Genomic DNA, 72,089 nt, shown 5'->3' with positions numbered 1-72,089 from the left:
GAATATTTAAGATATCTTTGATTGAATAATGTGAGATGAAATATTGGTTGTAGATAACTCACAACATGTATTTAAAACGTGTTTACAAATATTGAAGATACATACATAGTTTCAAATTAGGTAACACGTGATTCGATTGATATTTAGATATGTCATCTAGGACGTTTGATAAATGTTGGCGCATAAATAGATTACGCCAGATTAAAGTTTAAAGTATAAACAATACGTGTTATATTATTTTCTAAACGAAATTTAAAACGAACTTTGTAATGCAATTAAGTTGTGAAAATTTTAATATATCATTACATAAATATTTTTTGTTATTTATGTACAAGATATTATTTTAAAATGAAAATGTATATATATTAATTTAGTCATAAAACGTCCTGATTTAAAATAATATAGCTTGATAAACAACGAGTCACTGATTTATAAAAGTAAATGACCACAACGCTCAATTTTATAAGTTACATTTTTTATAAGGTAATTTATTTATGAGTAAGTCAAATTATTGATAAAGGTACATGTCGCGTAACGTAAAAGGCTAGTTTTCTAAACGTACGAAAGTGCGCTCGAAAAACTGAAAGTGGTACATGAGTCGTGAGACCACGACCGTGTCATTTTTGTAAAAATTATATTTTTACCATGAGCGTAAATATAATATAATATTTAATTAATTCTAAAGATTAAATATAATATATATTTTAATATATCAATTCACGTAACATGTATGTAATATATGGTAAAAGGAGTGTCGGCATGGAAAAAAGAGTGGATACCAGCTGGAATTGAGCTCCATGCGATCGCATGGGCTCTCCCCATAACAACCATGCGATCGCATGGCTTGTAAAGTGAGGCCACATATATATAAAGCAACGAACTCGTTCACTCTGTGCACACTCTTAAATTTCTTCATTTCTCTCTATATTACCTATATTATACTCCGTAGGTAATTATTTATTTTATTTATTATTATTATTAATATTAATAAAGATTATTATTATTAATCTAAAATATTATTATTAGTAGTATTAAAAATAGTATTAGTAGTATATTACATAAAATACTACGACATGGGTACACGCGAATTAATTCAGAACACGTTTTGAGAGCGGGATAGGGCTAAGGAAATTATGGGTTATAGCTATGGAGGTGATGGGTAATGTTCGTGGGTATGCTCGTGAGGTCAATTTGGTAATTATCATCTCCGTTGCGTCTACGTACTTTCCTATAATATTGAATCTCAATATTGATACGTTGAGATCTACGATTATTTAATATTCCAAGTTTCGGTCACATTACGATGAACAACTTTATGTGCTGCTAATGTGAGTTTTATTTGCTCCCTTTTTAAATGTTTTTGCAATATATATATTTTTGGGCTGAGAATACATGCACTTTATTTTAAACGCAATGGATACAAGTACATATTAAATTCTACACTGAGTTTGAACCGAAAATCCCTTAGCTTTGGTAACTAGTAACTGCCGGTTATAAGAACTGGTGGGCGCGAGTAGTAGTATATGGATCCATAGGGCTTGATATCCCCCTCCGAGCTAGAGCACTAGCCTTTTAACGGACGTATGCTATTTGAGAAGCATACACGTTGGTTTGCGTGTATTATTAAGATGATTATACAAAGAGTATAAATTATATATACGTTAAGTTTAGTTACCAGGGTGCTCAATTTCGTAGAATATTTTGATAAACATTTTTGGATGAAACAACTGAAATCTTGTGATCCACTTTTATATACAGATTATGCGAAACACTAAAACTATGAACTTACCAACCTTTGTGTTGACACTTGTTAGCATGTTTATTCTCAGGTTCCCTAGAAGTCTTCCGCTGTTTGATTACATGATATACAAGCTATGTGCATGGAGTCTTACATGCTTTATTCAAGAAAACGTTGCATTCACAACACCATCATCATGTATCTATTTTGACTGCATTGTCAACGGAAGTATTATTGTAAACTATTATTTACGGTGATTGTCTATATGTAGAAATCATCAGATGTCGAAAACCTTGGAATTAAATATTCATTTATGGTATGCCTTTTCAAAAGAATGCAATGTTTACAAAACGTATCATATAGAGGTCAAATACCTCGCAATGAAATCGATGAATGACGTATTGTTCATATGGATTTGGAGCGATCGTCACAGATCTGCAGGCTGGTAAGAACCCTATTGTATCTGACTTTTCTTTTGATAATAAAGAAGATGATGGTAAACAAGAAGATGATGAGGATAGGGTAAGCGTACATTCTGTTCCAGTCGTGTCTGATGAGGAGGATGAAGGTTACAAACTCAAGGCGATGGATGTTGAGTTTCCTGTTTTGGGTGAAATCCCTAAAACATCAAATATGAGTGCTTCTAGTTTACATGAATCTCAACCTTTAAAACAGATGGAAGCAACTCAAGAAGATCCTTCGATGGCTAGCTCATATTTGAAGGCTGTGAATGCATCAGAATCCAAAAAGAAGGTTAATTTTCGATTTATTGAACCACAATCTATTCAAGATGATGATGTTGATGTAGAGTTACCTTTAACATCTGTTTTAGAAGTTAATGATCGTTACAATAACACGATCTATGACTATTTTTTGGGTAAAAGAGTTGCTTATCCCGTAGTAAAGAATTATGTGACTAATGTGTGGAGGAAGTATGGGTTGGAAAAAATAATGATGAATTCTAAAGGATTATTCTTTTTCAAATTTTCATCGTTAGAAGGTATGCAAAGTGTCTTGGAGAATGGCCGTTGGATCATACGCTCAATCCCTATTATCCTTAATGTGTGGTCACCGGATACCACTCTTACCAAGGACGAATTAACTCGTGTTCCTATTTGGGTTAAAATTCATGATATTCCTCTAGCAGGGTTTACTGATACCGGGTTAAGTGTTATTGCTTCGAATATTGGCTCTCCTATGATGTTGGACTCATATACAAGCACAATGTGTTTAGAATCATGGGGTAGGCCAAATTTTTCTCGGGCAATGATTGAAGTTTCGGCTGAAAAGGAGTTGAAGGAGAGCCTACGAATGGCAATTCCTAGCATAGATGGTAAGAGCAAATCTGTTTGCACGCTAAGAATTGAGTATGAATGGAAACTGCCACGTTGCGCTTGTTGTTCTATATTCGGTCATATAGATTCTCAATGTACAAAGGTTGTGGCTGTAACCTTGGATAATAACACAAAGGATGCTGATGGGTTCATTACTGTCGAAGGCAAACAAGCTAAAACTGTGAATACAACAAAGGCTTTTTCCATGGGAAAGCAGAAGTCAAAGCTAGTTTATCGTTGCGTCAATAAGAAGAATAAAGAAGTGGATGCTCGTGCTACTTCTAGTGCACATCAGGATGATGCTGGGAAGAAAACAAATGATGAAAACGCGAATAAAGGAGATCAACATACGGGTCAACCGGGGAAGAGTAAAGGTACACAAATGAAGGTTCATAATTCGTTCGAAGCACTTAATAATGATATACTTCACCTAGTGGATGAACCGAGCGACATAGAACCTGATGAAAATGAAACAGCCACGTTTATGGCAGGAAAAAATGATTATAAGACAAGGACCTCGTTTGGCATGAAATCGGGCTGGTTGTAGAGGTGTTGTTGGTAGTCCAGGTTTAGCTAGTCTTGTATGTTTGTAAGGTCTAGCTAGGTTTTGTGGTTGTTTGTGAGGCCTCAAGGTGCGCTTGTGGTCGTTGTTCATCATTGTCTTTTTTATTATTTTTATAAATAATATTTACCGGGTAAAACCCTTTATCCAAAAAAAGTTGTCTCGAATAGGGGAAATCTCTGTTCTTAGTTTCGAGTCATCTTGGTTGATTTGTTTTCTGTTAGCGAGCCTCTTAATGAGGTGGTCATCTTGTATCTCGGTTTTCTTGTCTCTTTTTTGGAGAATAAGATATTTATAAAGTTTTCGTTTTTTGTCAAAAAAAAAAGTTACTTTCGATGACCGCCCGCTTTTAAGTTGTTATTAAGGTTCATAAATCATAAAGTACTTGTACGTATCAGGTTTTTTTTTTTTTTTTTTCTTTTTGCTAAAAATACGATTGCTTAGGAACTTAGACGTTTTCTTCCAAACAAAAGATACAAAAGCTGGTATCAGGGCAAGACTCGAACTTAGAAAGTTACGGAAAAACAAAAGAAAAAACTATCAATAACTGAGTCTCGCCCTACAAACCGATCAAACTATATACTATAGAACTCGATACTAACTAAACAAGAAAACACGCTTGTACCAATATACCCGAACCCAAAAATGCGCTAGACAAGAGAAGTATAAATCATGATAACAACAAAACAGAAGTAAGATAAAAACTAAGGCGCAATCTTTTTTAAGTTGTTGAAAATGTCCCGTCATAGCCTCTTTCCCGCCCGATTCTCGACTATAAATGAAAAGATGTTCGACAACCCATTAATAATAAAAGCAGCCGAATTTGAAAAACCGTCACATTTGAATGTTGAAACACTTTTTGTAAATCTTCTTCGCTATCCCGCAAAAAAAAAACGATCCGTTTTGCCCAAATTGGTAGATTTGATACACGAAGTCGCACCACTAACCTCTTCCGCTTTCCCTTTCTTGAAACGATACCAAGAATCACAAAAACCTTTGCATGTAGTAATAAACACAAGCATAATACTCCCGTCCACTATTAGGAACCGTCTCGTCTAAACCATCGCTAACGAAAGGTATAGTTTCATTCATCTTTTTCATTTTGCGATTTGCCTTCGTACCGCCAATATACTGAAATGAAACGTTGTTATCACGGCTAAATTTTCACGCCTTAAGACACTTCTTTCACACTCTTTACCATAACACGGGCAAATGAGTGATACATCTTCTAAAGTCTTACCTGAACAATTAGGAACCATATCGTCATAGAAACTTAGATTTGTCAAGAACCACCCAATCGACCAAACTCGTTGTAACCCTTGATGGTCGTACGCTAATGAAATCCAAATCACGCGCAATTCACTCTTGCAAAACGTATGTGAGTACACTTGCATATTTGTTTTGTTTTGTTTTTTTCTTTTTTTTTCTTTATGAAAAAATAATGAAAACTATATAATTAAAAAGTATTCATTGAAAGGTTGAAAAAGTCGACGAGAATACGCTTGCAAATTTATTGGCTTTTTCATTACAAATAAAGGTCAAAAAATTTGTATGAGATCTTTCATACTATTTCTTATTGTTCTTGTATCATCATTTCCCTTTTATAAATCATGAAACTTAAGTCTGATGTGGCAGCCCACTAATTAACCCGCTAATGACGGTCCACATGTAATTAACTCTGTTAATTACAATTAAATTGCTAAATTACTTAAAAAATACACGTGTCCCATGAAAGCTTGGCTAACATATCAGTTTTAGATTAAAAACAAAAAATCCCGCTGTTTAATACACCATCTTCCTCTTTCTTCCAAACTGAAAAAACCCCAATTTCTAACCTTCGATCACGGCTTAACGCCGCCGTACTTGATAATGCCAGTATCACTAATTAATCCGTTGCGATTTTATCATCTTAGCGGTATCAATTTCATAAATTATAGCCACTTTTTTCCAAATCACCGGAAGGTTGTTCGTTACGACGACGGTTATTCGAAAGCGAGGTATTAGGGTTCGATTTATGGTTTGCAGTGATTTAGGGTTTGTAGCTTTGTTTGCTGCCATTTAGAGTTTGCAGCGATTTAGGCTTTGCAACTTTCTATGCAGCGATTTAGGGTTTGCAGTGATTTTGGGGTTCGCAGCTTTGGTTACAGCGATTAAGGGTTGAAAGCGAGGTATTAGGGTTCAATCACGTTTGTGGCTTTTGATGTTGGAAATGTTTTTTCAAATTTTGATGCATCTTTGTTTGCAGCGATTTTGATGCTGTTTAGAGCGATTTTGGGGTTTGCAGCTTTGTTTACTCCCATATGTGTATGGTATGTATATTCGATCCTTCTAATTTTTGTAATTAGTAAAGATTTTTCAAAGTTTGTTGATGTTAAATCTGTGAATAAGTTATAATCTGAATGTGTAATTCATATATAATATTTGTAGCTATAAACTTGCTGACATGATTCGCCAAAGTCGTTATCATTAACACTTTTGTACAGATATTTTTCTTTCTACGTATTGAGTATGGTTGTTTATGGTTCATTGAAAATGTAAGCAAATGCGATTATTATGCAGGTGAGCTGGTTTGGAGATGAAGGTTAGTCAGATACGGTACCTCATTCGAGGTGAGAACTACTATTATTATTTAACCAGGACATATTAAGTTTCATTTTCTTTAGCAATACCTCGAAGATGATATTGAACTATAAATCAAAATCGACTATTCATTCATTTGAAGATAAAACTCCCCCTTGAACCAAGTTAATATTCTGATTATGGACATTTTGATTTTGAATTTCAGTTGATTTTAATAATTATATGCACATGCATTATTGTCTTCGTATGTTTTACACATTGTAGTTGACTTTTTGTTGCTCTCTAATACTTTTTCGTAAATTTGGCACACGACGACTGTGATGACTGACTTATATGCTATGTCATCAATGAAGATCGTGTAAGTCCTTTTTTAATGTATTATTTATGGTTTTTTTTGTTATGGATGAAGATGAAAGAGATCTTTCCTATGTATTACCAATAACACTGATTCCAAGACTTTGAGCTTAGAGATTCAACCTGCACATCGAATTTAACATCTATGGTAAGCCTTTAGTACTAGATAGCTTATATGCTTTTAACCGATAATGAGACCATGAATTCTTCAGTAAGTTTCACTTTTATTGACTCTGTTTTACTTGAATATATGTTGCAGGTTAGGGTTGACCATATGGCTATTACTTTGTCAAGGGCTTACAAATCGCCAATAGCTGACACTATACAGTCCCTTCCCCAGCATCAACAAGTACAGTGCAACTTTTTAAAATGTGGCATGTCGGGTGGTTTAGTAATGGGTCAAAATGTGTTTGGATTGGATTTAAAACAAACTAATTATCTTGCCTATCTTTTGGTTTAGATTGTACTCTGTTCTACTGTGAAGCTTTTTCGTAGGGGAAAGAAGGATACAACAATATGAGAGGTACAATTATACACCAAAACCTATTTGGACATGTTTATGATACGTGTCCAAATGGGTAATATTTATCAATTTAATACTGATTTGGTCCATATTAGTGATTATGCTTGGGTTTAGGATGATTATAATTGTTTCTGCCATTATTTGGGTATGAATTACTGTTATGATTATGATACGTGTTTAACTTATCCTTTATTTTGGATGTTGGGTTATATTTGCTACTGTACATTTGAGCTGGGTCATATTTACTTGGCATCTGGGTCCAGATAGTTGCTATTTCATTTTGTTGGGTCAATGTTGCTGTTCCTGGGTAATCTGTTAAATATATAGTATATGTGATCTGGGTCATAATTGTACTTATTATGGTATTTGGGTTAGAATTAATGCATATCACCACACTATTAGTGGTTTCCTTTAACTAACAACATGTGATCTCTTATGATTTCTAAATTGGTGGCAGTTGATGTACGATTGAACTCATGTTTAATTGTATAGTAGTTAGATAGTAGCTGACAAAGTGGTTTCCTGGTCACACTCATCTTCAGGTTCGTTTTCATGTTATTATCTTATACATAGCCGAATTAGTAATAGTTATGTGGGTCAGGGGAACAAATAAAAACAAGTTAGCTTATAGTTGTTCATACCCCAATTTCCTAAATTTTCATAAATAAAAAATCTATCTAATATCATTTTTTGTGGTTGTAAATACTCACCGAGTATACATAGTCAACGATTTTTGATCCATTCCATTACCGACAAAGTTATTACAATTTATACAGTGGAACCGACAAAGTTATTACAATTTATACAGTGGAAGCGTTTAAAGAAATCATCTCCTTATCAAATAAATTGTTGTGCATAGCGCTTTGTGTGGTTTGTCTGTTCTATTCGCTGGGGTCTAATGTGAACTGATGAAAAATGTTCACACATGTATTGTTTGCAGGTCATATATTGAAATAGTTTATGTGAAGTTTGACTTTAGCAGAGCTATCTAATTGATGTAATTAGATGTGTTATTTAGCACTAATGGTAAGAATGTTGTGATTCCTATACATGATTTTATATAGCTGTTACTATATGATTGTTGTAGTTAAGTTAGATATTTAATATGAGATTTCACATATAGCTACAGAGAACAATAAGTGCTTCTAGGTGCTTAATGCATAAAGAAAATCTACAGTCGGGTTCACTTTCTTCTGGGAAACAACAGACGCTTTTGTTGGTAACAGTTGAAAAAATTGGTACTTGAAACGGGTTACGATTCCCATTATAGTCCCCCTGACAAAAAAAAGCACATAATTCGTAGTCGATACTATCCTTGAAATGATAATTACACCCACCAACACTGACCAACTTGAAGTTAGCAGTAGCAAGAGTCAACAGTAGCAAAAGTTAAAGTTGCTGAATGGTATGGCTTATTTATCACATTTATTGACATTTGTAAGTCAACTTTTCATGTTTGATTAATACATTAAAATAAATATTATCTATTTTAATTGTTGACAAACTGTGTGTATATGAATTCTTTTAAATGATTATGTGAAAATCTGGAAAGTTGTTAAATATAGCTTTATCTATTTTCGTATTAAGTAATATTGCCAATTTTGTAGGCGTTTGTCTCTGATGGTTTGTATTATACTAAGAAAACCTAACTATAAATTTACAAAGGTATTAGACTGGAAAGCAAATTGTAAGTCATTTTGGTGTCAAGTTAGGTAATGATCGTTTTCAACACATTTGCTTCACAAACAAATGTCTATAAACACACGTTGTCGATTTGGTGGTCAGTTTGTATTTTTGTTTGGTTTATTACTTTAGTATTACCAGTGTGATGATTGTGCTTTATCTCATCTGTCAAAAGCCAATATACTTCAATTTTATTGTACCGCTTTTGAAATAGCAGAGACAATTCTGTTCTAATCTTGGTTTGACAAACCGTACTGTTAAAGCGGTTCAGGATTCTGCCCAGAAGTAATATGAGTTCGATATACTTACAGGTTGTTACACATGATCAATGGTAGGTTGTTACATGTCACAAATGATCAAAGCTTGGGGCACATGAAATAGACACTACTTTTTGGTTGATCTACCATCCATATGGAAAGTTTTATGTTGATGGGTTTTGGTATAAACTTATTTGGCATTTGTATTATTTTTGAAAATGGCACTGGGATGTACATTAAAATCCCTCCTAGCTTGTTTTTGGTCATTTTGTAGTTGTCATGTAATTGTCATTTTGTACTCTTTTTATCATACTGTTAATTGATATAACATATACGTTTTCAATTTGTTTGATTAAGAGTCGTCGTGCAACGCACGGGCTCTTAAAGACTAGTATATGATATGATATGATCTAATCATTATATTGAATTTTTATTCACCAAATAAACAAACTCTAATTGTAAGATTGAAATTTTGAAAGTTCTTTGTTGAATAGACTTGTGCATTATATAATTAATATATAATATAATTTAAATACTTTAAGTTGTGTACGAATACAAGTCATACGAAAAATACGAATATACGAAGAATACTATTGAACGAGTCTTTAGCTTTATATACAAAAATTTCAATAACTAGAGGAGATAACCATGAATATAAAATGTCGTCGTTTATGACACCTTTTTAGACAAAATGTCTTCATTAGAGCACACATTAGATAAATCTTTTCTTTATTTGTTACTTTTCATCAATTTTTCTCCTTATGATTACAGGGCCGTCTTAACAGCTTAGAAGGCACTGAGCGAAAATAAAAATGGGTCCTTATACATGTTAAATATTTTAATACAGATAAAAATATTATGCTAAAATTTATTAATACGAAAGAAGTTTTCAAGACATCCGTATCAAATTGTTTTATTCTCGAATATTTATTCGACAATTGTATTATTATCAAATAAATATTTAAAATTTTAGGCACTTCTAAATTTTTGGACCATAAGCGGTTGCTTGTGTTGCCTATGCTGGAAGACGACTCCGCTTATGAATCTATACCTATAGACTTCAAATATCAAAAACGAGATATCTCACAACCTTTGTATTTTGTGTTTATCTTTAGAACTTAGAGTTAAAATATTGTCGTATGACTAAAAGATAGAAATGTGAATATCAGTTGGTGGATTAAAAAAATAGGTTAACGGTTTAATATACAAAACCGTTGTCTCGGTACAAGAATTACGAAGTCTCCGGCAACGGCCGCCCGCCCGCAGGCGTCTGTTTAATTATAGTTTAATTTAACTACAAGAAATTTATTGTAAATAAATATTTAAAAATTGGGTTGTGGATTATTTCTAGGGAGGTTTTGTCTTGATATTATTTGTTTTTAATTATCCGATAGCAGCCGTTTGTCAAACACCAAATTAAGTCATGAAAGTGCTCCTCCACCTCTATAAGTCATTATAAGTCAACTACCTTAACCATTTACGAGTATTAGGATAAGATTACATAAGACATTTGAAATTACCTTAAACTTCAAAAAATTATCTTTAGCTCATAAATGTAGGTTTACATAGACTAGTTCTTACCTCAAATTAACACGCTTTATTATTTAGGTTATTTCGGCGGAATACACTACCATTTACCAATTAGTAGACTAGTTCTAAATTCTAAGTTTAACAACAACAACAACAACAACAAAACCCAATAACACATGAGTGGTGTATGGGGGAGGTGAGATGTAGACAATCATTCCCCTATCCGAGAATAAAGACAAGTCATTTCTCCACCCAGAGTGAAACACTCTCAAGAGTAGAGAAAGTCATCCCTCTCTTTATTCGACGGATAAAGAGATTGCTTCCGAGAGGACCTCCGACCTTTAAGTAAGAAAAAGTTTTTTTTAAAAAAAAAAAATACTAAAATAAAAATAATAATAGACGCCATGAAAATGGTATAATCAGATTTTCATGGGTTTGAAATCCTGCCTGAAATTTAATTTAGGCTCTAAAAGTCAGTCAAATCGCCAATAAATCGACGATTGATGTCGACTCAATAGAGCCATCTAAGTTTAATATTGTATAATCGTTAATGACATCATTAAAATCGTCATTAAAAAATTCCTACAAATAATACGTGATAAGTTCCAGCCGTAATCTAGTATCTTCTAGATGCCGCTAGATGTCTCCATTCTAGTCGCAATCTAGAAGATACTAGATATTCAAAGTTACCAATTGGCGTCAATCGATATTTTCTAACATTTATCGATGATGCTTCTCGAAAGGCGTGGGTATATTTCTTGCGGACGAAGGACCAAGTTTTCGATTACTTCAAACAGTTCCATGTCATGGTAGAACGTGAGACAGGAAAGAAGTTAAAGTGTCTTCGATCCGACAACGGCGGTGAATACTCTTCCAGGCAGTTCGATGCCTATTGCAGATCATATGGCATCCGACATGAGAAGACAGTTCCACGTACCCCTCAACACAATGGTATAGCAGAAAGAATGAACCGAACAATCATGGAACGTGTTCAGAGCATGCTCAGTATGACTAAGCTGCCAAAGCCATTCTGGGGAGAAGCAGTCAGAGCCGCATGTTACTTGATCAACCGTTCTCCATCAGTACCACTGAATTTTGAAGTTCCGGAGAAACTTTGGTCTGGAAATGATCCATCATACTCTCACTTAAGAGTATTTGGATGTTTGGCGTACGCACATGTATCCAAGGAGCTCAGACAGAAGCTGGATGTAAAGACTACTCCATGCATATTCATAGGCTATGGAGATGAAGAATTTGGATACAAATTATGGGATCCAAAGGAGAAAAAGGTGATCAGAAGTAGGGACGTGGTGTTCCATGAAAGCCAGACAATAGAAGATATTGAAAAGCCCACAATATCTCAGAAATCAAATGTTGTCACTCAGGTGCCAGAGGTAACAACAGAATCATTTATGAGAAATGAACATGCAGTGCAAGATGAAATACTGGAAGTAGAAGATAATGAGGAAAATGACGGTGCTGAGCAGGGGGAGCCACAACCCCATCTGCCAGACGTTCCAGGACCATCACAAGGCGAAGATGATGGTGGATCTCCTCAGTATATTCCAGAAGTTCGAAGATCTAAACGAGGTCGGATTGCATCGAGTAGATATCCGGAATCCGAGTACCTTCTACTTACTGAAGATGGAGAACCAGAGAGTTTTCATAAAGCAGTATCTCATAAGGACAAAGAAAAATGGTTGCTGTGACGATCGCTCCAAATCCATATGGACGAACACATCATTCATCGATTTCATTGCGAGGTATTTGACCTCTATATGATATGTTTTGTAAACATTGCATTCTTTTGAAAAGGCACACCATAAATGAATATTTAAATCAAAGGTTTTCGACATCTGATGATTTCTACATATGGACAATCACCGTAAATAATAATTTACAATAGTACTTCCGTTGACAATGCAGTCAAAATAAGATACATGGTGATGATTTGGTGAATACAACGTTTCCTTGAAAAAATATTCCATGTAAGACTCTATGCACATAGCTTGTCTAACATATAAGCAAACAGCGGAAGACTTCTAGGGAACCTGAGAATAAACATGCTAACAAGTGTCAACACAAAGGTTGGTGAGTTCATAGTTTTAATGTTTTGCATAATTTGTACATAAAGGTGGATCACAAGATTTCAGTTGTTTCATCCAGAAACGTTTATCAAAATATTCTACAAGATTGAGCACCCTGGTAACTAAACTTAACGTATATATAATTTGTACCCTTTGTATAATCATCTTAATAATACACACAAACCAACGTGTACGCTTCTCAAATAGCATACGTCCGTTAAAAGGCTAGCGCTCTAGCTCGGACGGGGATATCAACCCCTATGGATCCATATACTACTACTCGCGCCCACCAGTTCTTATAACCGGCAGTTACTAGTTACCAAAGCTAATGGGTTCAAACTCAGTATAGAATTTAGTATGTACTTGTGTCCATTGTTTTTAAAATAAAGTGCATGTATTCTCAGCCCAAAAATATATATTGCAAAATCATTTAAAAAGAGAGCAAATGAAACTCACCTTAGCAGCATATAAAGTTATTCACCAAAATATGACCGAAACTCGGATTACCAAATAACCGTAGATCTCATCGTATCAATATTGTGATTCAATATTGTAGGAAAGTACGTAGACGCGACGGAAATGATAAATGCTAGGTTGACCTTTGACTCATGATCATAACCCCCAAGTAATACCCATAACCTCCATAGCTATAACCCATAATTTCCTTAGCTCTATCCCGCTCGAAAAGCTTGTTTTAAAAATAACTTGCTCATGACCTCGTCGTAGTATTTTATGTATAATAATACTAATAATAATACTAACACTAATAATAATAATAATAAGATTTATAATTATAATAATAATAATAATAATATAATAATAATAATAATAATAATAATAATAATAATAAAAATAAATAATAATAATAAATATAGAGAGCATAGATGGAGAGATATATGTGTATGTGTGTCGACAAACCGTCCAATTTATAGAAGAATTCTGATTTCTGACCCCCATGCGATCGCATGGGTTTTATGCCTATTTCTCATGCGATCGCATGATCCTCTGATCCAGCTCACAATCATTTGTTGTTTTGTTTATCGACATATTTAAATATAATATATATAATTTAAATAATTAATTATATATTATATTAAATTCATGTGCATAGTTGACTTGTAATTTTCGTTCTGATGACTCGTACGTTGTCACTCGACTTATGTCCCGGTTCTGGTTTCTCGAACGCATTTTTGTACGCTTAGAAAACTCGCAATTTACGTTTTGTGACTCGTACCTTTGTCAAAATATAATCTTAAATTATCAATAAACTATATCATTCAAAGTGTATCTTAAACTTTCGAGTGTTTTGGTCATTTACTTCTATAAATCATTGTCTCGCTATTTGTTAATATATATATAATAACAAATTGTTTTATGACCAAGTTAATATATATTTTCAACATTCATAAACATGTTTTAAATATACGTCGCAAGTTATTCATACAATTAATATTCTAACTTTTCATATATATTTAAATAAATATTTAAACCAATAAGTTTAATGTACGGTATCAAACAATTAATACATTGTTACGTTTTCAAGTTATAGTATATATATATATATATATATATATATATATGTATATATATATATATATATATATGTATCTATATACATATAATTGTTCGCGAATCGTCAAGAACAACCGAAAGGTATTTGAATATATGAAAGTAGTTAAAAAATTTTGAGATTCAGTTTTACAGACTTTGCTTATCGTGTCAGAAATGTTAATCATACAAAGATTAAGTTTAAATTTGGTCAGAAATTTCCGGGTCATCACACAGCCAGAAGGTTTTGAGGTTTCAGGAGATAATCTCGTATGCAAGCTGAAGAAAAGTTGTACGGTTTAAAGCAGGCACATAGGCAGTGGTACAAGAAGTTTGACTCATGCATGGTGAGTCAAGGGTACAAGAAAACTGCAGCAGATGAGTGTGTTTACATTCAGAAGTTTTCTGATGGAGATTTCGTTGCTCTTCTACTATATGTAGACTATATTTTGATCGTAGGGAAAGATGCAATAAAGATCAACCAGCTGAAGAAGGAACTCTCTAAGTCTTTTGACATGAAAGACTTAGGACAGGCTCAACAAATTTTGGGAATACAGATTACCCGAGATAGGAAGAAAAGAAGGTTATGGCTATCTCAGGAGAAGTATATTGAATGAGTGCTTGAACGGTTCAATATGAACAATGCCAAACCTGTTAACATTCCATTAGCCAACCATTTCAAGTTAAGTAAGAGATCATGTCCCTCATCCATGGAAGAGATCGGGGAGATGTCGCCAGTACCATATTCTTCAGCATTTGGAAGTTTGATGTATGCAATGGTGTGTACGAGGCCCGATATTGCTCACGCAGTGGGAACAATGAGTCGTTTTCTCTCTAACCCCGGGAAAGAGCATTGGAATGCGATAAATGGATTCTCAGATATCTTAAAGGTACAACGAAGATATGTCTTTGTTACGGGGGAGTTGATCCAATCTTGGAAGGCTATACGGATGCTGATATGGCTGGAGATCTTGATAGTAGGAAATCTACTTCAGGATTCATTTACACTTTTGTAGAAGGAGTTGTTTCATGGCAGTCAAGACTACAGAAGTGTGTTGCATTATCCACAACCGAAGCAGAATATATTTGTAATGACCCTACTTTTTCCGTTATCTTTTACCGTTAATTATTTAACGACCGTTAACTATTATTCGTGCCACGTCATTTCTACGACCTATATTATTATCTTTGTAATAATATATTAATTATTATGTGTTATATGAATATTTGTATTCATATCTTTAATTGTACGTTTCTACGTGTCGCGGATTTATATCCGGCGAATCTTTTCGGTTTTCAAACCAACAGTTGAGCTTTTGGGATTTTTAAGTCCTAATTATTTTAAATATGATATTTTAATGTCATATGATCATATATAGTGTTTATATATTTTATTCGTCGCGTATTTGTTATCTCTCCGAAAAATCAATCGCGTAGTGGTGTTTTCGCGTTTCGGGCTTCGTTCGGGCATTCGGGCCACAAGACTTCTTTCATTTATCAAGTTGGCCCACAATTGGGGCCCAACCTTCATATTTCATCCAAAAATATCAAGGGGTGGGGGGGGGGGGTATTGTGCCATTTTTCCCAAACTTGTAGTTTTAGGGATCAAAACCTAATCACTACTTCATTCTTCCCCATTTTCACATTTTAATTTTTGTTTCCTCCTCCCCTTGCTCTCCTTGCCGTCACCTACCACCAAGAACATCATCATCATCTCACAAAATTGTTAATCATTTCAAGAGGCTTTCAACATAATCGGATTCTACACAACGATCTCTACGCGTTCATATTACTAGATTGTTGATTAGGTATAAACCCTAACCCTAGATTTTCAATATTTCAATTATTTTTCTGTTTTTACATGTTATATTGATAGTATGATGATAATATGTTATTGTATTGATGATTGTATGCATAGAAATGCTCAAATATATATGTTTTCGGTTTGATTGAATTGGGACAGCAGAATATTCGTTCATTTCTGGTTATGTAACTGATATAAAAGTGAAATTAAAGTATCTAGATGAGTTCCTCTCATCAAGACATTAATTTTAGACTCCGGATTCATGTCGTTTCGATTCCCGGAGCCCTAGATATTATCAAAATGGTATTTTGTTAAGATTGAAATGTGATATTGATATGAACCAGGTTTGGTCCGACTTTGTGACCATATTTGGTGACTTTAGGGTGTGTTAGTGTGTTAGGATTAATGGTGAGACGAACTTTCATGTTCGGGTCATCTAAATCCGAGCCACGAATCACCCGTTTCGGCTAAAACACGATTTTGATTGAATTGAAGTTCCAAGTGGTGTCATGGCTGATCACCATGACTTGTGGACTGTTCTTGGTGTGTTCTTGAGTGTTCCAAAGTTTCGGGTGGTTTTATTAGGCGGAGATATATGTAAGGCTCGCCGAAAACCGACACCCGGGGCTCAAGATACGACCCGATGAACTTTTGATTTAAAATTCATGTTTAATTATTAAACTTATGATATAAATAATGAATTTCATTATCATTTAATTACTTATGGTAAAAAAAGTAATTATTATTATTTACAACTTATGATATATTTATTATATCATTTAATTAATACTTATGATTTAATTAACATTTTAATTAAACATATGATTAATAATACTTCATTATTAATGGAAAATACTTATGATAAGTATTAAACTTATATTATGAGATTATTATAAGAAGACTTATAATAAGGATTAAATAATTATTTAATTATTATAAGACTTAGTTATTATTTAATTATAATTTAATTATTAAATACTTATGATTTAATAATTATAATTAGAAACTTATGATATGATTAATAATTCATTATTAATTAATAATACTTATGATATGATTTAAAAATTATTATTAATTAAAAATACTTACATTATGACTAATATTTAATTAATTAATTAAATACTTATGTTATATTAATTATATCATTTAAACTTATATTAACTTTAATAATTCATTTTAATTTAATAAAACTTATGTTATGACATAATTAGACATATTTAACTTTAATAAATGTTATAACTTATATTATTACTATAAATTATACTTTTAAAATTTAAGTTGACCATGTTTGACCAAGGTTGACTTTTGAGTTGACTTTCGGTTGACTTTGACTTTCAGTTGACTTTTGTTGACTTTCTAATTAAGGAAACTTTCCTAACTTATAAACTTTCCTAAAATAGCAACTTTCTAAAAATAGAAACTTTTCAAAAATAGAAACTTTCCAAAAATAGAAACTTTCCAAAAATGGAAACCTGCTAAAAATAGAAACTTTCTAAAAATAGAAAGTGTGTGTCCGTAAGCTGTTCCGATCAAACCGATGCATATTGAGTATTGTTCTATGACTACTTGCAACATGTACAATAGCTATCATACTAAGACTTGACCTAAGTTAGTTATTTATATCGACCTGCTTTATTTATAGGTCGGCGTTATGATCATTCCTGATCACTTTACTTCATTTGTTGTTCGCATATTTATGTGGTTACTTCGTTGCTATTAAGGTGAGTTATAGTCCCATTTTTCTATTTTAAATCTTTTGGGATGAGAATACATGCATTTTATTTTTACATATTGGACACATGTGGAAGTTGGTTTAAATTATTCATTGTGAGTCGAACAAAAATATTCCCTAATCTGGTAATTGTAATCACTGGTTTCTACTGGTGAACGCGAATCCTACGGATAGATCTATCTGGTTTGACAACCCCATTTCGAGCTAGTCGCGCTAGCAATTTATAATCGGAATGTTTAGTACTTCGCATTTTGTTGTAGATACACTTGCTCGGTGTATATTATTTATTGTGTTTGGCAAGGGTAAATAAATGGTTAAGTGGTTACCAGGTAGCTCACGGTAAATGGAATAATGTTTTTATATGTTTTCTAGCATATAATTTTGTGGTCCAAAAAGGAGTTTTTATGTTTTCAAACATAAATTTTTATGGTTTAAATTTTGAATATTGTTTGCAATATTAAACCTATAATTCACTCAACATTTTTGTTGACAGTTACTCGCATGTTTTATTCTCAAGTTCATGATTGATTGCTTCCGCTGTGCTTAGAGAGTCTGCATATTTATGATGGCAGCTTTTGTTAAACATTAACTTGCATTCTATTTTGATACATTTAATAGTGGATGTAGTTGACTTTGTTTTGGTCAACTTTTGGGTTAAGTAATAATGTATGGTTTTTCTAAACTTACATATCTTGGTAGGTTTCCTTTATGGGAAATCATTTTTAAATAAAGAATGCAAGGTTATTTATCAAATTCATATAGAGTTATGATCAAGCTGTGGGACCAAGATAACGATGGTCATCAAGTGTACTTTGATGGGTAGTTAAAGTTGGTATCAGAGCTCTAGTTGTAGGGAATTAGGCTGCATTGATGTCGTTACCCGAGTCGATAGGGTGCATTAGTGAGTCTAGTCTACAGTCCGGCCTATAATATATTATTATATGTGATTATTTGTATCGTATTGGTATGTATATTGTTATCATACCTCCATCTCTTTTATTTTTTTGAATCCGGGAGGAACTCCCATTCCGATTTAAACGTATTCTCCGACTCATGCGAGTTTATCTTTTATAAGAACACCTCGGATAGTGAAACCGAGGGATGTCATTCTTGACTTCTGAAATTTTCGTCATTTCTATATCATCTATTATGGTTATGTATATAACGTTTGAGTTATATTACACGAGATGTCATTCTTGACTTCTAAAGGCTCGGCATTTCAATGTCAGCTATTACGTTTAGGTATATAACATTCTTGTTATATTACGTGCCTTTGTGCCGTTGTGCCTATGTGCTTTGGTTTTTGAACCGGAAAACGTCATTCTTGACTTTTAGAGATTCTTGGTACTTCGAAGACATTTCTATGTCATCGTTACTGCTATTCATTACTTTGGATGTTTTGCCTCTTGTGCTATCCTTAGCACATTGTTTAAGAAATCGTTTTAGAGAAATTGTGTGAAAATTCGAGGTTGATCGCGTGTCCTGACCTCATGTAGTGCTATTGGAGTGGAACTATGAATTAGTGAAATATAATGGCGTCAGGCCAACGTGATTATATTACGTTAATTCATAAAGAAGTCCCAATATTGTGACATGAGGAATAGAAAGCGAGTCAAAGAAAATTTTTACACTACTCATTTAGAAATTCCGATGTATTACATGGGTAGGGAAAATATTCATTATCTTATTTGTTGATATACGAGGAGCTCGTCTTAACTAGATTATCTATCTCATGCTCTACCCTTTCATAACTCGCTTGTTAGCAACAGCTTCGCTCGGGAACAGTTTTGGCCCAAGGACTTATGTCCTGATAATAGTCAAAACAACATTTAACTCATTGGTTTTCATGACCTCGTAACATTTGTTGGTCAAATATCGCACGACGATTCAGGTCATTTACTCTATCTTTCACAATCTTACTTCAACTTGTAACCTCTGAAATACAGATACTCTGTTTATCATCGGGAGTTTTACACATTTGTTTAATTGGGTGGTTCTCACAGATTTATGGGCTAATAGAAGTAATGAAATATTTTGTCATGTATACAATTTATAAAATCGTATATGTACGTATAGATTCAAATGAATAAGTTTACCTTAACCTATTTCGATTAGTACATACTAAATTATACCTTCAAAATTATTTTAAAACCACACCTTTATTGAGTTGTTTAATTAAGTCAGATTATTTTATATAAAATGGTATACATTGTACATACTTCTAAATTACTAAGAACTTTGTTCCGTTTATGTTGTCACATCAAACGTTTAAAGCTTTTTCAAAACTCCTTTGATTAATTTTATCAACTTTTCGCATTATCCTACAGAGTGTCTGGATCACAGTTCTTCTCATCCTCAGTTTAAGGATGAAACTTACCATTAGATTCATTGATAGAAACTCTTACGCCACTTTGGATGCCGGTTTTATAAAATTTGTTGGAAAGTCTTTGCGCTCATAAAATTTTCCCTCTTATGGTTGGACATGGCCGAAACACGGACCGATAAATCAATTTTCTGGGATATGCTCGGTGGTCACCCTATTGTAGAAAAGGCGCTAGGTGGGTTTCTACCCCAACTTTTGTTATAGTGGGTATCATGGATATATATTACACTAGACCGTTTGAGGAGTTTCTACTCTCTATTTCGCTGTCAACCGCAACACCCTCATAAACATCAATCCTAGAATTCAATACTTTGAAGTGCACGAAATTATTTTTGGAGATTCATCTCACCTGGAGCCGGCCATTCTTTATAGTCCACGATTCACGTTTCCTTTCATCCGCATATAAGTTTAAGAATATGGATGAATCCTAGATTTTCTCGCTCATTGTACAAGGAAGTTCACTCTCGTTGAAATATCACACCTTTCGTACGTCTTCCTTTCAGAAATGTAATGAAAATTTACTTTGAAGTCCATGATCCTCGTTATCTCCCATGAGAGAATTGCCTTATATATCTATGCCACCGATGTGGCTACTCTATATATTTCTTCCTTCATTGTTGCAACTATATTTCATTCGTCCCAGTTCGTCCCCTTGGGGAGCTCCTGTTTTGTTTGTTAAGAAGAAAGATGGTTCGTTTCGTTTGTGCATTGATTATCGTGAAGTGAACAAGCTTACGGTTAAGAATCGTTACCCTCTTCCGAGAATTGATGATCTGTTCGATCAACTTCAAGGTTCATCCATTTATTCTAAGATTGATCTTCGTTTCGATTATCACCAACTGCGGGCTAAAGAAACTGATATTCCGAAAGCCGCTTTCCGTACCCATTATGGTCACTTTGAATTTCTTGTTATGCCGTTCGGATTGACTAACGCACCTGCTGTGTTCATGGACCTCATGAACCATGTGTGTAGAACCTCTCTGGACAGATTCGTTATCGTTTTCATCGACGACATCCTTACTTATTTCAAGAGTGATGAAGAGCACGGAGAACATTTGAAGTTGGTGCTTGATTAGTTGAGGAAAGAAGAGTTGTACACTAAGTTCTCTAAGTGTGCTTTCTGGTTAAGAGAAGTTCAATTCCTTGGACATGTTGTTAGTAAACAAGGTATACAAGTTGATCCTGCCAAGATTGAGGCAATTGAGAAGTGGGAAATTCCGAAGACTCCTACTCAGATTCGTCAGTTTCTAGGGTTGACAGGTTACTATAGAAGGTTCATTTAAGATTTCTCTCGTATAGCGAAACCTCTGACTGCTTTAACGCACAAGGGGAAGAAGTATGAATGAAAGGATAAACAAGAGACTGATTTTCAAACTCTGAAGAAGAAGTTGACTACCACTCCGATATTATCACTACCTGAAGGTAATGACGATTTGGTTATTTGTTGTGATGCTTCACGTCAGGGCTTTGGTTGTGTTTTGATGCAACGAAAGAAAGTCATTGCTTACGCGTCACGTCAGCTGAAGATCCATGAGCATAATTATACAACCCATGATTTAGAATTGGAAGCTGTTGTGTTCGCACTCAAGAATTGGAGACATTACTTATATGGGGTCAAATGTACAGTGTACAGTGATCACAAAAGTCTTCAACATATCTTTGTTCAAAGATAGTGGAATATGAGGTAGCGAAGATGGGTTGAATTGTTGAACGATTATGATTGTGAACTCCTTTAGCCATTCCGGGAAAAAGCCAGTGTCGTGGCTGATGCTTTGAGTCAAAAAGAGAGAGTTGAACCTCGCAGGTTTAGGGCCTTGAATATGACAATTCGAACAAACCTCGCTAGACAGATTCTTGAGGCACAACAAGAAGCCTTGAAGGAGGAGAATTTTGTAACGGGAAGGTTCGAGGCTTGAGTAAACAGTTAGAGGTACGAACCGATGGTACTCGATATTTTACGGGACGCCTTTGGGTTCTGAAGTTTGGTGATCTGCGACAACTTGTTTTAGATGAGGCTCATAAGTCTAGGTACTCTATTCATTCCTGGTTCATGAAAGATGTATCATGATCTTAAGGAGTTGTATTGGCGGCCTCATTTGAAGGCTAATGTGGCTACGTATGTGGCTAAATGTTTGACCTGTGCTAAGGTTAAAGCTGAACATCAGAACCGTCAGGACTTTTGGTGCAACCTGAAATTCCCGAGTGGAAGTAGGAAGGTATTACTACGGATTTTATTACGAAACTATCGAGAGCTGTGGGTGGTTATGATACCATTTGAGTTATTGTTGACCGACTCATAAAGTTAGCTCATTTCTTTCCGATTAAGGAAACAGATTCAATGGAGAAGCTTACTCGTTTGTATTTGAAGGGAATTGTTTCAAGACATGGTGTTCCTGTATATACTATTCCAGACCGAGACAGTCGATTTACATAGAGGTTTTGGCAATCCTTACAGGAAGCTTTGAGAACAAAGTTTGGATATGAGCACCGCTTATCATCCACAGTCGGATGGTTAGAGTGAAAGGACCATTCAAACGTTAGAAGACATGTTACGAGCGTGTCTTATTGATTTTGGTAATGGGTGGGATAGATATTTGCCGCTAGCTGAATTTTTTTATAACAACAGTTATCATGCAAGTATTAAAGCCGCACCGTTTGATGCTCTGTATGGTAGAAAGTGTAGGTCTCCTATCTGTTGGAATGAGGTTGGGGATGCTTAACTCACAGGTTCAGAAATTATTCATGAGACTACCGAGAAGATCATATAGATCAAAGGAAGGTTAAGAATCGCCAGGAATCGGCAAAAGAGTTATGCCGAAGTTAGAAGAAAAAAATTTAGAATTTCAAGTTAGTGATCTTGTCATGTTAAAGGTATCACTCTGGAAGGGTGTGGTACAATTTGGTAAGAGAGGAAAGTTGAATCCTCGTTTTGTTGGACCGTTTGAGATTATTGAGAGAGTTGGACCCGTAGCTTATCGTTTGAAATTGCCACAAGAACTTAGTGTTGTTCATGACGTTTTTCATGTATCGAATTTAAAGAAGTGTTTGGCCGAGGCCGATAAGACTATTCCTCTGAAGGATCTTCATGTTGATAAGCAACTATATTTTATTGAGGAACCTGTTGAAATTATGGATCGAGATGTTAAGACTCTCAAGCAGAGTAGAATTCCTATTGTTCGAGTTAGATGGAATGCCAGACGCGGTCCCGAGTTCACTTGGAAGCGTGAAGATCAGATGAGGCAGAAGTACCCGCATTTGTTCCCAGATGCCGAGTGAACCCCTGCACCTACTTAAATTTCGGGACGAAATTTCCGTAACGGGAAGGTACTGTAACGACCCTACTTTTTCCGTTATCTTTTACCGTTAATTATTTAACGACCGTTAACTGTTATTCGTGCCACGTCATTTCTATGACCTATATTATTATCTTTGTAATAATATATTAATTATTATGTGTTATATGAATATTTGTATTCATATCTTTAATTGTACGTTTCTACGTATCGCGGATTTCTATCCGGCGAATCTTTTCGGTTTTCAAACCAACGGTCGAGCTTTTGGGATTTTTAAGTCCTAATTATTTTAAATATGATATTTTAATGTCATATATGATCATATATAGTGTTTATATATTTTATTTTTCGCGTATTTGTTATCTCTCCGAAAAATCAATCGCGTAGTGGTGTTTTCGCGTTTCGGGCATTCAGGCCACAAGACTTCTTTCATTTATCAAGTTGGCCCACAAGTGGGGCCCACCCTTCATATTTCAGCCGAAAATATCAAGGGGGAGGGGGGTATTGTGCCATTTTTCTCAAACTTGTAGTTTTAGGGATCAAAACCTAATCACTACTTCATTCTTCCCCATTTTCACATTTTAATTTTTGTTTCCTCCTCCCCTTTCTCTCCTTGCCGTCACCTACCACCAAGAACATCATCATCATCTCACAAAATTGTTAATCATTTCAAGAGGCTTTCAACATAATCGGATTCTACACAACGATCTCTACGCGTTCATATTACTTGATTGTTGATTAGGGTATAAACCCTAACCCTAGATTTTCAATTATTTTTCTGTTTTTACATGTTATATTGATAGTATGATGATAATATGTTATTGTATTGATGATTGTATGCATAGAAATGCTCAAATATATATGTTTTCGGTTTGATTGAATTGGGACAGCAGAATATTCGTTCATTTCTGGTTATGTAACTGATATAAAAGTGAAATTAAAGTATCTAGATGAGTTCCTCTCATCAAGACATTAATTTTAGACTCCGGATTCATGTTGTTTCGATTCCCGGAGCCCTAGATATTATCAAAATGGTATTTTGTTAAGATTGAAATGTGATATTGATATGAACCAGGTTTGGTCCGACTTTGTGACCATATTTGGTGACTTTAGGGTGTGTTAGTGTGTTAGGATTAATGGTGAGACGAACTTTCATGTTCGGGTCATCTAAATCCGAGCCACGAATCACCCGTTTCTGCTAAAACACGATTTTGATTGAATTGAAGTTCCAAGTGGTGTCATGGCTGATCACCATGACTTGTGGACTGTTCTTGGTGTGTTCTTGAGTGTGCCAAAGTTTCGGGTGGTTTGATTAGGCGGAGATATATGTAAGGCTCGCCGAAAACCGACACCCGGGGCTCAAGATACGACCCGATGAACTTTTGATTTAAAATTCATGTTTAATTATTAAACTTATGATATAAATAATGAATTTCATTATCATTTAATTACTTATGGTAAAAAAAAGTAATTATTATTATTTACAACTTATGATATATTTATTATATCATTTAATTAATACTTATGATTTAATTAACATTTTAATTAAACATATGATTAATAATACTTCATTATTAATGGAAAATACTTATGATAAGTATTAAACTTATATTATGAGATTATTATAATAAGACTTATAATAAGGATTAAATAATTATTTAATTATTATAAGACTTAGTTATTATTTAATTATAATTTAATTATTAAATTTTTATGATTTAATAATTATAATTAGAAACTTATGATATGATTAATAATTCATTATTAATTAATAATACTTATGATATGATTTAAAAATTATTATTAATTAAAAATACTTACATTATGACTAATATTTAATTAATTAATTAAATACTTATGTTATATTAATTATATCATTTAAACTTATATTAACTTTAATAATTCATTTTAATTTAATAAAACTTATGTTATGACATAATTAGACATATTTAACTTTAATAAACGTTATAACTTATATTATTACTATAAATTATACTTTTAAAATTTACGTTGACCATGTTTGACCAAGGTTGACTTTTGAGTTGACTTTCAGTTGACTTTAACTTTCAGTTAACTTTTGTTGACTTTCTAATTAAGGAAACTTTCCTAACTTATAAACTTTCCTAAAATAGCAACTTTCTAAAAATAGAAACTTTCCAAAAATAGAAACTTTCCAAAAATAGAAACTTTCCAAAAATGGAAACCTGCTAAAAATAGAAACTTTCTAAAAATAGAAAGTGTGTGTCCGTAAGATGTTCCGATCAAATCAATGCATATTGATTATTGTTCTATGACTACTTGCAACATGTACAATAGCTATCATACTAAGACTTGACCTAAGTTAGTTATTTATATCGACCTGCTTTATTTATAGGTCGGCGTTGTGATCATTCCTGATCACTTTACTTCATTTGTTGTTCGCATATTTGTGTGGTTACTTCGTTGCTATTAAGGTGAGTTATAGTCCCATTTTTCTATTTTAAATCTTTTGGGATGAGAATACATGCATTTTATTTTTACATATTGGACACATGTGGAAGTTGGTTTAAATTATTCATTGTGAGTCGAACAAAAATATTCCCTAATCTGGTAATTGTAATCACTGGTTTCTACTGGTGAACGCGAATCCTACAGATAGATCTATCGGGTTTGATAACCCCATTTCGAGCTAGTCGCGCTAGCAATTTATAATCGGAATGTTTAGTACTTCGCATTTTGTTGTAGATACACTTGCTCGGTGTATATTATTTATTGTGTTTGGCAAGGGTAAATAAATGGTTAAGTGGTTACCAGGTGGCTCACGGTAAATGGAATAATGTTTTTATATGTTTTCTAGCATATAATTTTGTGGTCCAAAAAGGAGTTTTTATGTTTTCAAGCATAAATTTTTATGGTTTAAATTTTGAATATTGTTTGCAATATTAAACCTATAATTCACTCAACATTTTTGTTGACAGTTACTCGCATGTTTTATTCTCAGGTTCATGATTGATTGCTTCCGCTGTGCTTAGAGAGTCTGCATATTTATGATGGCAGCTTTTGTTAAACATTAACTTGCATTCTATTTTGATACATTTAATAGTGGATGTAGTTGACTTTGTTTTGGTCAACTTTTGGGTTAAGTAATAATGTATGGTTTTTCTAAACTTACATATCTTGGTAGGTTTCCTTTATGGGAAATCATTTTTAAATAAAGAATGCAAGGTTATTTATCAAATTCATATAGAGTTATGATCAAGCTGTGGGACCAAGACAACGATGGTCGTCAAGTGTACTTTGACGGGTCGTTAAAATATTGCTGCCGCGGAAGCTGGAAAAGAAATGTTGTGGTTAAAGCGTTATCTCCGAGAATTTGGAATCAAGCAAAAGGAGTACAAGGTACATTGTGATAGTCAGAGTGCTCTAGATTTGAGCAAGAACTCCATGTACCATTCCCGTACAAAACATATTGATATTCGCTATCATTGGATACGCTAGGTAATTGATCGACAACTGTTAAAACTAGTGAAGATCCATACAAAGGAGAATCCTGCGGATATGTTGACAAAGGTGGTGACTCGAGAGAAGCTAATGTTATGCAGAGACATAACTGGGATGTGTTTTCCCTGTATACGGCTGGAGGGGGAGAATTTATAAGTTCCAGCCGTAATCTAGTATCTTCTAGATGCTGCTAGATGTCTCCATTCTAGCCGCAATCTAGAAGATACTAGATATTCAAAGTTGCTAATTTTGACTATGGATAAGAAAGTAGCAAAATTGAATTCAATGACGGCTAGCCACTTGTTTTTCCGTTCACACCATAAGGAAGTAGCAAAATTGGAAACAGTTACGGCTAGCCACCATTTTTTGTGTTCACACTATCTCCGTTCACACCATTCCACCTCCTCAAAATTTCCTATAAATAGAGGTGCAAAGCTCCATTGTAATTCATATTCAGAAAAGTGTAATCACATCTAGTTAGTGTGTGTGAGTTTAAGTGTAATCCTAATCAAGAGTGAATACATCCTAGATAGTGGTGAGATTCCTAGTGTGTTAGTTTGAGAGTGTTTTTTGTTTTTTGAGTTCTGTAATACTCTGTAATCTATTCTTGTGAGTAATAGAGTTATTTTCTCTCAAATTTTTGTGTACCAACGTCCAGTCGATACCCTCTTAATCACAACAATACGAAGTATTGTGTTTTTTCAAACTAAAATTAGATATAATATGGTAGTTGGAAATGTATTTCATCTAAATAACCTAGATAAAGTGTGGTCTTTTGTGTAATCTAGATAAAATATCATGGATGATCCATGTGGTTTGTATCAAAAATTACCGATGATCCTTATACTTTTTCATCATGGATGGTTCCGTAGTTTACGTTTTGAATCACCGATGATCCCTGCTGTGCTTATCTACTGGGACCGTCCTTGACAAAAAAAATGTAGGGGTTCTTGAGATCTAATTCATTGAAATTCCATCCAATAAAATTGAAGGATTATAAATTTCCAAAACAACAAATAGAAAATATTGCAAATAATGTTATTGCGACACCCATCTTAAGGTTTTTCCCCACCCACGAGCTACTTTACCAAATTATGAATTCAAGGGTTTTAATAAAATCCCTATAGTAGTTTTTCGTTAACCATATTTATAACCAATGTTGCAAAACACCCCCTCTCGAGCCGTTGCGACGTCCGTTGCGACAGTTTGGTGACTAGTCCATCCCGTCTCGAAGAAAACCGTCTAATATGACAGTCAACGGTCAAAATTCATGTCAAAGTTGAAAAAAAGTCAGGTCAAAGTCTCTCAAAATTTAAAAAAGTCAGAAAGTCGGTAAAATTGGTAAAATTTGTCGTATTTTAGTTGAATTTTCATTATTATTTAGCGGTGATAGCTATTATGGGTACAAATTCGCCTTTAAATATATGTACACATATATACATTTATATACTAATATATTTAAAAGTCAACTTTGGTCAACGTCTGTCTTGACCCCCCGTCTCGACCCATTCTCGAATGTCTCGACCTTTTTAGGACCCGACCGTCTCAACCCCGTCTCACGTCTTTTGCAACCTTGTTTATAACTGTTCTCAATAGTTTGTGTAGCCATAAATCTTATTCCAAATCCAAGGGGCTACCAGTGATTCAAATGCAAAACACGTGGACCATCTTTGACGAAAAAAGGTACAAGAACCACCAGTGATTTTTGATTCAACCCATAGAGACCATTCGTAATATTTTGTCTATAATGTATAGAAGCATTTATTATTCATTATATTACTATATTATCTAATAGACAAATATGGTGAATAGTAACTGGGGCATTTTCGTCCTTTTAACTTTTTTTTAATTCTAATTAAATTTCACTACACCAACAAAGACCCACACACTTTTTTCAAATATTCAAATCGACCCCCAAACAGGGGGTTAAGTGTCAAATAACATTTTCATAAAAAATCTTAAATAAACTCCACCTAAATATTCAACGGGTCATATCTTTTCGCTCGTAACGAGTTAAATTTTTCCGACACCATCGTTAAACTCGAAATAACTTTAGAAACACAATGTCACTAACTATACGTAAAATGGATGTTTTACAAAAAACGCTAAATATTTGGGGTACTTTTCATACACGTTGATTTTGCGTTAAATTTTTAAAAGTCGATAATTACATAGCTAAACGCGGAGATGGACATATATTGTTAATTTAAAATAACATTTAAATCTTTCACGGGTTATACCTTTTAGTTCGACACGAGTTACGCTTCAACGACATCATTCTTTAACCACGAAATAATTTTACAAACTAAACGCAATAAAATACATTGAAAACCGAACCCCGGCGTGAAGCGAGGGTTCAACAACTAGTTGAAACTATATGACTGAAATTACGTTATCAAATATTAATTTATTTTTCATAACAATATCATAATTTATGGAGATCATCAAAATAAATACGTTGTACTCCGTACAATTTATAATTAGTAATAATATTAATAACTAGTAAAATGACCCGTAGAACCACAACTTTATTTAAACGAAACAGTTTAATGACATATTTTAGGTATTAAGTGAATTTAATGCTAAAGTCATTTAGTTTAATGATCTGTGGAACCACGGATTCCGACTAAGAAGTTTGTCGTTGTTTATACAAACATATAGAGACATGTATTTTCGCATACATATGTAACATAATTAATCCCGTAAAGAGAATCCATATTTGAATATTAATAATATAATAATTATTATAATTATAATTATAATTATAATTATAATAATAAAATTAAATAATAATAATAATAATAATAATAATAATAATAATAATAATAATAATAATAATAATAATAAAGTTTGTTTAAAAATTGAGTATTAATATTTTTAATAATAATTACGGAGTATTAGTAATATATAACAAATGCGTCTTTAGATTTTTTTAAAAATTAAAATACAATTATTATATGAAGGTTGTACAATATGCTTCAAAATTTGTACATGTGTTCATTGGGTGTTTTATAGAAGATCATACAATTTGTTTTAAAGTTGGTATTTTATCATAAGGTTGTACATAATACTTCAAATATTGTACATATTGTCATGAGAGTGTTTTAACATAAAGTTGTACATAATGTTTCAAATATTGTACAAATGATCAGGAGTTTTTTTTATTATGTTTCATATATTATACAATTAACATGTTAATATTTTTTTTATTAAATACAATTAATTATTTTAATGACATCATGAGGGATTAAAATTTTTCATTTTATTTTTAAATTTTTTTAAGCTTGAATATCTTTATTTAGAACATCATCATTATAGAGATTTATTAGATGATAATAATAATAATAATAATAATAATAATAATAATAATAATAATAATAATAATAATAATAATAATAATAATAATAATAATAATAATAATAATAATAATAATAATAATAATTATTGAAGATAATAAAAAAAGAAATTATTATGCATAGCCTTAACGATTATGTTTAAGAAATTCAAGAATATATACTCCGTAGTTTATTTGTTGAGTAACAATTGGCGGCGGCTGGTGGCTATTGGCGACTGCTGGAGACTGCGGCTGTTGGAGGCTGCTGCTAGGCTGCCGTCTGATACTGGTTGGTAGTGGTAGCGCTGGTGATGGCTGCTGACCTGCTGTTGGTTGCTACTGACGGTGCATGGCAGCTGTTGGTGGCGGCCAATGGTGGATGGAGGCTACTGCGGCTGCTAACGATTGTCAAGTGGTTGTTGGTGGCCGACAGCTGCTTGAGCGGTGGTCCTTCAGAATTATCAGAAAATTTCAGTGCAATTTGGCATTGATCTCTATACGGTTCAACTATGTGGTTGGTTCTGATTTTTAGTTACTCTGGCTCTCTCGTTCATTCCATTTATCGTTGTGTATATTTTGGTGGGTTCAATGTTGTTTCCAACGTTGCTGACTTAGTCGGCTCCGGAAAATTAGGTCTCGGGGTTAGTGTTCTTGAGTTTTCTGGTTGATGTGGCGTATGTGTGGCTGTTGAGAAGTGTCGGTTGAGGTGTTGGATACGGGTTCATGTTTATTTGTAATTTTAGGTTTATGTTTGTTGGATTTTATTTGTGTATAATTTCAATAGCATGTTCATTAGTGCTCGCTCTTCTTTCAATCTTATCGTTCTTAGCTTGTAGGACGCACAAAGCGAGATTCAATGAGTTTTGGTCGTTAGATCTGCTCTCTGTATTTTTACCGGATATTTTGATCTATTATATATATACATATAAATATTTTTGCCGGAAAAAAATATAACTACTCACTCTCCGTGAACATACTATTCGTAGAAAAATACTAAATGTAGATTTTTCATCAATTCCACCATAATTTGATACTATTCTTTCCAATATATCCCTTAATGAATTATAATAAAAAGATTGTGTAACCTTTTCATTAAGAGTATATTAGAGAATTTAAGTGAAAAAGTAATTGTGATGGTGGATTTTATTTGTGTACAATTTAGACACGTGTCGTGTCTAAATTCAATTCCAATCCCGCCGGAATCTCATTGTATTCCGTGAGCCAAACGGAGCCTAAACAACCTTCGAATAAACTTTTTAAGACTGCTCGTATCGGTTTGGTCGTTGAGCCGCCCTTGGTCCCTCCGTTCTAGGGCGTCGATATTAGCAAGGTGGCATGTGACCGCCATTTAACCACCGTACTCGAAAATTTCGTTGGAAGGCAATTTGATTCACGGACAAAAGGTGTAGGTGAACGTTTGCAACGGATAAATTTTCAAATCTCAAATCTAATCTATATATATATACGAGTATATGTGATTCAAACATTAAACACACACTACATTCAAATATAAATCCACACTCAAACACACACTAATATAAACTGCCATTTTATTTCATAAAATACACTCACACAATGGCGCGTTTAACTATTTCGATGGATGTTTGGTACGGGGGACAACTAAGCGAAGATTGGAAGATGTACCTGGACGGACAGTGCAAGTCGTTCGAGTCACTCGATAACACCTACTGGGACACGGGGTGTTTGTTCGACTACATACGCGAACATGTTGACTTCGAGGCCTCGGATTTTGCTTGGTGTGATCCAGAAACCGATAAGTTTGAGTTTATCACGACCTAAAAAGAATGACATGAAATTTTCAGGAGAGTCTTACTCAAATGTGTAGTGACCCGAACTTTTCCATGTTTATATATATTAATTGAGATTGATATTTACATGATTAAATGTTTCCAACATGTTAAGCAATCAAACTTGTTAAGACTTGATTAATTGAAATATGTTTCATATAGACAATTGACCACCCAAGTTGACCGGTGATTCACGAACGTTAAAACTTGTAAAAACTATATGATGACATATATATGGATATATATATATATAGTTAACATGATACTATGATAAGTAAACATATCATTAAGTATATTAACAATGAACAACATATGTAAAAACAAGACTACTAACTTAATGATTTTTAAACGAGACATATATGTAACGATTATCGTTGTAAAGACATTTAATGTATATATATCATATTAAGAGATATTCATACATGATAATATCATGATAATATAAAAATTTAAAATCTCATTTGATATTATAAACATTGGGTTAACAACATTTAACAAGATCGTTAACCTAAAGGTTTCAAAACAACACTTACATGTAACGACTAACGATGACTTAACGACTCAGTTAAAATGTATATACATGTAGTGTTTTAATATGTATTTATACACTTTTGAAAGACTTCAATACACTTATCAAAATACTTCTACTTAATAAAAATGCTTACAATTACATCCTCGTTCAGTTTCATCAACAATTCTACTAGTATGCACCCGTATTAGTACTCGTACAATACACAGCTTTTAGATGTATGTACTATTGGTATATACACTCCAATGATCAGATCTTAGTAGTCCATGTGAGTCACCTAACACATGTGGGAACCATCATTCGGCAACTAGCATGAAATATCTCATAAAATTACAAAAATATGAGTAATCATTCATGACTTATTTACATGAAAACAAAATTACATATCCTTTATATCTAATCCATACACCAACGACCAAAAACACCTACAAACACTTTCATTCTTCAATTTTATTCATCTAATTGATCTCTCTCAAGTTCTATCTTCAAGTTCTAAGTGTTCTTCATAAATTCCAAAAGTTCTAGTTTCATAAAATCAAGAATACTTCCAAGATTGCAAGTTTACTTCCAAGTTTTCTAAATCCATTCCAAGTAATCATCCAAGATCAAGAAACCTTTGTTACTTACAGTAGGTTATCTTTCTAATACAAGGTAATAATTATATTCAAACTTTAATTCAATTTCTACAACTATAACAATCTTATTTCGAGTGGAAATCTTACTTGAAATTGTTTCGTGTCATGATTCTGCTTCAAGAACTTTCAAGCCATCCAAGGATCCTTTGAAGCTAGATCTATTTTTCTCATTTCCAGTAGGTTTATCCAAGGAACTTGAGGTAGTAATTATATTCATAACATCATTCGATTCATACATATAAAGCTATCTTATTCGAAGGTTTAAACTTGTAATCACTAGAACATAGTTTAGTTAATTCTAAACTTGTTCGCAAACAAAAGTTAATCCTTCTAACTTGACTTTTAAAATCAACTAAACACATGTTCTATATCTATATGATATGCTAACTTAATGATTTAAAACCTGGAAACACGAAAAACACCGTAAAACCGGATTTACGCCGTCGTAGTAACACCGCGGGCTGTTTTGGGTTAGTTAATTAAAAACTATGATAAACTTTGATTTAAAAGTTGTTATTCTGAGAAAATTATTTTTATTATGAACATGAAACTCTATCCAAAAATTATGGTTAAACTCAAAGTGGAAGTATGTTTTCTAAAATGGTCATCTAGACGTCGTTCTTTCGACTGAAATGACTACCTTTACAAAAACGACTTGTAACTTATTTTTCCGACTATAAACCTATACTTTTTCTGTTTAGATTCATAAAATAGAGTTCAATATGAAACCATAGCAATTTGATTCACTAAAAACGGATTTAAAATGAAGAAGTTATGGGTAAAACAAGATTGGATAATTTTTCTCATTTTAGCTACGTGAAAATTGGTAACAAATCTATTCCAACCATAACTTAATCAACTTGTATTGTATATTATGTAATCTTGAGATACCATAGACACGTATACAATGTTTCGACCTATCATGTCGACACATCTATATATATTTCGGAACAACCATAGACACTCTATATGTGAATGTTGGAGTTAGCTATACAGGGTTGAGGTTGATTCCAAAATATATATAGTTTGAGTTGTGATCAATACTGAGATACGTATACACTGGGTCGTGGATTGATTCAAGATAATATTTATCGATTTATTTCTGTACATCTAACTGTGGACAACTAGTTGTAGGTTACTAACGAGGACAGCTGACTTAATAAACTTAAAACATCAAAATATATTAAAAGTGTTGTAAATATATTTTGAACATACTTTGATATATATGTATATATTGTTATAGGTTCGTGAATCAACCAGTGGCCAAGTCTTACTTCCCGACGAAGTAAAAATCTGTGAAAGTGAGTTATAGTCCCACTTTTAAAATCTAATATTTTTGGGATGAGAATACATGCAGGTTTTATAAATGATTTACAAAATAGACACAAGTACGTGAAACTACATTCTATGGTTGAATTATCGAAATCGAATATGCCCCTTTTTATTAAGTCTGGTAATCTAAGAATTAGGGAACAGACACCCTAATTGACGCGAATCCTAAAGATAGATCTATTGGGCCTAACAAACCCCATCCAAAGTACCGGATGCTTTAGTACTTTGAAATTTATATCATATCCGAAGGGTGTCCCGGAATGATGGGGATATTCTTATATATGCATCTTGTTAATGTCGGTTATCAGGTGTTCACCATATGAATGATTTTTATCTCTATGTATAAGATGTGTATTGAAATATGAAATCTTGTGGTCTATTGTTACGATTTGATATATATAGGTTAAACCTATAACTCACCAACATTTTTGTTGACGTTTAAAACATGTTTATTCTCAGGTGAATACTAAGAGCTTTCACTGTTGCATACTAAAATAAGGACAAGATTTGGAGTCCATGTTTGTATGATATTGTGTAAAAACTGCATTCAAGAAACTGATTTCGATGTAACATATTTGTATTGTAAACCATTATGTAATGGTCGTGTGTAAACATGATATTTTAGATTATCATTATTTGATAATCTACGTAAAGCTTTTTAAACCTTTATTTATGAAATAAAGGTTATGGTTTGTTTTAAAAATGAATGCAGTCTTTGAAAAATGACTCATATAGAGGTCAAAACCTCGCAACGAAATCAATTAATATGGAACGTTTTTAATCAATAAGAACGGGACATTTCAAAATGCAACCGAATCGAGTTGTATTGTATTGGTATTTGGACCCGAAAATTCAACACTCGACAACAGTAGCAATGAGGGTTACGTGAGTGACGACACAATCATGTCGTATTGAACTTGTTTTTGTAGGACTTTGTAATCGTTTTTTTTATTTTTTTTTATTTTAAGACTTTGTAATGTTTTATTTTTATTTTTTAGGACTTTGTAATGTTTTATTTTTATTTTTTTTGGACTTTGTAATGTTTTATTTTTATTTTCTAGGACTTTGTAATGTTTTTTTTTCCTATTGTATTTTTAGGAATCTGTAATATATTTTTATTAGTAAAATGTTTATTTTTAGAATTTTTTGTTATATATAAGTTAATAATATAAAAGTTTAATATAAAAAATAGACGTGGGAACTGATGTGTACGTCATGGATGATAGCAATTTAGTGGTTGATAACTTGATAAGTGATAGGAAGTAAGTGCTGAGTAATTTATATTTGATTTTAGAAAAAAGTAAAAAGTAATTAAAAATATTGAGGAAAGAGTGTCATGGTTGGGAGTGTTTAGTTCTGTGTTTAGTCCTGGGAAGGAAGTGGAAAGGAAGTGCTGATGTGGCGCTGAGGACTTAGATGGAGGAACTTCTCCATCAGGAGCGCTCTAAGAGGAAATAAAAAACCTTCATTCCCATACCTGTCACTTTCCATCGTCAATATCTTCAACCTCACTCGTCACCCACCATCCCTATTTCATCGGACTATATACATAGTAAGCACATATATATAAACAATGTACGTATGTAAATGTAGAAACTTTCAAATCCCCCTAGAGAAAAAGTCCCAATTTTTCCGAAGATTTTTTAGTCAGACCTGGTACACCCTTACTTATTTACTTCAATATTTTCCATTTATACCCACCAATCTTTTCTTTCTTTCCTTCAATCCCACATTCCAATTCCCTTTCATTCTTAAAGATTGTTATATTGAGTATTGTGTCTGCCCTGCCCACCTTTGTTCAATTGCTGTTTTAATACTTGTTGCACACCAACTGTTTGATTATATGTTCGAATGAACTGTAAACAGTTATACATACTTTGAACTTTTATTTTGTGTGTAGAATTGGATTGAATATAGATAGATGGGAAATGTATGTGTAGGATCATGTTACTCAAAAGATGGATTGTTTCAATCAATGTCATATCCATATTGGTGGTCTCGATCACCCGATATGATCAACTACAAAAACGCCGAATTTAGTAAAGAATCACCTTCAGTTGAAAAAGATCCTAAACTTTCTGTTCCTGTGTCTGTTCAAAAGACACCTCCAAAGTTAGTGATCATACTGAAAAATGAGACTAAACCATCTGATCAGCCCTTAGTTTCTATCCCCGAAACGAAGCAAGAAGATGTTAAAGAACCTGAAAAGGTTGTGATTGTGAAGCAACAAAGTAAATCGTCAAGCGTTAAAAAGGCGCATAATGTGAAGAGAATGTTGAGTGCAGGGTTACAAGCTGACAGGGTGTTGAAAACGAAAACGGGTCATTTGAAAGAGTATTACAATTTGGGTCCAAAATTAGGACATGGTCAATTTGGTACAACGTTTCTTTGTGTAGAAAAAACTACAGGGAAAATGTTTGCTTGCAAATCAATCGCTAAAAGGAAGTTGATTACAGACGATGATGTGGAAGATGTTAGACGAGAAATCGAAATTATGCATCATTTGTCTGGGAACCCGAACGTGGTTTCGATTCAAGGTGCGTATGAGGATTCGGTGGCGGTTCATTTGGTTATGGAACTTTGTGCTGGAGGTGAACTTTTTGATAGAATTACTAAAAAAGGACATTTTTCTGAAAGAAAGGCGGCCGATTTGGTTAGAACGATTGTTGGTGTGATTGAAGCTTGTCATTCATTAGGAGTTATGCATCGTGATCTTAAACCTGAGAATTTTCTATTTGTAGATGATCATGAAGATTCACCTCTTAAAGCTATAGATTTTGGACTATCCGTTTTCTTCAAACCAGGTATCTTTTAGATTATATATATATTTTCAGGGCCTGTCTCATTAATTTGATGGTCTCTGTTCGAGACATAGAAAATGAACCCTTATAAACGTTAAATTTTTTAAAACACATAAAAAATACCCCGTAATAATATTAGATAAGTTACCAATAGAAAAAATAGATTCTTGTACGATGTAATTGTTTGATAAATTAATTTTCTTGATTTGATGTGTGGCAAAACATATAATTGAACGGATTATTATATAGGTTTTTCAAAATTTTGACCCTTTCAAAATTTTGGCCCTGTTCGGCTGTACACTTCGCACATATAAATAGCTGCAACTGATAGTTGGATACATACAATTCAAGTTTGGGTAGAGTTAGACATTGATCTCTCATTAATATGGTTATATTGGTTCACATAAAATCTATCTATAAATGAAACTATTACTAGTTCCATAAGTAGAATTTTTATTGACATTTGAGTTAATCAATATTGGTCTAAATTGCAGGTGAAACTTTTATCGACGTGGTTGGAAGTCCTTACTATGTTGCACCGGAAGTTTTGCTTAAAAATTACGGTCCACAAGCCGATTTATGGAGCGCGGGTGTGATCCTTTACATTCTTCTTTGTGGGGTCCCACCATTTTGGGGAGGTAAGGCCAATAAAATAAAAAATATGGTAACTCAAAGTCTCTATAGTTAGTTGTGGGTCATCATCATGTACCGTTTTTTATTATTTGAATACAGAATCTGAGAATGAAATATTCGAAGAGGTTTTGAGGGGTAAGCTTGACTTTTCATCTGATCCATGGCCTAGTATTTCGGAAAGTGCTAAAGATTTGGTTAGGAGAATGCTGACTAGACACCCTAAAAGGCGTATAACGGCTCATGAAGTTCTCTGTAAGTCTAATTTGTTCCACTTAGTATATTTTACTATGCGTTATATGATTTTTAGTTACATGATTATAACTTAACGGAGAAATTTAACGAGTTTTTTGACGGAGGGATTATCCACACAAAAATTGCAAACCATAAGGACTAGCAGTGCAAAAAAACCACGGGGACTATTCGTGTAATTATGTCTAATTTTAACTCTTGCTCTAACTGCTGTAGGCCATCCTTGGATTAGTGAAGATGGTGTTGCTCCCGATAAACCTCTTGATTCCGCAGTGTTGACCCGGTTAACTCAGTTTTCTGCCATGAACAAGCTCAAGAAAATGGCTCTAAGGGTAAGTTCTCTAGAAAATATGCTGATAACATTAAAATTTAAGTGCAAAATGTCAACTTTACCCTTACCCATCTCATATTTTTCGCAGGTAATCGCATCAAAACTATCAGAGGAAGAATTAGCAGGATTAAAACAAATGTTCAAGATAATAGATACAGACAATAGTGGTTATATTACTTTTGAAGAACTAAAAGCTGGACTCAAAAAATTTGGTTCTAATCTCAAAGAATGTGAAATTTACAATCTAATGCAATCTGTAAGTTTTACTAATAGACCTTTTATTTGTTGTGCATATCATTTTTTTTTTTAATTGTTTCATTTGAAAGTGCAGGCGGATATTGATAATAATGGTACGATCGACTATGAAGAATTTGTAGCTGCAACGTTGCATGTGAATCAAGTTGATAGGGAAGACCGTTTGTTTGCTGCATTTTCGTATTTTGATAAAGATGGCAGTGGTTATATCACGCTTGATGAACTTCAACAAGCCTGCAAAGAATTTGGAGTTGATGATGTTCAGTTAGAAGAAATTATTAAAGAAGCTGACCAGAATAATGTAAGATAATTAATTATTACCAATATATTCCATTATTAATCCGAATACGCATTCATATTATCTAAAAAGATTGAGATTTGTATCAGAAGTGGCAAAATGGGTAAAACTTGGTTAGAGAATATATATAACTTGAATCGACCCATTTATAAGTACATGAGTTGAAATTGTTACCTTTGAATTCTTTTCTGTTCTAAATTTTTTCGAATTTTTTATATACTTGCAGGATGGGCGTATAGATTACAATGAATTTGTTGCAATGATGCATAATGGAAGTCCTAAATTGACAAATAAGCAATTGAAGAACGATTTCAGTGTGATGTTGAGGGAGCCAGAACCTGTGCTGGTTTGTTAATATGATTTGTTAACTGTTTTTATTTTCTTCTTTTTAAGCAACCGCAACCATACGTTTTTAAAAAAACTATTTTGTAAAATTGGTGTAAGGGATATTTTAAAAAGTTTTAGTTCCATTGATAATAAGATAAGATAAGATAAGATAAGATGTAAGATGAGACAATGAAATTAAAGACCTTGAATGTCTTAAGCTTTACATCCTCTTTCATTGTTAATTTTGTACTTTTTAACAATTTTATATAGATGGAAAGTTTTTTTTTATCAATGGAACTAAAACTTATTTTTAAAGGCTCTTACACAATTTATACAAACAAAACGCTTTGTTAGAAGTTCTTATTGGGATGCTGTTAGCATTTAAATGTCAGAAAATGCATCTAAACTAGAAGATGTTGTTGGATCAATCTTGACATAAAGTAATAAGTTAGAGGTTTATTTTGTGAAATTATATCTCAAATGGATTTGAGGAGGTGGAACATGTGAACGGATAACAAGTGGGCTAGCCGTCATTGTTTTCAATTTTGCTTCTTCCTTGACTTTTCTACTTTATTCTAGACTTGACTATCCTAGATGATTCTAGACTTGGTTATCCTAGATTATTCTAGACTAGACTTGATTAACTTAATAGATAAGGATTAATCAACTATAAATAGGGATGTAATAAGGAGATTGTAATAAGAGTTTTTCTATAATTGGAGAAGGATTTCCAATAAGTTCTTATTCTTAAATTTTACTATTCTGTCTTCATAATCTGGTACCAAATTTCTTCAATTGGTATCAGAGCCAGGTTACAAAAGGGATCGTGTTGTTGATCAAAAGGACTAGATCAATCACCAGATTCTAAGACAGAAAAATACGAGCGTCGATCGAAGACCAGATTCATGGGAGATATTATCAATACCGCGGATGCAATCAAGGATACCAGTCATCTTACGTTCCAGTGCCCTATCCTAACTGCGACCAATTATCCCATCTGGTCGCTTAGAATCAAAGCGATTTTTAAAGCACATGGAATCTGGGAATCAATTGAACCTGGAACTGATGTCGATCAGAAAAAGGATAATGCTGCAATCGCTTATCTGTATCAGTCTTTACCTGAAGACTTGATTCTTCAAGTTGCAAGTTGCACCCATGCAAAGGAAATCTGGGATGCAATCAAGACCCGTCACCTTGGAGTTGAACGAGTAATGGAGGCTAGGCTTCAAACTCTTAAAGCTGAATTTGAAGCAGCAAGGATGAAAGATAACGAAAAAATTGATGATTTTGCCGCAAAACTTTCTGGAATTGCCTCAAAATCAGCTGCACTTGGAACCGTCATTGAGGAAACCACGTTGGTGAGAAAAATATTAACTGCCATACCAGAAAAATTCTTAAATATGGCAGCCACTATCGAACAACTGGTTGATCTCAAAACGGTGAAATTCCAGGAAGTTGTGGGTAGGCTAAAAGCTTACGAAGAACGAACCAGTCTAAAGACTACAAATAACAGCCATGACCAACTTCTGTTGTCCTATGAAGGATGGGACTCAAGAAAGAAAAGGGAAAACAACTTTGGTCGAGGTCGAGGGAATGGCCAAGACACCCGGGGTAGGGGCCGAGGTCGTGGACAGTTTGTAGTCGAGGAAGGGGTTCAGGCCGCGGACAAAACTTTTTTGCTGGTAGACAAATAACTGAAAACTTAACTAAAGATCGATCAAAGCTGCAGTGTTTTCGATGTGATGCATTTGGACACTTCTCATCCGATTGTCCAACATGAAAGAAAGGAGAACAAGCAAATTTGACTCAAGCTAGATCAACCGAACTACCAGTGGCTAATGATGACAAACCTGCACTATTGATGTCCGTAGCCAATCAAAGAAGCGAGAAGGAAGTAATTCATCTATAGTAAAAAGAAGGTTTTTCCAGCAAAGTATGAGTCACATGATGGTGGAGAAAACATGTGGTACTTAGATACTGGAGCAACAAACCACATGACAGGAAACAAAGGACTGTTTTCAAAACTTGATACGGATATTGGTGGTACAGTGAGATTTGGGGATAACTCGTGTGTGGATATAGAAGGAAGAGGATCTATTCTTTTAACATGTAAGAATGGTGAACAACGTTTGTTGACCGACATACTTTATATCCCATACTTAAAGACTAACATATTTAGTCTTGGGCAAGCTGAAGAAGGGGGTTGTGTAATCTTGATCAAACATGGTTTCTTATATATGTTTGAGGTAGATGGATCGCTGCTAATGAAGGTTCAAAGGTCCCCTAATCGGTTGTATAAAATTAATCTCGAGGTTGGGACACCAATCTGTTTACGTGCCAAGATTGATGATCCAGCATGGTTGTGGCATGCCCGTCTCGGTCATGTGAACTTTGATACAATAAAGCGGCTAGGGACCAACAATCTAGTGGATGGAGTGCCGGTTATTGATCACCCTACACAGATGTGTGAAGCATGTTTAGCAGGGAAACATTCACGACAAAGTTTTCCTGTCCAGACGACTTTTAGAGCCCAAAATCCACTGGAACAGGTTTATGCAGACCTGTGCGGACCCATATCCCCTGCCACCCAAGCGGGAAACAAGTACGTTATGCTGATTGTTGATGATCACAGCAGGTTTATGTGGTCTTTCATGTTAAAAACCAAAGGAGAGGCATTTGAGCAATTCAAGAAATTCAAGGCGATTGCTGAAAATCAATATAGAAGGAAAATAAAGGTCCTTAGAACTGATCGGGGAGGAGAATTTACATCCAACGAGTTCAATCAGTATTGTGATTATGCTGGAATCACAAGACAGTTGACTGCACCTTACACGCCACAGCAGAATGGTATCGTTGAAAGGCGAAATCGAACAGTGATGAGCACAACAAGGAGTATTCTTAAAGCAATGGATATGCCACAAAGTTTCTGGGCTGAAGCAGTACGTCACTCGGTTTATATTCTAAACAGGTTGCCCACGAAGATTCTGAAAAATCAAACACCATATGAGGCTTTAAAAGGAAGAAGACCAAATCTTGATCATTTAGGTGTTTGGATGTGTTGGATATGTGAAAGTACCTTTAGATCAAGTAAAAAAACTTGATGACAGAAGTATTCTTATGGTTTATTTAGGAACTGAACCAGGAACTAAGGCACATCGTATGTATGATCCCGAGAAGATGAAAATAGTAATCAGTCGAGATGTGAAATTTGATGAAGCACGCAAATGGTTTTTGCATTCCGGAGTAGAATACAATCAAGAACCTAATCACAAAGGAGAATTCGTGATACATATAAACCCCGGTGAAGTTTTCTCGGCTGATCAAAATTCCGAAAATGGGCCTACTGAACCAGGCAGCCCAAGTAGCTCATATAGCCCACAAAGCAGCAACCCCTCAAGTCAAGGAAGATCGACCAATGAGGAAAGCATAACCCATTCTGATGTTAGCAGTCCTGAAACAACAGTAAAACAACGAGGACCTATGCTGTCTCGTCTCCCGACAGATACAGTCAATGAGTCAGATCCATCTATGGCAGAAGAGGAGACATATGATGATACACCACCACGAGGTTGGAAAAATCAAAGTGATGTATATGATCTTCTTCTTACTGAAGGAGAACCAACAAATTTCAGGGAAGCTACAAGATATAAAGAATGGCAGCAAGCTATGGAAGGTGAAATAGCTTCCATTGAAATGAATAATACTTGGGAGTTAATGGATCTACCCCAAGGACACCGACCTATTGGACTAAATTGGGTATACAAAATTAAAAGGGATGCAAAAGGAAATGTCACACGACATAAAGCACGGCTAGTTGCCAAAGGCTACATCCAGACACATGGTGTAGACTTTGACGAGGTATTCGCACCCGTAGCTAGACTTGAGACTGTTAGACTTATTCTAGCTTTGGCAGCCCAAAGAGGATGGGATGTTCATCACCTAGATGTTAAAACAGCATTTCTACATGGTGACCTCAAGGAAGAAGTCTTCGTATCTCAACCGGAAGGTTTTGTGATAAAGGGGAAGGAACAAAAGGTGTACAGACTGTCAAAGGCTCTCTATGGCTTGAAGCAAGCTCCACGTGCTTGGAATACAAAATTAGATGGAGTTCTAAAGGAATATGGATTTCAAAGGTGTAAGCTTGAACAAGCTGTATACACAAAAAGAACACAAGAAGGATCACTTTTGGTAGGAATTTATGTTGATGATTTGATTGTAACAGGTAATAACCCGGAGAAAATTAAACAATTCAAAAGGCAAATGGAAGATAAATTCGAGATGAGTGATCTGGGTTTACTTTCTTACTATCTCGGACTCGAAGTAATACAAGGCATAGATGGAATAAAAATTCATCAATCAAGATATGCTAAAAGAATCCTAGAGGAAGCAGGAATGTGGGAGTGCAATTCCACTAAATATCCAATGGGACCAGGTCTGAAGTTGATGAAAGATGATGGCAGCAAATGTGTTGATGCAACTGAATACCGGAAAACAATTGGATGCCTTCGGTATTTAACTCATACACGGCCGGATCTTGCATACTCGGTGGGATATGCAAGTAGGTATATGCAAACTCCTAAAATTACTCATCTTCAAGCTGTTAAGCAAATTCTCAGGTACTTGAAAGGAACAGTAGACCTGGGTATTCACTATCGAAGGAATGGTAGCAATAACCTACTTGGATTTAGTGACAGCAGCTTCTCGGTGGACCCAGATGATGGAAAGGGTACTACTGGATTAGTGTTCTACTTTGATGATGGACCTATTGCTTGGAATTCACAAAAACAACAAACAGTGGCCTTATCATCCTGCGAAGCAGAATTTATGGCTGCTACTGCAGCAGCTTGTCAAGCAATATGGTTAAGGGGACTCTTAGCTGAAATAACTGGAAGAAAAAAAGAACAAGTTGTGATCAAAGTTGATAATAAGTCAGCAATATCATTGATGAAAAATCCGGTATTTCATGGAAGAAGTAAGCATATCGACACACGGTATCATTTCATACGAGAGTGTGTTGAAAACGAGAAGATTAAAGTTGAATACATCAGTGGAGATCAACAACGGGCTGATATTCTTACAAAAGCATTGCCGAAGTTAAAGTTTGCTGAAATGAGAGAGATTCTTGGGGTTCAAAGGATTGAAGACTCAAAGAAATAAATGATGACTCAAGGTCAAGATTGGGGGGGGTGATTGTTGGACCAATCTTGATATAAAGTAATAAGTTAGAGGTTTATTTTGTGAAATTATATCTCAAATGGATTTGAGGAGGTGGAACATGTGAACGGATAACAAGTGGGCTAGCCGTCATTGTTTTCAATTTTGCTTCTTCCTTGACTTTTCTACTTTATTCTAGACTTGACTATCCTAGATGATTCTAGACTTGGTTATCCTAGATTATTCTAGACTAGACTTGATTAACTTAATGGATAAGGATTAATCAACTATAAATAGGGATGTAATAAGGAGATTGTAATAAGAGTTTTTCTATAATTGGAGAAGGATTTCCAATAAGTTCTTATTCTTAAATTTTACTATTCTGTCTTCATAATCTGGTACCAAATTTCTTCAGATGTTAGATCTTGATTGCACAAATAGTTCATTAGGTGCTACCATGCCTCTAAATACATGTAAGATGAAAATATAAAAGTCTACTTTTTTGTATTATTACAAACTGATGGATTCGAATTTGTAGTCATATCGGTCCGATACTTCAACCATGTATGCATATAGCAGAGCATTCGCTACACATAACTTGTAAGCAGCCAACAACACGCATATTATTTGTTTTTCTTCTAATGGCCAAAAGAATAAAACTGAAACAAAAATCTGATCCAAGGCATTAAAGAAGATTGATTTGCTAAATAGTTTAAATGAAATCTGTAATATTTGTTTTGTTATAAAATGTTACGTACAAAACGTATAACACATATAGTAACTGCTAATCTAATCTTACTCATATAACTGCTTCATGAAATACTGCTAACAAACTAAGCATGGCAAACGGGTCGGGACCCAAATGGGTTTCGGTCAAAACGAGTCATGTGTCGAACAGGTCTCAAAATTCAAATGGGGCGAACTGGTTTCAAAATTCAAACGGGTCGAACCGATCGGTCCAAACGGATTGGGTCGGGTCAAGACCCATTTTTTCTAATAATTTTTTTTCTTGAAGAAAATATATATATTTAATTATAAAAAAGTAAAATAATTTTTTTTTCATTTTTATTATTTGTTTTTAAAAAAATAATTTTCTTAAAAAAATTTTATTTTTATTTTTTATTTTTCTATTTTGTAAGTTTATTATTTTTCTATTTTTTTCATATTGAATGGGTTGGATATGGGTTTTATCAGGTCTAGACAAACCTTCTAATATATTAATGGATTAAAGATGAGTCCATATTGAACCCATTCCCTTTGTTTTCTCAAGACCCATGGTCCTAAATGATTGACCCAATGGACCCAATTTTTGGTGTATGAGTCTTGATTGTCAGGTATACTAATAACTACAATAAGGATAACTGTTAACATCCGATCAGTTGAAATGAGAGATGGTCGAATGGTTAGTTCGAAAATATTTAAACAACCTATGTAATATAATTGCATATTGCTTGACACTTCCTCTTTTTTCGTAAAATCTTTTTACTTCATGGTTTGTTTTGCTCAAGGATGGAGAAACATTTGGTATGCAACTTTTGTCGATGACTTAGCGATGGTTTGATGTTGTTTTGCAACGGTTAATGATAGTCCCGAAAGTGTTTAAAGTATAACAAACTTCGTTCTTTTAAGAGTCAAACATCACTTTTATTCTTCACTTTAAGCATGGATTTTTGGATATGAGTGCAAGTAAAAGTAAAACGGTATACTTGAATGTCTATTTTTGAAAGTGAATATTTTATATTGTTCATCTTTGAAAGTAAATATTTATTGTTGGACAAACTAAAATAGAAATATGAACAATTATTTTTAAAAGTATAAATCAGTGCATTAACACCATAACCCTAATATCATATCATATTTATTTTTAATTTACAATTTCCAATGGAATCGGTGTACTTTTTATTTTGAACATCGATTTTTTTTCCCGTATTAGTAGATCATTTATTTCAACGATCCTCATCATTTGCACGTATTACATACGTTCGAGCGGAATCCCGATCGACGGTACCCGGGAACACATCCATTCGAGCAGTGTTCCTGGATAGAGGTCCGTGAACGAATCCGGTAAAACCTCCATATAGGGTCAATATATACCACCATTATTGGTGTTCAATTGTTTTAAAGAAAATCATGTCATACCTAAGGATCGAACTCATGGCCTCTCCCTAACCCATGACAAAAAGGACCTGAAAAAAACTATTGGGCTATGCTTGCAAGTTCTCATGCTCATGCTCTACTTAACATAGTGTTTATGTAGATATGAATTTTGGCGGGAGAAAAAAAAAATACTAACACTTGTGTTGCTTACCTTATCAAAAGTATACTACGGAGTACTATAGTCCTGTTTACTTACCACTTAATAATCTGCTTTTGTACAGCTCTTAATTCAGTAAGTAATATTGTTGTTTCTTTGACACTTAATCTGAAAATTGATCTATTTTCAAGAGACATTAAATCAGACACCCTCCAGTATAACAGTCAAATGAAAACAAGTCAAATTCAGAAAATAAGTAAACAGTCAGCAGTGGCGATTCTAGAATTACGACTGAATGGAGTCCCGAAATTTTTTCAACAATAATGATATTTGAATGTTATTTTAGTGGTAGTTTACCTTATAAAAAATTACAAATTCGAATGATATATGGGCTCTAAGTAGTTAAATTTAGTAGTGTCTTATACAATTTAAAAAAATATCTATAAATTTAAAAAATATATGAAGCCCTCCGATTAAATTTAATGACTTCCTATACAATATAACTAGTATTTTCCAATAAAATTTTCGAACTAACAATGTTACATAATCTCACCGAGGGCTTGTTTACTTTTGGATTATTAGACTGAAGTGAATAAATGCATTATTCAGTCACCCAAAATTTTGTTTACTTTTTGACTTAAATTAATGAAATGAATGGATGGATTATTGGTCAGCTAGAAAATGGCTGTTGTCCCCATATGGATTGTTTTTTTCTCAATACTACCCAGCTTCATCTTCTTCCATTATTTCTTTACTTTACATATCCCCTACCCCTACCTTGCTACCTGGCTACCCATCTTCATCTTTCTTCCATTATTTCTTTATTTTACACATCCGTCTCTATTAATCTTCAACAACTGATTTCATATTCTTTTCTATTAAATATAAGCAACTGATTTTGTGATATGTAACAATCAGCACAAATCTGTACATCATTTTTAAATTTCTATTTGCCCTCGGTTTTCATAATTTAAAGCAGCACAAATTAAGCAAAAAAAAATTCGTGAATTATAAGGAAGAAGAGAAAGGATCTGCCGACGGCGATGGATATATGGTAACAAACTTACACCCTAAGATTTATTCAACTATTACAACTAATTTTGAGGGGTTTTATTTAAAGAAGACAGAAAGGGATATAATTTGGAATATAGAAAGAGATATATGATATTTTTATTCAATGAATTAAGGATACAGGTTGAACTTTTGAGAATGAAATGTAATAATTTGGTTAAGATGGAAAATAATCAACAATGAAAAATACAAAGAGTAAAGAGAATTAGGTTGTTAGATCTGAGAAATGATTGACGTTAGAGTTGGAGTAAAGTTAGTCGTTTCTATCATTTAATTTAATTTTGAAAAGAATTGGCTTAGTAATTAGTTATTAAACATAATTAAATTTTAAAAAGAATAGTTAGGGTAAAATAGTCATTTTTAACATTTAATTCGTTTGTTCAGCACAAAAAGTAAACAACAGTTTTATTTCATTAATTATTTTATATTGCCATCTATATTTATATTGTCATCTATATCGATACAGGACTTAATGTAAAAAAAAAGTAAACATGCCCTCAGTGTCCATGTATACTCGCCCGTTATCAAAGTCTACCTTACATGATTGCATGCAACTTGTTAATACAGAAACATTCAGTTAAAAACCAAGGGTCAAACCAAGGGTCCAGATTCCATTATAACCACCATATTGTAACCGTCGATTGTTTGGTATAAAAATACAAATACGGTGCACGATTGGACAGCTCAATTATACGGAAGTTAGACGTCGGACCAATGATATTCCTCCGTCGTGACATGTTGGCACCATCACCTGTTCTCCCGCCACCTTTTCCTCGTTTTCTACCGTCCACTATTTACCATTTTACCCTTCCACTTTTCTTTAAATATTTTATTATACCACTCCAGTTTGGCTTTTTACATGTATTTTGGATTTATTAATCGATTAAAGCTGCAAACAATCATTGCAAATCAATCAATTTACCATATTTATAAGAGTGTTCCCAATGTCTCCGCCTTAGTCCTCAGCGCCACATCAGCACTTTTTTTCCCACTTCCTTCCCAGGACTAAACACTCTCAACCGTGACACTCCTTCCTTCTTTTTTTTTTAAATTTTTTATTTTTTTATTATTTCCAAATAATATTAATTTAGTTATATATATTATAAACAATAAATATGTAATAACATAAAACTTAAATTTCATTGATAAATAAAAAAAAACATTACAAATAATTAAAACATAGAATTTAAAATAAAATTACATAAAATAATTACTCTTCGTCTTCGTCATCGTTAACGTGTGAAGGTCCTGCCTCATCTTGATTGTTTGGATTTCTCGTTGGATCATGTCGAATTCGATAATTAGGTGGAAGACTATAAACGTGTTCTACTAGCATATCTCGTAGTAGTCGATGAATGCCCACATCTCTTAAATCCGCATCTGCCTGGATATGCGCGTCAACCCTTTCTTGGAATGTTCCTCTTGCACGTCGAATCGGACGATAATTCTCTTCAAGTCCACAAAATGCACGGCCGTTGTCCTCGGCTATCATATTGTTTAATATCACAAATGTTAACATAATACTTCTAATTTTTCGGATATAATATGGTCTTGTCGGATGCTGCACAATCGTCCATCGACCTTGTAGTATTCCAAATGCTCGTTCAATATCTTTTCTTGCAGATTCTTGATACCTTTTGAACTTTGATTGTTTTGGATCAATCGGATTTCTGAATGACTTAACTAGCGTGGCCCATTCCGGGTAAATTCCATCCGCCAAATAATAACCCTTATTAAACGTACACCCATTCACCGTAAACGTGCACGGTGGAGCCTCGCCGGCTAATAAGTCGTTAAACAAATCAGATTGATTAAGTACATTGATATCATTATTTGATCCCGCGGTACCAAAGAAAGCGTGCCAAAACCATCCATCATAAGACGCTACCGCTTCGAGCATAATTGACGGGTAACCATGGTCACCTCGTGTGTAATGACCCTTCCAACGTGCCGGACAATTTCTCCATCTCCAATGCATACAATCGATGCTTCCTAACATCCCCGGAAATCCATGTATTTGAGCATGTTTAGTGGTCAAACGTTGCACATCTTGTGCAGTTGGTTTTCTCAAATACTCTGTTGCGTACAAGTGAAAAATACATTTGCAAAATTTATTTAAACAATCATATGCGGTTTGTTCACCCATATGCAAATACTCGTCAAAAAGATCGGCCGTCGCAGCATACGCTAGTTGACGTATGGCTGATGTTACTTTTTGAACAATATTAAAACCAAGTAAGCATCACGTTTTTGATGAAAATAAGTAAAATACTCAGGAATCGGAGTTTGAGAAAAATTCATTATACCTTGACATATCCGAAGAAACAAAGGTTTGCTCATTCGATAACGTCTACGAAAATAATCGTCGGGAAACGTACAGTTGTCGGAAAAATAATCATTCCATAAAGCTTTTGCACGGCCTTCACGATCTCTATATAAATATCTTCTCGGTGCCCTTGGAATGAGTTCAACTTCTTCTTCGTCGTCTAACTCATCTAAATGATCAAGTCTTGCGATATCTTCAAGCGCTCGATTATTTGTGGTATTCAAGATCGTTAATACCAAATTCATATCCGGATCGAAATTTGGGTTATTCGGATTCATATTAATATATATAGTGTTTGATTATTTGAGATAGAATTGATGAATTTGTATGAAATATGAGTGTATGTGTGTGCGTATGAATTTGTATGAAATATGATTGTATGTGTGTGTATGAAATTGTATGAAATTAGAGTATATATAGAGTTAAAAAAAGGAAAAAAAAAAAAAAAAAAACATTTTCATCTCCAACGGCCAAAAATTTGACCGTTGGAGTGATTTTCCCATCGTTTACTCCGTCCAGCATTATGACCAAATAGCACGAAACGGAGCACGATATGGTGGACGGCGAGCTGGGCGGACCCTTGGGCTAGGCGCTGCCAACGCCGCCCAGCAGGGCGGTTGGGTGGGCGGGGATGAGGACGGCAACAATGGGAGCACCCTAATAAACATGTTAAAACTATAAAAATAATTACAGTATAACGTTTAATGAATACTAGACATACGGAGTAAACAGGGCCGTCTAGCTAATTTTGGAGGCCCTGTTCGAAACTTAAAAAGGACCCCTTATAAATGTTAATTTTTTCAATACATATGATATATAATATTATGATAGCGTAATCAATAGAATTAAAAAATTTCAAAACAATCGATGCAAAGTGTTATTCTCAAATAGTTGTCAATACGTTATAGTTACACTGTTGGTTATACAAAACCGTAATCCTAACCTTATTTATAACGAAGTAATTGGTCAACTCTTTATAGTCAATACTCCCATTATATTGTTTTTAATACCTATAAACGTCAATTTATTAAGTCTTTCTTGTTAGATAGTAGACCGCAAGTAAGATATTCCGTTACGCTTTACGAATAAATGAATTATTACATAGGTTTTTCAAAATTTAGAGCCCCTTAAAAATTTGGAGCCCTGTGCGACTGCACACTTCGCACATGCACCGAAGACACCCCTGTGAGTAAATAATACTACGTAGATCAATATATTCAAACAAAAGCGAAAAGCCCTATAAATTTTGATATAAATAAATATTATATGTCATCATTGTACTTTAAATTTTCAAAAAGGGTGGGCATTTATTTAGGGGTGTTTAATTACAATATGTGTGTGAGAGAGAAAGTGAGTAGAGAGAAATCTAGAGAGGTGAGAGAGAGAGGTGAGGTTCGAAATTCTCCGGCAGGCACGGGAGAGGCTCGGGTTCGATACAATGGTAGACTCAAGGATCGTTTAGCTTGGCTATTCGGATCCCAATTGACCTCTTTCATGTTATTCAACTTTCCTGAAATATGGAATGTGGGAGATCTATGGAGGACGTTCAAACCCTTTGGGGACCTTAGGGATGTTTATGTGGCGGCCAAGAGATTAAGAAATGGGCAACGGTTTGCATTCGTCAGGTTTGGCAACGTGAACAATGCAGATTACTTACTTGCATCTCTGGCCAAAATAAAATTCAAGGATCTAAATATCAAAGTTTTCAAGGCTATGGAGAGATGTGATGATGGTCAGGAGGGTTTAAGGAACAAGACTTTCACTAACAAGCAGGCTCATGATTTTCACAATAACGCTTTTAGGGACCAAAGGGATTATAGTAGTGTTGCTGGGAACAATCGAGGTGATCTTAGGGACTTCCTGTCAAAATCTAAATCGGGTCTTAGACACATGCTTAATGAGAAGACAACCGGTCACACTAAGCAAGAAGCTGGGGTAAACAATAAGAGGATTTTGGTGAGGACATCTGAAGAAGTTAAGCATTCGAAGAAGAGGTATATTCTTGGCGTGTTGAAAGATTGGAGATACATCCAACAGATTGGTGATCTTAGCCGTGCAGAAGGTATGAGGGATTGTGATATCAAATATCTGGGTGGTTTAGATATTTTATGGATCTTCAACTGGTCTCTTGAAGCTAGTAGAATCATGGACAATCGTGAGCATGCCATTCACAAATGGTGCAGTAAAACCCAGATTCTGACAAAGCCTTATGTTAGTTCAAAAAGGTTAGTCTGGATCAAAATTAGTCGGGTTCCTATTAATTGCTGGAACGTGGAGGTGTTTTCTAAGGTTGCTAGAACCTGGGGTAATGTGATGGATACAGTTAACTGTTCTATCACCCAAAATAATCAAAATCTCGTTTATGGGAAAGTTTTGGTTTTGACCCATGTCTTCAATCTCATTGACGATAGTATTATGCTAGAACACTCGGAAGGTATTACGAAGGTATTTATCACCAAAAATCACAACAGTAGTTTCGATGTCTGCTTGGTGGATAATGTGTTTGGTGCTGATGAGGGTAATCAGGAAGATGAAGAGGTAGAAGATGAGTGTATTAATGATACGTTTGATAAGGAGGATAATGGTTATGAAGATGGTGAGATCGATAGTTTTGGGTCCCTTGAATCCGATGAAGATTTGGAATCTGTCCATGATTTTCCGACAAACTTTAACAAGATTCCGGCCCCTAATGACGGGAGTATTAATCGGAATCTTAATTCTACTCCGGTGGAAGATGAAGGATCAGAAGGGATAGGTATTGGTTGCTCGGCTCAAGAAAAGTGCATTTATGATTGTCACCCTAATGAGTATGTCTTTAATACTGGCGTGCAAGATAACGGCTGTGAGAATTCCTATAACCCTAATGAGTATGTCTTTAATACTGGCATGCAAGATGAGTGTAATTATCATGTTCCCGATACGGGGGCAACAACTCCAATCAATTCGCCAGTTGTTGTAAAAGACTCACTTGATCCAATTTGCCCTTCCAACAAATCGGGCCCATGCCCACCTGGTAATCCACTAAACGCACGTGGTTGTTCACCAGGCCAATCCACCATCAAAATTCACCAAGTTGGGCCGAGTAACTCGAATGGCCCAATTCCCAATAGGAGCCCAAACTCTTCCACCGATTGTAAGGCTCAATCTAATCGTTCGAGGGTTAATTCAAAGGTTAATTCAGGTCGTAACTGCAATTCTCCTGTTGTAAAAAATAGAAGCAAGGCTACCAAGTCTCGTGGGCAATCTAAGAAAAAATGCTGTTGGGCTGGCATTAGAAGTTGGAAGATATCCTCTAGGATGATGAATATCAAATAGTCTGCCCGTAATCACAGCAACTATAATCCTCTGAGATTGGTGTGCACTTCATGTGCAAATCTATCGGGGTGCTCAACATCCACTGCTCCTAACTGTGATAATAATTCGTGTAACTCTCAATCTGTCAACAGTGCGCATTCATTGGGGGTTAAAGAATATGGCAAGAAGTTGGGGCTCAAATGGAAGGAGAAACCTTCCACTTTGTAAGTTCTGCTGTTTGTTTTTTCTTCTCGCTTTTCTTTATTTCATTATGAAGATTATTTCAATCAACATTAGAGGTTTTCGTATCGGGAGTAAATTCAGCAAAGTTGGGTGGATTAAAAAGCTGATTAGGGTTGAAAAACCTAGTTTTTTGGTGTTGCAAGAAACGAGGCTGAATGTGGTTGATGCTAATTGGGTAGTGTCGTTATGGGGTTCGCCGGATTGTGACTTTATTCAGCGTGAAAAGGTAGGCAATTCGGGTGGGCAACTAATCATTTGGGATACAAATTGCTTCGAGGCTTCTAGTGTCATCAAGTTCGAGTGTGTTATTGGTGTGCAAGGATCGTGGAGGGATACTAATGAGTTGCTCAATATAGTGAATGTTTATGGGCCCCATGAAGATGTTAACAAAATCAAACTTTGGGACTCTCTATCTAGTATGCTAGGGCAGACGGTTGAAGCTTGGGTTTTGTGTGGGGATTTCAATGAGGTTCGGAGCGCGGAGGAAAGGTTAAACTGTGATTTTCTCGAGTACAGGGCTCGTAGGTTTAATGATTTCATTATTAATAACTCGTTGGTGGACGTTCCTTTAGGGGGCCGTATTTTTACTAGGGTTAGTGATGACGGGGTTAAGTTTAGTAAATTAGACCGCTTCCTTGTGTCGGAGAAATTCCTTCTTATGTGGAAAGACCTAACGGGTATGGTTATGGATCGAAACCTCTCGGATCATTGCCCGATCGTGTTGAAAGATGAGGTAAGGGACTTTGGCACCAAACCCTTTAAGGTGTTTGATGCTTGGTTTAATGAAAAAGATGTGGGGGACATTGTTAAAAATGCATGGGGGGTGGCGGTTCCAAATAATCTCCGAAAAGACTGCATATTTCGCAATAGGTTAAAGAATGTCAAGCAAGCTTTAAAGGAGTGGAGTTCCAAAAAATTTAATAAGTTAGATGAAGAGATTGAGATCCTAAAGAAACAAGCTAACGATTTGGAACTTAGAGCTGAGATTGCGGGTTTAAATGATGTCGAACTTGCTACATGGCAAGAGAGTAGAAAATCGTGGTTAGAGAAAGAGATAATCAAAAATGACATGCTCCGACAAAAGGCCAAAATTAAATGGACCCTAGAAGGTGACGAAAACTCGAAATTTTTTCATGCGTTCATCCGAAGAAATTACAACAAAAGCAACATCCGTGGTTTAAAGGTTAATGGGTTATGGGTTGATGCTCTTTGTGACATAAAGAATGAAGTCTTCAATTATTTTGAAAAAAGATTTCAAGAATCTGACTTCGAGAGGCCTTCCATGGAAGATCTCAACTATCCGTCCTTATCTCCTCAAAATGTTCTTGATTTAGAAGCGAAATTCGATGAAGGTGAGATTAGAGAAGCAATTTTTGATTGTGGTAGTTCGAAAGCTCCCGGACCGGACGGCTTCAATCTTAAATTTTTTAAAGACTTTTGGGATACGATTAAAGGTGATCTTATTGATGCAATCGGGTGGTTTTGGGAAAAGGGGGAATTCTCACGGGGATGTAATGCCTCGTTTGTCACGTTAATTCCTAAGAAACCGAGCCCTTCCGGGTTAAATGATTTTCGTCCAATAAGCTTGATTGGTAGCTACTACAAGGTTATAGCCAAGATTCTCTCTAACCGTTTGAAGAAGTGTATTCCGAGGCTTGTGGGTAGTGAACAAAGTGCTTTTATAAAGGGGAGGTTTATCCTTGATGGTTCTCTAATAGTTAATGAATCAATTCGTTTCCTAAAAGCTTCAAAGCAACAAGGACTTCTTTTTAAAGTGGATTTCGAAAAGGCCTTCGATTGCATTAATTGGAATTTTCTTTTGGATGTGATGAAGTGTATGGGGTTCGGAGAAAAATGGAGAAAGTGGATTTTTTCGTGCATAAGTTCATCCTCCATCTTTGTCCTTGTTAATGGATCACCGACTAAGGAATTTTCCTTGGGCCGTGGCATTCGACAAGGCGACCCATTGTCTCCATTCCTTTTTATTCTTGCGGCGGAGGGTTTGAACATCTTAACGAAAACGGCTACCGAAAAAGGTCTTTTTGAAGGTATCAAAGTGGGTAAGGACAACGTTGTCATTTCTCATCTCCAATATGCCGATGACACTATTTTCCTTGGTGCATGGAATAGGGATAATGCCTTTAGTCTTCAAAATCTCCTAAAATGCTTCGAATTGGTGTCGGGTTTGAAAGTTAATTTTCATAAGAGCTACCTTTATGGGATTGGTGTTGGTGAATCTAATGTACAAAACATGGCTCATTCTCTTAATTGTCAAGTTGGCTCCTTCCCGTTCACCTATTTGGGCCTTCCGATTGGTGCGGATATGAGCAAGTTATTTTGTTGGAACCCGGTAATTGATAAGATAAAGGCCCGGTTGTCTAGTTGGAAAATGCGAAAGTTGTCTTTTGGTGGACGTTTAGTTCTAATTAAATCGATCCTCTCGAGTTTGCCATTGTATTATTTCTCACTCTTCCGTGCCCCGTCGTGTGTATTTAAATTAATCGAGGGTGTGAGGCGAGTGTTTTTTTGGGGCGGGTCCGATTCGGGGTCTAAAGTTTCTTGGGTTAAATGGGATGATGTGCTTTCTTCATATGATCTTGGGGGTTTAAATATTGGTTCATTGAAATTCAAGAATTTAGCCTTGTTAGGGAAATGGTGGTGGAGATTTTTCTCCGAAACCGGCTCCCTTTGGGCTAGTGTCATTAAAAGTATTTATGGTTCGAATGGCGGTTTGGATTTAGGGATCAAAGAAATTCGAGCCTTAAAGCCAAGCACTTGGCGTTCTATTATTCTTGCAGGTCATGATATTCAACAGCTTGGTGTTCAATTTGTTAACTCGCTCGCGAAAAAGATTAGTGTTGACTCAACGGTCTCGTTTTGGAACGATGCGTGGATCAATGGTACCAAACTTAAGCTGCTGTTCCCAAGGCTGTTTCAACTCGAAATCGATAAAGAAGTGGCTGTAAAAGACAGAATATCGGTTGCTGCTGATCGTGGCTTGGAGTCTGCTGCTGGACGACATTCAGTTTCTGCTGCTGCCGAATTCATTGGCTCCTGGTCGCGGTTACCATCGGGTAGGACAGGTGATGAGCTTCGTAACCTGCAAAACCTGGTATCAAATTATTCTTTTGCTGCTTCTGGACAGGTTTCGGTCTCATGGGCACTATCAAATGGTGCCTTTTCGGTCAAGGAGCTTTGCAATATTATCGAGAATCAAGTCGGGTCGGGTACTTCTAATACTATGGAAACCTTACGTAACAATCTTGTCCCTAAAAAGCTTGAGGTTTTTGTTTGGAGGTCTCTTAAAAAACGCCTCCCGACATTGACCGATCTTGACAAAAAAGGAATTGACTTGAATAGTATTAGATGCCCGTTGTGTGATGATGACATGGAATCGATTGAATATACGTTGGTGTTTTGTAAGCATGCTTTTGAACTTTGGAGTAAAGTGTATTCATGGTGGGGTCTTGGTCATGTTTCTAATCTTAGCATGTCTGAGATTCTTCGTGGCAACACTTCGGCTCCATCCTCGGGGTTGGGTAAGAAGATTTGGCAAGCGGTCGAGTGGGTTGTGCTTATTTGATTTGGAAAAATAGAAATAACAAAGTGTTTCGTGGGAAGTGTTGGAACATCTCGGTGGCCTTCAATGAGGTACAACTTAAATCTTTCGAGTGGATCTCGCTGCGGTTAAAAAAGAAGAAGATTGATTGGTTGTCATGGTTAAACGTCCCAAGCATGTACTTGAGGATTTCTAAAATAGTTTAGATTGTAATTTTGTTGGTCTGTATCTTGTTTTGGTTTGCTGTCTCCGCAACCATTGATTCATGTAATTTTTACAACCCTTCCTTTTTTCGGGTTGTCATGTCTGTATCCGTATTATTTTGTGGTATAAAATTTCTGCTTTTCAAAAAAAAAAAAAAAAAAATCATAATAATTGTAATTTCTCATTGAGTAAACGTTTTAGAAAAAGTCTGAGTATATATAAAAAAAAGTTTAAGTTAATGAAACACACATATGATCAACTAAGGATAATAAATAAATAAACCAATACATTTATCTATTCTAGTAACTGACTCTTACTTTTAGAGTTTAAATTAAATTTAAGGCAAAATTTAAAATCTATGAAAATTCGATTTTACTATTTTCATCGCGTCTCAATTTTATTTTATTTTTAATTTTATTTTTTTAAAACTTTTTTCCTACTTATTGGCTGGAGGTCCACTCGGAAGCAATCTCTCTATCCTTCGAATAGAGAGAGAGATGACTTTCTCTACTTTTAAGAGTGTTTTCACTTTGGGTGGAGAAATGACTTGTCTTTATTCTCGGATAGGGGAAGGATTGTCGACATCTCACCTCCCCCATATACTACTTATGTGGTATTGGGTTTTGTTGTTGTTGTATTTATCTATTCTAGTAACAGCTTTCGTCGACATAATAATCCTATATTAATAATCGTAATAATCACAAAATATATTCAATTTACTATTAGATTGTCATATATGAGAATTATTAAAAATATATAAATATAAAAATAAATAATATTTACGAACACCCCACCAACTCACCCATGATTGGGTCCACGCCCTCTGTATCAAAAACACAAAATCTTTTGGTTTATACTTTCAAAAACATTTAAATTCCAACACACGACACATAACACAACTGCTTCGTTGTTAATTGTTCTTTCAGTGTTGTCACCATTTCCATCAAGTCTCCAACGAAGGTAACAACAACAACAACAACAACATCCTTGATTTAATTCTCGATCATCTAAATCATCAATTTCTTTTCTTTTATCTCATAAATCACGAACTTGTTTGTTTACATTTTTTACGGTTTCACCTTCCAACTTTTGCAAGTCTTCTGCACTTCAATTCGCACTGCTTTCTGTTTTTCTATTGCATTATTCTATTTTATTTTATTCATTTCAGTTTTGTTACAATTTTTATATACTTGATTCACCTTTTTTGTTCATATTATCTGTTAATTGTAATGTAATTCCTGGATTAAAAACTGGTGTATTTTTCATTTTTCATGATATATATAGTAGAAGAACTTTAGCATTAACATATTAATATAGTGCGATCAGGGCCTCAAATTTGTTAATATTACTTGTTAAATATTTTTTGCAAAAACGATAATGATCAAACAGTTATGCAATATCTAGTTAAACATATTTTCATATTTACTCGTTATTTATCGGTTATTACTAAAGTTTAACCCGTTTTGGTAGGAATGGAATCACGAAATGAGAAACCGTTAGAATCCGAAACTGCTAACGAAGTTGTCCAAAATTCGAATGTGACGAATCTTGACAACTTGAACACAGTTGATGACCATATCGATTCATCCGACATTAATGTTGACGACCTTAAAAACCAAGCATCAGTTAAGGTTAAAATCAAAGGGAGTAGTTCAAAGAACACTAAACTGTCTAAAAATGGGCCTAATACAGGCACTTTTGGTCGAACACCAAGACCAAGTTTGTCTCAAAGTTTATCTTTCCCTGCAAAGATTGAAACCCCTGTGGGACCCACATTGACCATGTCATCGTGTTCTCGATCTTACCCTGCTAATAAAAGACCAGAAAGAAGTTCAAGTGGATTGAAACCGATCAAAACTAAAGTTGCGGTTAATGAAGATGATACTGCTAGTTCAACTGCTTCACCGTATTTTTCTTAACTTAAACTTGTCAATTTACAATTCATTTAATTTTGAATTTCTATAATTTTTTATTTTTTTTTATTGAATAGAAATGCAACTAGTACACCTGGCGGACGGCGTAGGAACAGTACTTCTGGCTTTTCTTTCAGATTGGATGAACGCGCCGAAAGGCGAAAACAGGTGGATAGATAGTTAGCATACTACTGTATATCCTATTATCCATATTGTTTGTTTTATTACTTTATTGAATGAAGCAATTGTAGTAATCAAAAATGGATATTTCTAACGACGTATGTTAAGGTTGTCGTTATGGTACAGAAACGTCTTGTACATGACGGTTATGTATTGAAGTTAAGGTGGCGGTTATTAAAATGTTCAACACCTTAACGACAATCCATATTGTGTGTTCAAGTGTTTTATTGCTTTCTTGAATGAAGAAATAGTAGTAAACAAAAATGGATATTTCTAACTACAGCTCTTAGAGTTAGAGGTAGAGTTGTCGTTAAGGCGTATAAAAGTGTTGTACATGACGGTTATGTATTGACGTTAAGGTGGCAGTTATTAAAATTTACAATGGGTTATGCACCTTAACGACAAGGACTGCCATTAGAAAAAAATAAAATAAAAAACTTATATGTTTGATGTTTATGCTCTAGTTTTTTTCGAAGATGGAAGAAAGGGTTCAAGCTAAGGAAGTTGAGAAAACTACTATGCAGGTGAAATCAAAGGTGTCGTTTTCTTGAACTCGATAGTTAATGTGATCGAAAAATATTAATTAGAGGCTAAATGATCATAATTTAATGTGAAATGCAGGAAAATCAGGATGAAGAGATTAAGAAATTGAGGAAAAGTTTGACTTTTAAAGCGACACCGATGCCAAACTTTTACAAAGAGCCTCCTCCAAAACCTCAACTTAAGAAGGTATAATCATATTACTATATGCTAATTTGATTTGATGGTGTTTAAATTTGTGATAAAGTGTTTGTGATTTTGTGTATGTTGTTAATTTACAGATACCAACTACACGGGCCATATCACCGAAGCTAGGAAGAACCAAGAGTTCTGTAACCAAGTCGATGGAACAAATCGATATTTCTGATAGCCCACGAGCCGCAAAAGACCAAAACATGTCTCCTAGGTTCAAAGACAAAGATACTAGTACTTCCAAGAAGCCTAACAGGAAGTCTTCTTTGACCAAAACATCGTCAGAAGTCAGAGTTGTTAAGCCGAAAGACAAAGAGGAAGTGAATGAAAGCCAAGTGCAACTTGACGGTCCTGTTGATGTTAATACCGTGCAGGGAAGTGGATTGAGGTCGGGTTCGGGTTCGCCCAATCAGGATACGACACCTGTCGATATCCTTGTTGGAAGTTGAAGTGCGTGTTGGACTTGTTTGTTTGGATGTTTTTATGGGTTTATGTTAATGTCTAGTGAATATTTTTTGGTGTACTTTCTATACAGTATTTTTTTTGATGGATCTGTTTGTTTATTAAATTTAGAGGTAACACCTGCATTAGCTTATGTTTGGGTTGGGTTAACTATATGATGGGCTGCTGTTATTCTTAATGACTATATACTATATACCACTCATCTGCAGTAAAAATTTCAAATCTAATTCAGTTTATGTGAGTGATGAACTTACATGATAAATGTTGGTTTTTGGGTCCTTGATAGTTTTAAGAAATTGTTACAATTTCTGTCGTTGGGTCCCAATTTTATTGTAAAGTTTTTTGTCTTGTTGAATTTGGATGCATTGGCTGAAAAATAGATCAAAACTGGATTGAAAAGATGGTTTGAGAATCCAAGGATGATAGAAAAGTACTGCATTTGTTATTGTTATGTTTGTTGTTTTCTAGTTGTAAGCTTTCGAGAACAAAGATGGGATCCCGCCAATAATTGTAAATGAAGCACAAATCAAGAGTTTCGAACGGGTTAAGAACCGCTCAAAGATAAAACGGTTAGATTGAAATCAATGGGTGTTGCAACCCAATGTCTACAATTTGGTTACTTTTAAAAAAAAAAAAAAAATTGTGTTTGAAACTCATGAGAAAAATAATAAAGAACATGTACTTGTACTAAAAATAAAAATATGATTGATTGTACAAATGATATTATGTATTTGCATAAATAATAATGTGTTCCCAAAATAAAAGTGCCCAAAAAAATCACTTCTACTAGTACACTAGTAATTACATAAATATAGTAACAACACCTCAGAAATTTATCAAGAATATTAAATTTTATAATAAAAAATAATAAAACAAACAAAGTTTTTTCATGTGTGGGAAACTTCTTAGAATGCAAACAGCAACATCCATCTGTTAACCCTTTTATCTGTCTTCTGCTGTATCTGGACAACTTCCTTTCAGATATCTGCAATTGTTATTAAATCTAAGTATGATTTTTTTTTTTTAGAAATATACATATAAGAAACTAAATAAAAAAGCTTGTGACATTTTAAGTTCTAAAAACATATACATGCTCACCTGTGAGTGTGTAGCTATTATACTGTTCTATTTTCCATTTTTTTGCATTTTCTTGAAATGTTGGAAAATATAATAATACATCAATGACAACTACTAAATTGGGAATCTTGTCCAAATGTTCCAACTATTGAACATGCCACTTCCAATAATTTCCCTGCATTTTCAAATAATCAAATGAAATTTGGTAACTTGAACAAGTGGCAAATCATTGTAGCATCATTATAATTGAACTGAATTTGGACCAAAAGATTGATAATTCAAGTAAATCATAGAGGATAAGGAACATATAAAAGGTATTACAAAATGATATAAACTGTCTATGGTGGTTTTCCTCCTCGTCGTCGTCGTCGTCGTCGTCGTCGTCGTCGTCGTCGTCGTCGTCGTCGTCGTCGTCGTCGTCGTCGTCGTCGTCGTCGTCGTCGTCGTCGTCGTCGTCGTCGTCGTCGTCGTCGTCGTCGTCGTCGTCGTCGTCGTCGTCGTCGTCGTCGTCGTCGTCGTCGTCGTCGTCGTCGTCGTCGTCGTCGTCGTCGTCGTCGTCGTCGTCGTCGTCGTCGTCGTCGTCGTCGTCGTCGTCGTCGTCGTCGTCGTCGTCGTCGTCGTCGTCGTCGTCGTCGTCGTCGTCGTCGTCGTCGTCGTCGTCGTCGTCGTCGTCGTCGTCGTCGTCGTCGTCGTCGTCGTCGTCGTCGTCGTCGTCGTCGTCGTCGTCGTCGTCGTCGTCGTCGTCGTCGTCGTCGTCGTCGTCGTCGTCGTCGTCGTCGTCGTCGTCCTCCTCATTATTATTATTATTATTATTATTATTATTATTATTATTATCTATCCACCAAGTGAAATGAACAAAACTCCCTTACAGGAATTTAAAATATTCAAAGAAGACGAGTAATGGTATTTAAGGTTTCAAAAATCGCTACTCCGGAGTACTCAGCCGGGATGACTTTTTAGGGAGTAATCGGATTGGACTTTTTATATCAAATAATAATAAATATATATTTCAAAATTATATGTGTATATAACTGTATATACAAGAAATCCATAAATATAAACATAAATGCTAGCATATTTGCCTGTAAGCATAAATATAATCTTCATTTGTTCAAAAGCTCTGAAATTCTAATTTAAATTTATATTAAAGCGTTGACCAATATTGAGTTTGACTGATTTTGAGAGACTAAATCCGACTTTGACCCATTGACCACCGTTAACCTATTAATTACTCAGATTTTTGACCAAACATGCAAAAGTCCTATAAAAATTACAACAAAAATGATAAACAATAGCGAACATATATGCAATTTGCTCTAAACTTTACAAGGTGATATTTTATATTTGCATTGTTATGAAGTGTAATGTAGTCATCATACTTGCTAAAAATATATGTGGGCACCACTATAATAATAATAATATAAAGAATAAAACAAAAAAAGAAAAACAAAGGTAAAAATTCAGAATTTACATCTTTTGGATCACAATGCATAATGTCCAAAACAAGATTTACCAAACAATAAGATGGAGTAATTGATAAACATGAGATGAACTAAAAGCAGGAGGGACCCAAAGGGAAAGATCATAAAACAGTGACAGTTAAGTTAGGCTTAAAGTGCAAGTGTAACTACACACATGGTACAATATGATGAAGCATGAATACAGGTCATAAACAGGCTGTTGCCAAAAGACTGTACCCATATTTTTGTGGTAGATATTGCACAACATGGGTTCCAGCTGGAGTTGTAAAGATTTTATTTTGCAACAATAATTCTTTAAGTAATGATAAGTTTTATCAACCTTTTAAGTCTTTCTATAATCTATTTGAAGAAATTAATTGGAACTTTATTGGATTATAAGTCAAACTCAACTTAAACCTGGTAAATAAGTTTCCAACATTAACCACCTATAGAATATTACTAAACAGCCTAAAAAACAATTAATTTCATCTGTATTGGATTCTTATTTATGTAATATCTAATCTAATATCTATATCCATTTAATCAAGAAAAGTTATCATGTGGTCATGTTGATATCATGAAAAATTAAGTGTATAATAAAGTTCTAGTGGGTCTTACTTATTGATGAAGTATCTAATTTCAGTGGTACCACACCTTTTCTATGAGTACTATTTGCTATGCAAATTCATAACCCTAACTACACATTTAAGCAATTACATACTACAACTTTATGTCACAAGTATTAATTAATTCATTCAATAGTTTGGTTGTGCAAATGTGCAATTACTATACAGGCAACCATAATAAATAAATTAAAACATTAATTAATAAACATAATCATAACTAAGTTAAAAACACACCTCTATTTTGCTTAAGCACAACTTTCGTCTTCGTTTCCAGAACATCATCGTTAGCCGCCTTCGGTTTCTCCACTATCGGCTCAACCGGAAACAAGACCCCATCAATACCCTGCACCGATATTCTCCCATCCGTATAAATATCCGGGTCAAACAAATACGCCGAATCCTCCCCTGACCCAAATTTCACCGACCCATCAGCCTCCTCTGCCACCACCTTATGTGGCAGCCGTAATGTATCATACTGAACCTTACCGAACCGCCTTACAGAATTATACATACTTTCTTCCGTTTGATACTCTGGTATTAAATGATAGTACATTATCTGCTCCGGTGCACCAGGATCACTTAATTGGTCAGTTGTAAGTTTAGCCATAGCTTCATCATTCGGTGCCAACACCGTTAGAACATAACCCTCGGACACTAGTTTCCCCATCTCTGTCGCTAACGATGTTAAATTGACCAAAATGTCAGCTAATTCGTTGTAACCGCCGTAATGTAGTAGCGTTTGGATGAAGTCTTTCACCTGATACAAATTGACGCGTTCAGAGTTACATATATTTACCATCAAATAAAACATAACTAACCGTATATTATAATTATAATTATAATTATAACTAAAGCAGGGGATGCAATGCCGTTTGACTTACGGAATCCAATGGGATCGGTGGAAGGTGGAATTGAATTTAAACACGACTCGTGTCTAAATTCAATTCCAATTCTGCCGGAATATCATTGAGTTCGGTGAGCCAAACGAGGCCTAAGTGTCTATGAACTAATTACTTACAGTATCTTATAGCAAATCAACAATCACAAACAATTTTGTGTATACTGCTTTTAAACATTTTTTTAACTTAATCATTTAATTATCAAATTTACCTGGCTCTCGCCGTTAAAATGACGGTGGGCGCCACCGGGTCCAGGCGCTGGTGCAGGAGCGAGAGACGGACCTGGAGCTAACGCGTCATAAACCGGTAACACCGGTGGAGCCCCGGCAGCAACCGGAGCAACCGGTTTCTTCAACCGGTTAGTTCTCGGATCCACAACCGGAGCTCCTTCCGGTAAAACAGCAGAAATGGAACTCAAACTCCTCCTCTTATTAAACTCCTCTTGTACCAACCTAGGCACCAACAACCTCTCAATCCCATGGATAACCCCATCGGGTCTAACCACATCATCGGGTCGGGTCACCTTAGCCAACCCACCCACCAGTTTCTCTCCGTTTATTTCTCGAGTTAACGGTATATGATTCTCACTTTCGTCAACACACAGCGTCTCATGCCTAACTTCAGGTATCAAATCCGGATCCAAATCCGACCCGGGCCACTCTTCTGAACCGACTCGACTCGGAATGATGTGAAAAAGTAGTAAATTCTGTAACGATTTAAGATTACCGGGTTCAAGTAAGAACCGTTTGAACTCCGGATCTAAATGTCGCTCCAAAGCTTCATTACTGGGTGCGAAAATGGTGATATTGTGAAGTGAAACAGTGTCTTCTAGGGTTTGTAATAATAGAGCTTTTTCAACTAGCTCAGAGAGCTCAGTGTAATGTGAATCCAAAAGAGCAACGAGAATGGAGTTTGAATGGATGAGTGATGAAGTAGTAGTAGTAGAAGTGATTTGTGGTGGAATGAGATTGAATATGAAAATTAAAAGTGTGAATGCAACACCATAGATCTGTGAATCCATGGTGCTAATTGCTAATTGCTAATTGCAAATTGATTGATATGATGACGAATGAGCGAATATGATGCTACTACAATTTGTTGTTGAATGTTGAGATTATTACTGATTGATTTAATATGAAGGTGTGTGTATGTGTATGTGTGTGTGTGTGTGTGTGTGTTTGTGTTTGTGGGTGTGTTATAGGTTATTTGGGGAAGAAGAATGGAGAAGACAGAAAGAAATGGTGAAACGGCAAGGGTGATGTCGTTTTGGAAGGGGAAGGAAAGAAGGGACACTGACCCGTGAACATCGAACATGTTATTCTACTACGGACGGAGTATGTATATACATTTACGACATTAACTAGTCCGGATCCGGTCCGAGCGATGCGACGGGAGTTTTCGGCCTGTGTATTCATACTTAACATACTTAACGTAGCGTTGTGTATTTACATAGGAAAAACGGCTCATGTCTAAGCGCCGTTGCCGTTTTAGATGTCGTTGTCTTAAGCGTTTTTTAAAAAGTGTCCGTTTCGAACGTAGTTGGTTTCGTTTTGTTCATAAAAAAATTTCGAGCGTAACGGTGCTTTCGGAAAAATTTAACTTGCGGCGAACAGAAAGATAGGGGTTGTCGTTGTGTTAAACATTTCTTTAAAAAATGTCTGTTTCGCGTATAGTTAATCCCGTTGGGTTGGTGAGACTTTTTCGAGTTGAACGGTGGTCTCGAAAAAATTTAACTCGAACCGAGCGAGAAGATAGGGCCCGTTATAAATTCGGGGGAATTAGTTTATTTCATTTTAATAAAATTATATGTTTACACTTTCTACCCCTGAAAAAGTGTAAGCCTGAAGGGTTGTTGTGTAAATTGAGTTGAAGTTGAGGGACCGATTGTAGTGTGAACACAAAGTCAAAACTACAATCCGAAACAATTGAACTACACATTTGACAGTGGCTTTTAGTATATAAGGGTTAATAATATATTGTACTGTACATATAGGCAATTCATAATTTGAGTGAATTTATCAAAAATATTGTTAGAAATATCATGACCCGTACATTTGAACGTTGATTAGATGTCAATATTTTAGTCCAATTTCCGAATACATATATTTAAATTTAATGTTTCTTATTACTTTTTTTTGCAATCGTAAAGATCAAGCAGTACAAATTATGTAATTGATCAGATCTGATGATCTGAAGTTCGTGATCGAACCCAATACGTACAAACATTGACACAAACAAGTGTACATCCAATCGAAAGTTGAAACTAACCAAACCTCAATACTAAAGATAACCATAATTGAGCATAAACACGACTCATCTACGTCCCTGCCAAAAACTTAATCTATCGATATAAAACCCCCCGAGCCCGGCCAGACTCGAGAAAGACCACCCAGTCACTACCGCACCATCCCAACCGAAAGAACAACATCCGAACATCAGCAAATCAGTTAGCTCTGACCACCGGCAAAATCAAGAACACCTCCCTGAGACCAGTAAACCAAAGAAACCCCCCAATAAAGACCAAACAACCTAACGGGCTGTCGAAAAGCCCTCAAGAGACTCCAACAGAGAACCTCACTTTCCAATATCGACTAAGTCGACTATGGGGGCAAAAACATCGTTCCGACCCGAACCAGAAGCGACAATAGGGAACATGGAGTGACACAGAACTAACACATCAAGCCTAGTACCAAACCCGCCATAAAACGACCAAACACAACCAGCTGCCGAAAAATCGTACAGATTCCGACCACCATCACATCAGCCAATGTCGGAACAAAAACAGCAGCAACCAAGAGGCATACATTCGCCGTTTTCTAAAAAAACACCCAAAGGACAAGGAAAGACAAACACACACAAAAACTATGCGTGTATATCAATATTATTAACGTGCTACAACTTTTTCTTTTAATAAAAAAACAAGAATTAAATTTTTATAGATCGAAAACATCTATATGAGTTACAGCATTGACCCGATCAATGATCTATTTTACCCATCTATTGATATTATGCTCGCATAGAATATCACAATATACAAATACAACCTATTAAAAATTAACAACTAAACAACAATTATTCATTGAAAACTCCCCTAAACCAAATTTTGCTTAAAACACACATTCCAAAACCCGAAACAATCGAGAAACGATTGCAATTGAAATCACCCGGCAACTGCCACTGCAATTACAACCAACTCCGAACTAGAAATCACCCAAACTACATCTAACAACACAAAGTCTCACTCACGGCCCCGTGTAAAACCATTAGATAGCAAAAATCGACGTGTATATCCGACTAATGGTTGAAATATCGTCACAGGGGGTTGAAACTAACTAATTGATAACGAAAAAACATCATTGAAACTCACGAGTTATAACCAAATAATAGAACCAAATCATGACGAAAACAGACCGAGAATAGAGATAGCGTCCTGAAAGAAGGGCATTAGCACAATGCCAAGCACGATCATAGGAGATCTAGTACGGAAAAGCACGATGCAAAATGAAGAGTGTCTAGTTGTGCATTTATGAAGAAACCAACTGACATTTGAAACTAACAATCGTTGTATGGATTCTCATTAACATCTTGTTACTAAACAAACAACCAATTACCTCCCACGTGCCAAACAACAACCCATTATCTACCAACCAAAAACAACTGCACATTCAACCAACTACATCAAAATTAAAATGAATCGTATAATGAATGAATTTTTTCAAATATGTGATTGATTAGTAAACTATTATTGGAGTGATATCGGCCAAAAAGTCACGTTTTTACCCCCGATATTAAGCCCTAAATCCATAAAGTTTCAAAATTTATCGCAAAAATAATCGCTTAGTCGGTTGATTTTGTAGATTAAGTAATTATGAAGGCGATGCAAAAAGAATCAAGTAAAACGGAGCTAAAACGAAGAATCTAGAGCGAAAACAGCGAAAGCCAAGTTACGATCCAGGAAACATGCTGACCAGGGCACCAAACGGGCTGCCAAACGGCCTGACACTATGGTAAACGTCTTACCACACGGGTCGAGCAAACAGGCACAATAAACGGGTGATCTGATCAAACGGGCTCAGCAAACGGCTTGCCAAAAGGCCTGCCAGCCGTTTGCTGGCAAATTCCAAGTCTATTTAAAGGGCTCTTTCCATCCATTTCAACACACACTCAATTTGTACTTCACTTTATATTTTCAAGCTTTTTAATTAGTTTTTAGTTGTAGCTAGCTTAGTTTTTATTTTTCGGAGGATATCCCGGCGAGTCCCTGTGATCTCGGGCAGATTTCTTCGGCCTTCTCAGGTTTTTATCCGAAACACTTGTCTTTTGTATTAAACATGTTTTGTTACCATTTATGTTTAATAATGCGTTCTGATATTACCATGTTAGCTTAATTAATCTGTATGTTGCCTTGATAGAAGTTTGGGTTAGCGTAGTTATGTTAAATTAGTACGGTTACTATTGTTATGCTGAACTTGTGAGTCTGATAGATTTGTATGCTAGCATCTTAAGGATTGACCAACCTAGGTTGTGATCAGGAATTGTCCACCTATATGAACTTAGATACTTTATAGGATTAAGACCTCTGGTTATACTGTATCTGAAGATTCTATGAACTCGGTGTGGCTGGAGTTCCCGAGAGGCATCTAATGTGCTTTTAAGACACGAAACTTAGGAATTGAGGCATGAATGACCTAGTATGCCTATTGACTGTTCCAAGGAGACCTCTTAGGAGCTGTTAAGATCTAGCCAGTGCCTTAACTGTATGATCCAAACGTATTGCATGTTCTTGTTTGATTGTTGCCCTAGGATTAAGTCATATCAACTATTTAGGTATCTGCTAGGTTTCTATATGCTTTACCGTCAGTATATCAACTGTAATGTTGTTTAATGTTTGATTTGGTATGATCTCATTAGTATGATGAAATGGTTGTTAGTTTTCATTTAAGGTTTTGTCAACTTAACTTGACGGAATCCTTTCGTTTGTAATCAGTGTTTAATCAACACGGCACATTGTTATTCAGTTAACTAAACTGATAACGAGGTTTAGGATTAGAACTCAACTCACTAATAAACCTAATGCTTTACTGAGGATAACCTCGAGGTATAGTTACCTTTCAATTATACAACCAAGTGACATGCTTCTCACTACTCAACGAGAACTCTGAGAGTCTAGAGATAAGTAGGTCTGTGTAATTGGCTCATCCAATCAGATCTACACCATTCCAATCATAGCTTTAACATCAGCATAATTACCTTCCCCTAGACCAAACTAATATATTGGTTAACATTTTCTTGATCTGTATACTCTGGATATCCTTCCACTTTATTTACTTTTCCGCATTTAGGAATATTAGTTTAAAACAAACTACTATCTTTTACGCATGTAATTTAACCAAAGACAATTATCCACTTGATCTTCAATTCGTTAAACCATTCAAAAACACGACCCTAGGTTAACTTACACCTTCTACCATTAGAAAGTTAAAAGTAAATTTAGGCCCCGAAAAATATAAATAATAAACCACTGTTTGCTACTTTGATCAGCTGATTCTAAACGTCTTGCGACCTAACGACATCGCTCGAATAAAACCGTCTTTTTCAGTCATATCTTTGTAGTTCATATCAAGTTTTTGGCGCTGCTGCCGGGGACTCGAATATTTTGATTGAGAGAGATTTTAAACAGACAAAAGTATTGTTGGTGTCTAAGAAAGACAATTATACACGGACTTGGTTATTGGATTTTCTGAATAGTATCCAATTATATTGGAACTAAAAAGATCCTGCCTCTCCGTACTCGGCCTGGCCACCAGAATATGAAGTAATCTGTGAGAAGTCCTATCAGTTAAAATATCCGATAAGGTTAGCGACTGAATTTCAAGAATAATTGTTTTTATTAAGTTATCGATCCTTTTAGTCAATTAATATCTTCTAAAAGTTACTTTTAAGTCCTTTTAAACAGAAAATCTAAAAATGGAACAACAAAACACCTTTGCTTCTATGCAAAAGTCATGTTTAGAAGAAAAAGGAGGACCAATCACCTTAGGAACTGAAGGAACTCTTGAAATCAGTTTACATATGACCAAAGTGGTCAGTATGATCTGTAAATTTCAAGGATTACCGAATGACGATCCAAACTTTCACTTAAATAATTTATCAGTCTGATTGACTCTTTTAAGAAGGAAGAAAACGAGAAAAACATTTTAAAACTTCATCTTTTTCAATATTCTCTGTCTACACGCACTTTAATGTGACGCCCCGTACAAAACCATCGTGTACGGTTCATCAACAACAGAATCATTACAAGGTCAAACACTATATGCTGTTTGAAAACCAGTTTTGCATTCATAAAAAGATAGCGTTTTACAAAGATAACGTGCTTCCTATGAATAGAAGCGTTAACATAAGTATGTGACCCAAAGGTCGTTACAAAGTCATTGTTTGAAAATAACATAAGTTACGAATGCAAAATAAAAGTTTCATGATTGAGACATCTCTAAGTAATGCAGCGGAAGTCTAACACATCAAGTTTGTAACAGAAAGTCTAACACCAAGACAGCAAGTCTAACAGCGGAAACAACATCGTCTAAGCACCTGAGAAATACACGCTTAAAAGTCAACACGAATGTTGGTGAGCTATAGTTTGTTTGAAATCAGTAAAGTAATGTAGACCACGAGATTTTAGTGCTTCAACCAGCAGTTTAAATCTGTATGAAAAGTATATGCTTAACCGTGGGCACCCGGTAACTAGACTTAACGTATGTATATCACCCCCTAAAAGTGTACTTGGCGCGTGCGTTTGTCCTCAAAGTATTAAATACCCGTTGAATGCTAGCGTGACTAGCTCGAGTGGGGATGTCAAACCCTATGGATCCATATCTAAGATTCGCGTTCACGGTTAGGATACCAATGATTAAACGTTACCGAGCTAAGGGGAATCTTTGTGCCGTTATGTTACCCACACATATATAAAGTTTAAGTACTCGTCTCTAGTATGTAAAACGCAAAAAGCGCATGTATTCTCAGTCCCAAAAAATAGATAAAGTAAAAAGGGAAGCTATAACTCACAGTGAATAGGCAGTAAAAGTTGATATGAAACGTATGTAAGAAGTAAGTCGATCCGAAAGGTCGTCAACCTAAGTCAAAGGTCACTAGGTCAGTATGTTTTCCCCATAAGTTTAAAAGTAAATAAATTAAGTGTCATCATCATCATCATCATCA

At 34.9% G+C, this 72,089-nt stretch overlaps 3 protein-coding genes and 1 long non-coding RNA gene across 4 annotated transcripts; 1 reads left to right on the top strand and 3 right to left on the bottom strand.

The window, feature by feature from the left end:
* Nucleotides 1-36,411: 36,411 nt before the first annotated feature.
* On the top strand, nucleotides 36,412-40,050 carry LOC139866106 (calcium-dependent protein kinase 26-like). The gene is made up of 7 exons (XM_071854246.1): nucleotides 36,412-37,330; nucleotides 37,822-37,965; nucleotides 38,060-38,212; nucleotides 38,426-38,541; nucleotides 38,629-38,796; nucleotides 38,872-39,096; nucleotides 39,320-40,050. The coding sequence occupies exons 1-7, from the start codon at nucleotides 36,448-36,450 to the stop codon at nucleotides 39,446-39,448; spliced, it is 1,818 nt and encodes a 605-aa protein (XP_071710347.1). The 5' UTR covers nucleotides 36,412-36,447; the 3' UTR covers nucleotides 39,449-40,050.
* Nucleotides 38,650-39,438, bottom strand: LOC139866109 (uncharacterized). Its single transcript, XR_011765245.1, has 3 exons — nucleotides 39,268-39,438; nucleotides 39,117-39,157; nucleotides 38,650-39,029 (listed from the first exon to the last, which is right to left on the bottom strand). It is a non-coding gene; the product is annotated as an uncharacterized lncRNA (long non-coding RNA).
* Nucleotides 40,051-49,109: 9,059 nt separating the features above from the next.
* On the bottom strand, nucleotides 49,110-50,503 carry LOC139889860 (protein ANTAGONIST OF LIKE HETEROCHROMATIN PROTEIN 1-like). The gene is made up of 2 exons (XM_071872780.1): nucleotides 50,206-50,503; nucleotides 49,110-50,110 (listed from the first exon to the last, which is right to left on the bottom strand). Exons 1-2 carry the CDS (start codon nucleotides 50,501-50,503, stop codon nucleotides 49,110-49,112), a joined length of 1,299 nt encoding a protein of 432 aa, XP_071728881.1.
* An 11,018-nt stretch (nucleotides 50,504-61,521) lies between these two features.
* On the bottom strand, nucleotides 61,522-65,914 carry LOC139866096 (fasciclin-like arabinogalactan protein 17). The gene is made up of 4 exons (XM_071854233.1): nucleotides 65,086-65,914; nucleotides 64,210-64,732; nucleotides 61,911-62,064; nucleotides 61,522-61,797 (listed from the first exon to the last, which is right to left on the bottom strand). Exons 1-3 carry the CDS (start codon nucleotides 65,893-65,895, stop codon nucleotides 61,991-61,993), a joined length of 1,407 nt encoding a protein of 468 aa, XP_071710334.1. The 5' UTR covers nucleotides 65,896-65,914; the 3' UTR covers nucleotides 61,522-61,797; nucleotides 61,911-61,990.
* Nucleotides 65,915-72,089: the final 6,175 nt, after the last annotated feature.

Source organism: Rutidosis leptorrhynchoides, chromosome 1 (genome assembly GCF_046630445.1).
Source record: "Rutidosis leptorrhynchoides isolate AG116_Rl617_1_P2 chromosome 1, CSIRO_AGI_Rlap_v1, whole genome shotgun sequence".
NCBI lineage: Eukaryota > Viridiplantae > Streptophyta > Magnoliopsida > Asterales > Asteraceae > Rutidosis > Rutidosis leptorrhynchoides.
Note: the sequence above shows the minus strand (reverse complement) of the source record. Positions and strands in the feature narration are given on the sequence as shown.

Bases quoted from the DNA above. Each gene is read 5' to 3' on its own strand.
- LOC139866106 (XM_071854246.1), top strand. From the start codon at position 36,448: ATGGGAAATGTATGTGTAGGATCATGTTACTCAAAAGATGGATTGTTT. The intron at 38,213-38,425 runs GTAAGTCTAATT...TAACTGCTGTAG, and splicing joins AACGGCTCATGAAGTTCTCT to GCCATCCTTGGATTAGTGAA. The intron at 38,797-38,871 runs GTAAGTTTTACT...TTGAAAGTGCAG, and splicing joins TTTACAATCTAATGCAATCT to GCGGATATTGATAATAATGG.
- LOC139889860 (XM_071872780.1), bottom strand. From the start codon at position 50,503: ATGAATCCGAATAACCCAAATTTCGATCCGGATATGAATTTGGTATTA. The intron at 50,111-50,205 runs GTATAATGAATT...TTGTTCAAAAAG, and splicing joins GTTTCTTCGGATATGTCAAG to TAACATCAGCCATACGTCAA.
- LOC139866096 (XM_071854233.1), bottom strand. From the start codon at position 65,895: ATGGATTCACAGATCTATGGTGTTGCATTCACACTTTTAATTTTCATA. The intron at 64,733-65,085 runs GTAAATTTGATA...AATTTGTATCAG, and splicing joins ATTTTAACGGCGAGAGCCAG to GTGAAAGACTTCATCCAAAC. The intron at 62,065-64,209 runs GTGTGTTTTTAA...TTGAAAATGCAG, and splicing joins TGTGCTTAAGCAAAATAGAG to GGAAATTATTGGAAGTGGCA.